The following is a 67,878-nucleotide window of genomic DNA, read 5'->3' on the forward strand; positions in this document are numbered from 1 at the left end:
ACATGCGGAGGGGTGGGGGGACATGCGGGGGGGGGGATACATGCGGAGGGGTGGGGGGACACGCGGAGGGGGGGACACGTGGAGGGGGGAACATGCGGAGGGGTGGGGGGACGTGCGGAGGGGGGGGACGTGCGGAGGGGGGGGACGTGTGGAGGGGGGGGACATGCGGAGGGGGGGGACATGCAGAGGGGCGGTTCCACACGGAGTGGGGAGACACGTTGCGGGGGGGGGGTGTGTGGCACGCTCGGGGGGGCGGAGACATGTTGGGGGGGGGTCACTGACTTGTTGAGCAGGACGATGTCCGGAAGCCACACTTTGGTGGAGGGGATGCGAAGGACATCGATCCCCCCGTAATCCTCCGGATTCCACCTCAATCGATAATCTGTCCACGCCTCGGAGGGGTGGTGGGGGGGGGAGAAATAAAATCCATTATCAACCCCCCCACAAATAAAATCCATTATCAACCCCCCCACAAATAAAATCCATTATCAACCCCCCCGCAAATAAAATCCATTATCAACCCCCCCGCAAATAAAATCCATTATCAACCCCCCCGCAAATAAAATCCATTATCAACCCCCCCGCAAATAAAATCCATTATCAACCCCCCCGCAAATAAAATCCATTATCAACCCCTAACAAATAAAATCCATTATCAACCCCCCAACAAATAAAATCCATTATCAACCCCCCCACAAATAAAATCCATTATCAACCCCCCCGCAAATAAAATCCATTATCAACCCCCCCGCAAATAAAATCCATTATCAACCCCCCCGCAAATAAAATCCATTATCAACCCCCCCGCAAATAAAATCCATTATCAACCCCCCCGCAAATAAAATCCATTATCAACCCCCCCGCAAATAAAATCCATTATCAACCCCTAACAAATAAAATCCATTATCAACCCCCCAACAAATAAAATCCATTATCAACCCCCCCGCAAATAAAATCCATTATCAACCCCCCCAACAAATAAAATCCATTATCAACCCCCCAACAAATAAAATCCATTATCAACCCCCCCGCAAATAAAATCCATTATCAACCCCCCCAACAAATAAAATCCATTATCAACCCCCCCACAAATAAAATCCATTATCAACCCCCCCACAAATAAAATCCATTATCAACCCCCCCAACAAATAAAATCCATTATCAACCCCCCCACAAATAAAATCCATTATCAACCCCTAACAAATAAAATCCATTATCAACCCCCCCACAAATAAAATCCATTATCAACCCCCCCAACAAATAAAATCCATTATCAACCCCTAACAAATAAAATCCATTATCAACCCCCCCAACAAATAAAATCCATTATCAACCCCCCCAACAAATAAAATCCATTATCAACCCCTAACAAATAAAATCCATTATCAACCCCCCCAACAAATAAAATCCATTATCAACCCCCCCAACAAATAAAATCCATTATCAACCCCCCCAACAAATAAAATCCATTATCAACCCCCCCACAAATAAAATCCATTATCAACCCCCCCAACAAATAAAATCCATTATCAACCCCCCCACAAATAAAATCCATTATCAACCCACCCAACAAATAAAATCCATTATCAACCCCCCCACAAATAAAATCCATTATCAACCCCCCCACAAATAAAATCCATTATCAACCCCCCCAACAAATAAAATCCATTATCAACCCCCCCACAAATAAAATCCATTATCAACCCCTAACAAATAAAATCCATTATCAACCCCCCCACAAATAAAATCCATTATCAACCCCTAACAAATAAAATCCATTATCAACCCCCCCGCAAATAAAATCCATTATCAACCCCCCCGCAAATAAAATCCATTATCAACCCCCCCACAAATAAAATCCATTATCAACCCCTAACAAATAAAATCCATTATCAACCCCCCCACAAATAAAATCCATTATCAACCCCCCCACAAATAAAATCCATTATCAACCCCCCCACAAATAAAATCCATTATCAACCCCCCCACAAATAAAATCCATTATCAACCCCCCCACAAATAAAATCCATTATCAACCCCTAACAAATAAAATCCATTATCAACCCCCCAACAAATAAAATCCATTATCAACCCCCCCACAAATAAAATCCATTATCAACCCCTAACAAATAAAATCCATTATCAACCCCCCCACAAATAAAATCCATTATCAACCCCCCAACAAATAAAATCCATTATCAACCCCCCCACAAATAAAATCCATTATCAACCCCCCAACAAATAAAATCCATTAACACCGACCCCCCCACAAATAAAATCCATTATCAACCCCCCCACAAATAAAATCCATTATCAACCCCCCCACAAATAAAATCCATTATCAACCCCTAACAAATAAAATCCATTATCAACCCCCCCACAAATAAAATCCATTATCAACCCCTAACAAATAAAATCCATTATCAACCCCCCCACAAATAAAATCCATTATCAACCCCCCCACAAATAAAATCCATTATCAACCCCCCCACAAATAAAATCCATTATCAACCCCCCCACAAATAAAATCCATTATCAACCCCCCCACAAATAAAATCCATTATCAACCCCCCCAACAAATAAAATCCATTATCAACCCCCCCACAAATAAAATCCATTATCAACCCCCCCACAAATAAAATCCATTATCAACCCCCCAACAAATAAAATCCATTATCAATCCCTAACAAATAAAATCCATTATCAACCCCCCCAACAAATAAAATCCATTATCAACCCCCCCACAAATAAAATCCATTATCAACCCCCCCACAAATAAAATCCATTATCAACCCCCCACAAATAAAATCCATTATCAACCCCCCCCAAATAAAATCCATTATCAACCCCCCCACAAATAAAATCCATTATCAACCCCCCAACAAATAAAATCCATTATCAACCCCCCCACAAATAAAATCCATTATCAACCCCCCCCACAAATAAAATCCATTATCAACCCCCCCGCAAATAAAATCCATTATCAACCCCCCCCACAAATAAAATCCATTATCAACCCCCCCACAAATAAAATCCATTATCAACCCCCCCACAAATAAAATCCATTATCAACCCCCCAACAAATAAAATCCATTATCAATCCCTAACAAATAAAATCCATTATCAACCCCCCCGCAAATAAAATCCATTATCAACCCCCCCAACAAATAAAATCCATTATCAACCCCCCCGCAAATAAAATCCATTATCAACCCCCCCGCAAATAAAATCCATTATCAACCCCCCCACAAATAAAATCCATTATCAACCCCCCCGCAAATAAAATCCATTATCAACCCCCCCGCAAATAAAATCCATTATCAACCCCTAACAAATAAAATCCATTATCAACCCCCCCACAAATAAAATCCATTATCAACCCCCCCAACAAATAAAATCCATTATCAACCCCCCCACAAATAAAATCCATTATCAACCCCTAACAAATAAAATCCATTATCAACCCCCCCACAAATAAAATCCATTATCAACCCCCCAACAAATAAAATCCATTATCAACCCCCCCCAAATAAAATCCATTATCAACCCCCCACAAATAAAATCCATTATCAACCCCCCCACAAATAAAATCCATTATCAACCCCCCCACAAATAAAATCCATTATCAACCCCCCCACAAATAAAATCCATTATCAACCCCCCCACAAATAAAATCCATTATCAACCCCCCCACAAATAAAATCCATTATCAACCCCCCCACAAATAAAATCCATTAACACCGACCCCCCCGCAAATAAAATCCATTATCAACCCCCCCACAAATAAAATCCATTATCAACCCCCCAACAAATAAAATCCATTATCAACCCCCCCACAAATAAAATCCATTATCAACCCCCCCACAAATAAAATCCATTATCAACCCCCCCACAAATAAAATCCATTAACACCGACCCCCCCCCAAATAAAACCCATTAACATCGACCCCCCCGAAATAAAATCCATTAACATCGACCCCCCCGAAATAAAATCCATTAACACCGGCCCCCCCCAGCAAATAAAATCCATTAACACCGACCCCCCCCAGCAAATAAAATCCATTAACACCGACCCCCCCCAGCAAATAAATTCCATTCACATCGACCCCCCCCAAATAAAATCCATTAGCGTTGAACAACATACCCTGCCCCCTCCCCCGCCGCTCCCACACGGCTGCCTTCCAGCTCTTAGAAAATTCAAACAATTACACCCCACCCCCCCGCCACCCCCACCCCATGGGGCTACACCCCCCACCCTCAGGAACTCCCTCAATGGGGCTATAAACCAAATGCGCCCCCCCCAGAAATGCCCTTAAGAGCACTGCCCTCAGTTACCCCTCTTCCCCACCTCGAGAATCATGAATTAGGGTGGTGGGGGGGGCGGGTTGTTCTCACGCCCCCCCCGCCCCTCTCCTCCACACTGCCCGAGCTCTGCGCCCCCCCAAAGGGGGTAAATGGCTCGCCAGGTACACCTCCTGGGCCAGCGACCCCCACCCTCCCCCAGCCGGAGGGCGGGAGAGAGGGTGACAACGAGGGAGGTACCCAAGCCTGCTGACCCCTCCTGGAAGGAAGGCAGTGAATCAGACCAGGTCATCGGGGACCTCCCAGTCAAAATGTACGGGGTCAGGGGTCAGGGTTAAAGGCCACAGCCTACCATATTCATGAACACGTTTGTGGTCATCTCCTCATCCTTTTCATTCTGTTTCCAAAAAAGAAAATCAGAATTAACGATTAGAATATAACAGCCGCCGCTACAGAGAGGGAGGGAGGGAATGTTCGAGACCAACAGAATTAAGATGGAGCTGGGTAAACGCAAGGGTTAGAAGGGGATTAGAAGGGTGTTGGGGGGGGTGAGATGGGTTGGGGAATGGGATGAGGTTCACATGGAGCACAAACTCCTTTAGGGCCAAATAGAAACTAGGGGCAGGAGGAGGCCATTCGGCCCTTCGAGCCTGCTCCGCCATTCATTATGATCGTGGCTGATCATCCAACTCAATAGCCTGCTCCCCGCTTTCTCCCCATACCCTTTGACCCCTTTCGCCCCAAGAGCTATATCTAACTCCTTCTTGAAAACATACAATGTTTTGGTCTCAACTACTTTCTGTGGTAGTGAATTCCACAGGCTCACCACTCTCTGGGTGAAGAAATTCCTCCTCATCTCAGTCCTAAAGGGTCTACCCCGTATCCTCAGACCATGACCCCTGGTTCTGGACTCCCCCCACCCCCCCCCCACACCACCATCGGGAACATCCTTCCTGCATCTACCCTGTCGAAGTCCTGGAAAATTCCCGTGCTTTAACTGCTATGTAAACAGGTCACGTTGTAATTCCAGTCTCCCACCAGCGGCGGCGCCTCAGGCTTTGTCCCCTCCCCAGCCGTGGCTGCAGGGAAACTCCTGGCTCTCCCCGCCACACGCCTCACCCTGACTTCACCCTCGGCAGCCACATGGGACTTCCACCCGCCCCCCCCACCCACCTCAAGGGTGGAGTAGAGGACCCTTTACCACGGCCGCTTCTGGCTGGGGTCAGGTGAGCAGAGGGCGGGTCGCGTGCCCCCAGTCTCCGGCGGCGGGCTTGGCGGGACCGTCGCTGGTGAAAATTCGGAACCGAATAAAAAAAATTTGGGATCACAAGTCTGACGATGAGCATCCCCGATGGTCATTAAAAACCCCCCATCTGGTTCACTAACGCCCCCTGGAGGGAAGGAAATCGGCCGCCCTTACCCGGTCTGGCCTACACGTAACTCCCCAGACCCGCACAGCAATGGTGGTGGGCCCTTAAATGCCCCCCTCTGAACAAAGGGCAATTAGGGATGGGCAATAAAGGCTGGCCCAGCCCACATCCCCGTGAACGAATATTAAAAAGTCCAGCAGAGTGGGAGCAGAGGATAAATCCGACAGCAAACAGCTTTAGAATGGAACAGCGGATGCGGTGAGACCAGGCTGACCCTGCCTTACAGGCCCCGACAGCTGTCCGGAGTGTTTATTACAGGCCGTTTGACGGACAACACACATATTTAGCTGCCTCGAGGGACACCCAGCCCCACAGTGTGTGTGACTGACTCGCGCCAGGTGAAGCAACGCTCTCGCTCTCTCTCTCCGACCACCAGCTGGAGGGGGTCAAGCGGGATGATGGAGCCAGGGGGCTCGCCCCAAACCACCACCACCCCACGCCCTGAGGTGGGGAGGGGCGCGGGTAAGGGAGGGCGATAAGGGTTGACCCCAGCCCACATGAGCAGACAGGGGCCGGACTCCGAGAGACCGGCCGAGCCGAGGCTCCGGCAGGCAGACCGGGAAGCTCAGGAATGTTCACAGCCGGATATCGGGGACAGCCGGCATTCCGCGGATGTCTGCCGAGTTCCGACTTCCTCTGCGCCGCTTGAATGTTACTGAAGTGTCATTTCCTGCTTTGGGGTTTTGGGAGGTGGGGGTGGGGGTGTAAGGGAAAGGAACGGGTTCAGGTCTCCCCTTCCCCACCCCACCCCCTACTTTCTCCGCAAACCGACCCCCACATTGGATCACCCGGCATGTTCCCGGAACTCTGTCGGCTGGCTGTTTTTGACTGCGCAGGGCTTTACTGCTGCTGTCTGTGCCTGGCCGGCTTGTGTTGTGGGCAAGCAGAGGTCAGCAGTGGGACACCTGTCTGACATTGACCCCCCCCATCCCCCCCCGCCTCTCCAGGCTCAGGGAGGCCAAGGACAACAGCTGAACTGGTGTCACGCGAACACACAATTGGAACAGTGTAGAGGGAGTTTTACTCTGTATCTAACCCCGTGCTGTACCTGTCCTGGGAGTGTTTGATGGGGATGGTGTAGAGGGAGCTTTACTCTGTATCTAACTCCGTGCTGTCCCTGTCCTGGGAGTGTTTGATGGGGACAGTATAGAGGGAGCTTTACTCTGTATCTAACCCCGTGCTGTACCTGTCCTGGGGGTGTTTGATGGGGTCAGAGTAGAGGGAGCTTTTCTCTGTACCTAACCCCGTGCTGTACCTGTCCTGGGAGTGTTTGATGGGGACAGTGTAGAGGGAGCTTTACTCTGTATCTAACGCCGTGCTGTACCTGTCCTGGGAGTGTTTGATGGGGATGGTGTAGAGGGTTCTTTACTCTGTATCTAACCCTGTGCTGTGCCTGTCCTGGGAGTGTTTGATGGGGACGATGTACAGGGAGCATTACTCTGTATCTAACCCCGTTCTGTCCCTGTCCTGGGAGTGTTTGATGGAGACAGTGTAGAGGGAGCATTACTCTGTATCTAACCCCGTGCTGTCCCTGTCCTGGGAGTGTTTGATGGGGACAGTGTAGAGGGAGCTTTACTCTGTATCTAACCCCGTGCTGTATCTGTCCTGGGAGTGTTTGATGGTGACGGTGTAGAGGGAGCTTTACTCTGTATCTAACCCCGTGCTGTGCCTGTCCTGGGAGTGTTTGATGGGGACAGTGTAGAGGGAGCTTTACTCTGTATCTAACCCCGTCCTGTACCTGTCCAGGGAGAGTTTGATGGGGACGGTGTAGAGGGACCTTTACTCTGTATCTAACACCGTGCTGTAAATCTCCTGGGAGTGGTTGATGGAGACGGTGTAGAGGGAGCTTTACTTTGTACCTAACGCCGTGCTGTACCTGTCCTGGGAGTGTTTGATGGGGATGGTGTAGAAGGGTCTTTACTCTGTATCTAAACCCGTGCTGTCCCTGTGCTGGGAGTGTTTGATGGGGACAGTGTAGAGGGAGCTTTACTCTGTATCTAAACCCTTGCTGTGCCTGTCCTGGGAGTGTTTGATGGGGACAGTGTAGAGGGAGCTTTACTCTGTATCTAACCCCGTACTGTACCTGTCCTGGGAGTGTTTGATGGGGACAGTACTGAGGGAGCTTTACTCTGTATCTAAACCCGTGCTGTCCCTGTCCGGGGAGTGCTTGATGGGGACAGTGTAGAGGGTGCTTTTCTCTGTATCTAACCCCGTGCTGTACCTGTCCTGGGAGTGTTTGATGGGGACGGTGTAGGGGGAGCTTTACTCTGTAGCTAACCCCGTGCTGTACCTATCCTGGGAGTGATTGATGGGGACGGTGTAGAGGGGCCTTTACTCTGTATCTAACCCCGTGCTGTACCTGTCCTGGGAGTGTTTGATGGGGATGGTGTGGAGGGAGCTTTACTCTGTATCTAACCCCGTGCTGTCCCTGTCCAGGGAGTGTTTGATGGGGACAGTGAAGAGGGAGCTTTACTCTGTATCTAACTCCCTTCTGTCCCTGTCCTGGGAGTGTTTGATGGGGACGGTGTAGAGGGAGCTTTACTCTGTATCTAACCCCCTTCTGTCCCTGTCCTGGGAGTGTTTGATGGGGACGGTGTAGAGGGAGCTTTACTCTTTTTCTAACCCCGTGCTGTACCTGTCCTGGGAGTGTTTGATGGGGACGATGTAGAGGGAGCTATACTCTGTATCTAACCCCGTACTGTACCTGTCCTGGGAGTGTTTGATGGGGACAGTGTAGAGGGAGCTTTAATCTGTATCTAACCTCGTGCTGTACCTGCCCCGGGAGTATTTGATGGGGACAGTGTAGAGGGAGCTTTACTCTGTATCTGACCCCGTGCTGTCCCTGTCCTGGGAGTGTTTGATGGGGACAGTGTAGAGGGAGCTTTACTCTGTATCTAACCCCGTGCTGTCCCTGTCCTGGGAGTGTTTGATGGAGACTGTGTAGACGGAGTTTTACTCTGTATCTAACCCCGTGCTGTCCCTGTCCTGGGAGTGTTTGATGGGGACAGTGTAGAGGGAGCCTTACTCTGTATCTAACCCCATGCTGTACCTGTCCCGGGAGTGTTTGATGGGTCGGTGAAGAGGGAGCTTTACTCTGTATCTAACCCCGTGCTGTACCTGTCCTGGGAGTGTTTGATGGGGACAGTGTAGAGGGTACTTTACTCTGTATCTAACCCCGTGCTGTACCTGTCCCGGGAGTGTTTGATGGGTCGGTGAAGAGGGAGCTTTACGCTGTATCTAAACCCGTGCTGTACCTGTCCTGGGAGTGTTTGATGGGGACAGTGTAAGGTGAGCTTTACTCTGTATCTAACCCCGTGCTGTACCTGTCCTGGGAGTGTTTGATGGGGATGGTGTAGAGGGATCTTTACTCTGTATCTAACCCCGTGCTGTAGCTGTCCTGGGAGTGTTCGATGGGGACAGTGTAGAGGGGGCGTTACTCTGTGTCTAACCCCGTGCTGTACCTGTCCTGGGAGTGTTTCATGGGGACAGTGTAGAGGGAGCTTTACTCTGTGTCTAACCCCGTGCTGTACCTGTCCTGGGAGTGTATGATGGGTCGGTGAAGAGGGAGCTTTACTCTGTATCTAACCCCGTGCTGTCCGTGTGCTGGGAGTGTTTGATGGGGACGATGTAGAGGGAGTGTTACTCTGTATTTTACCCCGTGCTGTGCCTGTCCTGGGAGTGTTTAATGGGGACAGTACAGAGGGATCTTTACTCTGTATCTAACCCCGTGCTGTACCTGCTCTGTGAGTGTTTGATGGGGACAGTACAGAGGGAGCTTTACTCTGTATCTAACCCCGTGCTGTACTTGTCCTGGGAGTGTTTGATGGGGACGGTGTAGAGGGAGCTTTACTCTGTAACTAACTCCGTGCTGTACCTGTCCTGGGAATGTTTGATGGGAATGGTGTAGAGGGAGCTTTACTCTGTATCTATCCCCGTGCTGTACCTATCCTGGGAGTGATTGATGGGGACGGTGTAGAGGGAGCTTTACTCTGTATCTAACCCCGTGCTGTACCTGTCCTGGGAGTGTTTCATGGAGACAGGGAAGAGGGAGCTTTACTCTGTATCTAATCCCGTGCTGTCCCTGTCCTGGGAGTGTTTGATGGGGACAGTGTAGAGGGAGCTTTACTCTGTATCTAACCCCGTTCTGTCCCTGTCCTGGGAGTGTTTGATGGAGACAGTGCAGAGGGAGCTTTACTCTGTATCTAACCCCGTGCTGTCCCTGTCCTGGGAGTGTTTGATGGGGTTGGTGTAGAGGTATCTTTACTCTGTATCTAACACCGTGCTGTACCTGCCCAGGGAGTGTTTGATATGGACAGTGTAGAGGGAGCTTTACTCTGTATCTAACCCCGTGCTGTATCTGTCCTGGGAGTGTTTGATGGTGACGGTGTAGAGGGAGCTTTACTCCGTATCTAAACCCGTGCTGTGCCTGTCCTGGGAGTGTTTGCTGGGGATGGTGTAGAGGGAGATTTACTCTGTATCTAACCCCGTCCTGTACCTGTCCTGGGAGTGTTTGATGGGGACGGTGTAGAGGGAGCTTTACTCTTTTTCTAACCCCGTGCTGTAATTCTCCTTGGAGTGGTTGATGGAGACGGTGTAGAGGGAGCTTTACTTTGTATCTAACCCCGTGCTGTACCTGTCCTGGGAGTGTTTGATGGGGATGGTGTAAAGGGATCTTTACTCTGTATCTAACCCCGTGCTGTCCGTGTGCTGGGAGTGTTTGATGGGGACGATGTAGAGGGAGCGTTACTCTGTATCTAACCCCGTGCTGTACCTGTCCTGGGAGTGTTTAATGGGGACAGTACAGAGGGATCTTCACTCTGTATCTAAACCCATGCTGTGCCTGTCCTGGGAGCGTTTGATGGGGACAGTACAGAGGGATCTTTACTCTGTATCTAACCCCGTGCTGTACCTGCTCTGGGAGTGTTTGATGGGGACAGTACAGAGGGAGCTTTACTCTGTATCTAACCCCGTGCTGAACCTGCTCTGGGAGTGTTTGATGGGGACAGTACAGAGGGAGCTTTACTCTGTATCTAACCCCGTGCTGAACCTGCTCTGGGAGTGTTTGATGGGGACAGTACAGAGGGAGCTTTACTCTCTATCTAACCCCGTGCTGTACCTGTCCTGGGAGTGTTTGATGGGGATGGTGTAGAGCGAGTTTCTCTCTGTATCTAACCCCGTCCTGTACCTGTCCTGGGAGTGTTTGATGGGGACGGTGTAGAGGGAGCTTTACTCTGTATCGAACCCCGTGCTGTAATTCTCCTGGGAGTGTTTGATAGGGACAGCGTAGAGGGAGCTTTACTCTGTATCTAACCCCGTGCTGTATCTGTCCTGGGAGTGTTTGATGGAGACAGGGAAGAGGGAGCTTTACTCTGTATCTAATCCCGTTCTGTCCCTGTCCTGGGAGTGTTAGATGGGGACAGTGTAGAGGGAGCTTTACTCTGTATCTAACCCTGTGCTGTGCCTGTCCTGGGAGTGTTTCGTGGGGACAGAGTAGAGGGAGCTTTACTCTGTATCTAACCCCGTGCTGTACCTGCAATGGGAGTGTTTGATGGGGACAGTGTAGAGGGAGCTTTACTCTGCATCTATCACCGTGCTGTACCTGTCCTGGGAGCGTTTGATGGGGATGGTGTAGAGGTATCTTTATTCTGTATGTAACCCCATGCTGTCCCTGTGCTGGGAGTGTTTGATGGGGACGATGTAGAGGGAGCTTTACTCTGTATCTAACCCCGTTCTGTCCCTGTCCTGGGAGTGTTTGATGGAGACAGTGCAGAGGGAGCTTTACTCTGTATCTAACCCCGTGCTGTCCCTGTCCTGGGAGTGTTTGATGGGGATGGTGTAGAGGTATCTTTACTCTGTATCTAACACCGTGCTGTACCTGCCCTGGGAGTGTTTGATATGGACAGTGTAGAGGGAGCTTTACTCTGTATCTAACCCCGTGCTGTATCTGTCCTGGGAGTGTTTGATGGTGACGGTGTAGAGGGAGCTTTACTCTGTATCTAAACCCGTGCAGTGCCTGTCCTGGGAGTGTTTGCTGGGGATGGTGTAGAGGGAGCTTTACTCTGTATCTAACCCCGTCCTGTACCTGTCCTGGGAGTGTTTGATGGGGACGGTGTAGAGGGAGCTTTACTCTTTTTCTAACCCCGTGCTGTAATTCTCCTTGGAGTGGTTGATGGAGACGGTGTAGAGGGAGCTTTACTTTGTATCTAACCCCATGCTGTACCTGTCCTGGGAGTGTTTGATGGAGACAGGGAAGAGGGAGCTTTACTCTGTATCTAATCGTGTGCTGTCCCTGTCCTGGGAGTGTTAGATGGGGACAGTGTAGAGGGAGCTTTACTCTGTATCTAACCCCGTTCTGTCCCTGTCCTGGGAGTGTTTGATGGAGACAGTGCAGAGGGAGCTTTACTCTGTATCTAACCCCGTGCTGTCCCTGTCCTGGGAGTGTTTGATGGGGTTAGTGTAGAGGTATCTTTACTCTGTATCTAACACCGTGCTGTACCTGCCCAGGGAGTGTTTGATATGGACAGTGTAGAGGGAGCTTTACTCTGTATCTAACCCCGTGCTGTATCTGTCCTGGGAGTGTTTGATGGTGACGGTGTAGAGGGAGCTTTACTCTGTTTCTAAACCCGTGCTGTGCCTGTCCTGGGAGTGTTTGCTGGGGATGGTGTAGAGGGAGCTTTACTCTGTATCTAACCCCGTCCTGTACCTGTCCTGGGAGTGTTTGATGGGGACGGTGTAGAGGGAGCTTTACTCTTTTTCTATCCCCGTGCTGTAATTCTCCTTGGAGTGGTTGATGGAGACGGTGTAGAGGGAGCTTTACTTTGTATCTAACCCCGTGCTGTATCTGTCCTGGGAGTGTTTGATGGGGATGGTGTAAAGGGATCTTTACTCTGTATCTAACCCCGTGCTGTCCGTGTGCTGGGAGTGTTTGATGGGGACGATGTAGAGGGAGCGTTACTCTGTATCTAACCCCGTGCTGTGCCTGTCCTGGGAGTGTTTAATGGGGACAGTACAGAGGGATCTTCACTCTGTATCTAACCCCGTGCTGTACCTGTTCTGTGAGTGTTTGATGGGGACAGTACAGAGGGAGCTTTACTCTGTATCTAACCCCGTGCTGTACTTGTCCTGGGAGTGTTTGATGGGGACAGTGTCGAAAGAGCTTTACTCTTTATCTCACCCCGTGCTGTACCTGCCATGGGAGTGTTTGATGGGGACGGAGTAGAGGGAACTTTACTCTGTATCTAACACAGTGCTCTACCTGTCCTGGGAGTGTTTGATGGGGATGGTGTAGAGGGATCTTTACTCTGTATCTAAACCCATGCTGTGCCTGTCCTGGGAGTGTTTGATGGGGACAGTACAGAGGGATCTTTACTCTGTATCTAACACCGTGCTGTACCTGCTCTGGGAGTGTTTGATGGGGACAGTACAGAGGGAGCTTTACTCTGTATCTAACCCCGTGCTGTACCTGCTCTGGGAGTGTTTGATGGGGACAGTTCAGAGGGAGCTTTACTCTCTATCTAACCCAGTGCTGTACCTGTCCTGGGAGTGTTTGATGGGGATGGTGTAGAGGGAGTTTCTCTCTGTATCTAACCCCGTCGTGTACCTGTCCTGGGAGTGTTTGATGGGGACGGTGTAGAGGGAGCTTTACTCTGTATCTAACCCCGTGCTGTAATTCTCCTGGGAGTGTTTGATAGGGACAGTGTAGAGGGAGCTTTGCTCTGTATCTAACCCCGTGCTGTACCTGTCCTGGGAGTGTTTGATGGAGACAGGGAAGAGGGAGCTTTACTCTGTATCTAATCCCGTTGTGTCCCTGTCCTGGGAGTGTTAGATGGGGACAGTGTAGAGGGAGCTTTACTCTGTATCTAACCCTGTGCTGTGCCTGTCCTGGGAGTGTTTCGTGGGGACAGAGTAGAGGGAGCTTTACTCTGTAGCTAACCCCGTGCTGTACCTGCAATGGGAGTGTTTGATGGGGACAGTGTAGAGGGAGCTTTACTCTGCATCTATCACCGTGCTGTACCTGTCCTGGGAGCGTTTGATGGGGATGGTGTAGAGGTATCTTTATTCTGTATGTAACCCCATGCTGTCCCTGTGCTGGGAGTGTTTGATGGGGACGATGTAGAGGGAGCTTTACTCTGTATCTAACCCCGTTCTGTCCCTGTCCTGGGAGTGTTTGATGGAGACAGTGCAGAGGGAGCTTTACTCTGTATCTAACCCCTTGCTGTCCCTGTCCTGGGAGTGTTTGATGGGGATGGTGTAGAGGTATCTTTACTCTGTATCTAACACCGTGTTGTACCTGCCCTGGGAGTGTTTGATATGGACAGTGTAGAGGGAGCTTTACTCTGTATCTAACCCCGTGCTGTATCTGTCCTGGGAGTGTTTGATGGTGACGGTGTAGAGGGAGCTTTACTCTTTTTCTAACCCCGTGCTGTAATTCTCCTTGGAGTGGTTGATGGAGACGGTGTAGAGGGAGCTTTACTTTGTATCTAACCCCGTGCTGTATCTGTCCTGGGAGTGTTTGATGGGGATGGTGTAAAGGGATCTTTACTCTGTATCTAACCCCGTGCTGTCCGTGTGCTGGGAGTGTTTGATGGGGACGATGTAGAGGGAGCGTTACTCTGTATTTAACCCCGTGCTGTGCCTGTCCTGGGAGTGTTTAATGGGGACAGTACAGAGGGATCTTTACTCTGTATCTAACCCCGTGCTGTACCTGCTCTGTGAGTGTTTGATGGGGACAGTACAGAGGGAGCTTTACTCTGTATCTAACCCCGTGCTGTACTTGTCCTGGGAGTGTTTGATGGGGACAGTGTCGAGGGAGCTTTACTCTTTATCTCACCCCGTGCTCTACCTGCCTGGGAGTGTTTGATGGGAACAGTATAGAGGGAGCTTTACTCTGTATCTAAACACATGATGTGCCTGTCCTCGGAGTGCTTGATGGGGACGGTGTAGAGGGAGCTTTACTCTGTATCTAACCCCGTGCTGTACCTGTCCTGGGAGTGTTTGATGGGGACAGTACAGATGGATCTTTACTCTGTATCTAACCCTGTGCTGTACCTACTCTGGGAGTGTTTGATGGGGATGGTGTAGAGGGAGTTTCTCTCTGTATCTAACCCCGTCCTGTACCTGTCTTGGGAGTGTTTGATGGGGACGGTGTAGAGGGAGCTTCACTCTGTATCTAACCCCGTGCTGTAATTCTCCTGGGAGTGTTTGATAGGGACAGTGTAGAGGGAGCTTTACTCTGTATCTAACCCCGTGCTGTACCTGTCCTGGGAGTGTTTGATGGGGATGGTGTAGAGGGAGCTTTATACTGTATCTAACCCCGTGAGGTACTTGTCCTGGGAGTGTTTCATGGGGACAGAGTAGAGGGAGCTTTACTCTGTATCTAGCCCCACGCTGTACCTGCCATGGGAGTGTTTGATGGGGACAATGTAGAGGGAGCTTTACTCTGTATCTAACCCCGTGCTGTCCCTGTCCTGGGAGTGTTTGATGCGGACAGTGTAGAGGGAGCTTTACTCTGTATCTTACCCCGTGCTGTACCTGTCCTGGGAGTGTTTGATGGGGACGGTGTAGAGGGAGCTTTACTCTGTATCTAACCCAGTGCTCTTTCTGTCCTGGGAGTGTTTGACGGTGATGGTGTAGAGTGAGCTTTACTCTCTATCTAACCCCGTGCTGTACCTGCCCTGGGAGTGTTTGATGGGGACGGTGTAGAGGGAGCTTGACTCTTTATCTAACCCCTTGCTGTGCCTGTCCTGGGAGTGTTTGATGGGGATGGTGTAGTGGGAGTTTATCTCTGTATCTAACCCCGTCGTGTACCTGTCCTGGGAGTGTTTGATGGGGACAGTGTAGAGGGAGCTTTACTCTGTATCTAACACCGTGCTGTATTTCTCCTGGGAGTGGTTGATGGAGACGGTGTAGAGGCAGCTTTAATCTGTATCTAACCCCGTGCTGTACCTGTCCTGGGAGTGTTTGATGGGGATGGTGTAGAGGGAGCTTTACTCTGTATTTAACCCCGTGCTGTACCTATCCTGGGAGTGTTTGATGGGGACGGTGTAGAGGCAGCTTTAATCTGTATCTAACCCCGTGCTGTACCTGTCCTGGGAGTGTTTGATGGGGATGGTGTAGAGGGAGCTTTTCTCTGTATCTAACCCCGTGCTGTACCTCCCATGGGAGTGTTTGATGGGGACAGTGTAGAGGAAGCTTTACTCTTTATCTAACCCCGTGCTGTACCTGTCCTGGGAGTGTTTGATGGGGACAGAGTAGAGGGAGCTTTACTCTGTATCTAACCCCGTGCTGTACCTCCCATGGGAGTGTTTGATGGGGACAGTGTAGAGGGAGCTTTACTCTGTATCTAACCCCGTGCTGTACCTGCCATGGGAGTGTTTGATGGGGATGGTGTAGAGGGAGCTTTACTCTGTATCTAACCCCGTGCTGTCCCTGTCCTGGGAGTGTTTGATGGGGATGGTGTAGAGGGAGCTTTACTCTGTATCTAACCCCGTCCTGTACCTGTCCTGGGAGTGTTTGATGGGGATGGTGTAGAGGGAGCTTTACTCTGTATCTAACCCCGTACTGTATCTGTCCTGGGAGTGTTTGATGGGGACGGTGTAGAGGGAGCTTTACTCTGTATCTAACCCCGTCCTGTCCCTGTCCTGGTAGTGTTTGATGGGGACGGTGTAGAGGGAGCTTTACTCTGTAGCTAACCCCGTGCTGTCCCTGTCCTGGGAGTGTTAGATGGAGACAGTGTAGAGGGAGCTTTACTCTGTATTTAACCCCGTGCTGTCCCTGTCCTGGGAATGTTTGATGGGGACAGTGTAGACGGAGCTTTACTCTGTATCTAAACCCCTTCTGTCCCTCTCCTGGGAGTGTTCGATGGGGACAGTGTAGAGGGGGAGTTACTCTGTATCTAACCCCGTGCTGTACCTGTCCTGGGAGTGTTTGATGGGGACAGTGTAGAGGCTGCTTTACTCTGTATCTAACCCCGTTCTGTACCTGTCCTGGTAGTGTTTGACGGGTCGGTGTAGAGGGAGCTTTACTCTGTAGCTAACCCCGTGCTGTAATTCTCCTGGGAGTGGTTGATGGAGACGGAGTAGAGGGAGCTTTACTTTGTATCTAACCCCGTGCTGTACTTGTCCTGGGAGTGTTTGATGGGGACAGTGTCGAGGGAGCTTTACTCTGTATCTCACCCCGTGCTGTACCTGCCCTGGGAGTGTTTGATGGGGACTGTGTAGAGGGAGCTTTACTCTGTATCTAACCCCGTGCTGTACCTGCTCTGGGAGTGTTTGATGGGAACAGTGTAGAGGGAGCTTTACTCTGTATCTAACCCCGTGCTGTCCCTGTCCTGGGAGTGTTTGATGGGGATGGTGTAGAGGTATCTTTACTCTGTATCTAACACCGTGCTGTACCTGCCCTGGGAGTGTTTGATATGGACAGTGTAGAGGGAGCTTTACTCTGTATCTAACCCCGTGCTGTATCTGTCCTGGGAGTGTTTGATGGTGACGGTGTAGAGGGAGCTTTACTCTGTATCTAAACCCGTGCAGTGCCTGTCCTGGGAGTGTTTGCTGGGGATGGTGTAGAGGGAGCTTTACTCTGTATCTAACCCCGTCCTGTACCTGTCCTGGGAGTGTTTGATGGGGACGGTGTAGAGGGAGCTTTACTCTTTTTCTAACCCCGTGCTGTAATTCTCCTGGGAGTGGTTGATGGAGACGGTGTAGAGGGAGCTTTACTTTGTATCTAACCCCGTGCTGTACTTGTCCTGGGAGTGTTTGATGGACACAGTGTCGAGGGAGCTTCACTCTGTATCTCAGCCCGTGCTGTACCTGCCCTGGGAGTGTTTGATGGAGACTGTGTAGAGGGAGCTTTACTCTGTATCTAACCCCGTGCTGTACCTGCTCTGGGAGTGTTTGATGGGAACAGTGGAGAGGGAGCTTTACTCTGTATCTAACCCCATGCTGTACCTGCCCTGGGAGTGTTTGATGGGGACTGTGTAGAGGGAGCTTTACTCTGTATCTAACCCCGTGCTGTATCTGTCCTGGGAGTGTTTGATGGGGACAGTGTAGAGAGAGCTTTACTCTGTATCTAACCCCGTGCTGTATCTGTCCTGGGAGTGTTTGATGGTGAAAGTGTAGAGGGAGCTTTACTCTCTATCTAACCCCGTGCTGTAATTCTCCTTGGAGTGGTTGATGGAGACGGTGTATAGGGAGCTTTACTTTGTATCTAACCCCGTGCTGTACCTGTCCTTGGAGTGTTTGATCGGGATGGTGTAGAGGGATCTTTACTCTGTATCTAACCCCGTGCTGGGAGTGTTTGATGGGGACGATGTAGAGGGAGCTTTATTCTGTATCTAACCCCGTGCTGTGCCTGTCCTCGGAGTGTTTGATGGGGACGGTGTAGAGGGAGCATTACTCTGTATCTAACCCCGTGCTGTACCTGTCCTGGGAGTGTTTGATGGGGACAGTACAGAGGGAGCTTTACTCTGTTTCTAACCCCGTGCTGTACCTGCTCTGGGAGTGTTTGATGGGGACAGTACAGAGGGAGCTTTACTCTGTTTCTAACCCCGTGCTGTACCTGTCCTGGGAGTGTTTGATGAGGAAGGCGTAGAGGGAGCTTTACTCTGTAGCTAACCCCGTGCTGTACCTATCCTGGGAGTGATTGATGGGGACGTTGTAGAGGGAGCTTTACTCTGTAGCTAACCACGTGCTGTCCCTGTCCTGGGAGTGTTAGATGGGGACAGTGTAGAGGGAGCTTTACTCTGTATCTTACCCTGTGCTGTACCTGTCCTGGGAGTGTTTGATGGGAACAGTGTAGAGGGAGCCTTACTCTGTATCTAACCCCATGCTGTACCTGCACTGGGAGTGTTTGACGTGAATAGTATAGAGGGAGCTTTACTCTGTACCTAACCCCGCTCTGTCCCTGTCCTGGGAGTGTTTGATGGAGATAGTGTAGAGGGAGCTTTACTCTGGATCTAACCCCGTGCTGTACCGGTCCTGGGATTGTTTGATGGGGACAGTGTAGAGGGAGCTTTACTCTGTATCTAACCCGTGCTGTATCTGTCCTGGGAGTGTTTGATGGTGAAGGTGTAGAGGGAGCTTTACTCTGTATCTAACCCTGTGCTGTGCCCGTCCTGGGAGTGTTTGATGTGGACGGTGTAGAGCGAGCTTTACTCTGTATCTAACCCCGTCCTGTACCTGTCCTGGGAGTGTTTGATGGGGACGGTGTAGAGGGAGCTTTACTCTGTACCTAACCCCGTGCTGTGCCCGTCCTGGGAGTGTTTGATGTGGACGGTGTAGAGCGAGATTTACTCTGTATCTAACCCCGTCCTGTACCTGTCCTGGGAGTGTTTGATGGGGACGGTGTAGAGGGAGCTTGACTCTGTATCTAACCCCGTGCTGTAATTCTCTTGGGAGTGGTTGATGGATACAGTGTAGAAGGAGCTTTACTCTGTATCTAACCCTGTTCTCTCCCTGTCCTGGGAGTGTTTGAAGGAGACAGTGTAGAGGGAGCTTTACTCTGTATCTAACCCCGTGCTGTATCTGTCCTGGGAGTGTTTGATGGGGACAGTGTAGAGGGAGCTTTACTCTGTATCTAACCCCGTGCTGTACCTGTCCTGGGAGTGTTTGATGGGGACAGTGTAGAGGGAGCTTTACTCTGTATCTAACCCCGTGCTGTATCTGTCCTGTGAGTGTTTGATGGTGACGGTGTACAGGGAGCGTTACGCTGTATGTAACCCCGTGCTGTGCCTGTCCTGGGAGTGTTTGATGGGGATGGTGTGGAGGGTGCTTTTCTCTGTATCTAACCCCGTCCTGTATCTGTCCTGGGAGAGTTTGATGGGGACTGTGTAGAGGGAGCTTTACTGTGTATCTAACCCCGTGCTGTCCCTGTGCTGGGAGTGTTTGATGGGAACGATGTAGAGGGAGCTTTACTCTGTATCTAACCGCGTTCTGTACCTGCACTGGGAGAGTTTGATGGGGACAGTATAGAGGGAGCTTTATTCTGTATCTAACCACGTGCTGTGCCTGTCCTGGGAGTGTTTGATGGGGACGGGGTTGAGGGAGCATTACTCTGTATCTAACCCTGTCCTGTACCTGTCCTGGGAGTGTTTGATGGGGATGGTGTAGATGGAGCTTTACTCTGTATCTAACCCCGTGGTTTACCTGTCCTGGGAGTGTTTGATGGGGACGGTGTAGATGGAGCTTTACTCTGTATCTAACCCCGTGCTGTACCTGTCCTGGGAGGGTTTGATGGGGACAGTGTAGAGGGAGCTTTACTCTGTATCTAACCCCGTGCTTACCTGTCCTGGGAGTGTTTGATGGGGATGGTGTAGAGGGATCTTTACTCTGTATCTAACCCTGTGCTGTCCCAGTGGTGGGAGTGTTTGATGGGGACGATGTAGAGGGAGCTTTACTCTGTATTTAACCCCGTGCTTTCCCTGTCCTGGGAATGTTTGATGGAGACTGTGTAGAGGGAGTATTACTCTTTATCTAACCCCGTGCTGTCCCTGTCCTGGGAGTGTTTGATGGGGACAGTGTAGAGTGAGCTTTACTCTGTATCTAACCCCGTGCTGTACCTGACCTAGGAGTGTTTGATGGGGACAGTACTGAGGGAGCTTTTCTCTGTATTTAAACCCGTGCTGTCCCTGTCCTGGGAGTGTTTGATGGGGACAGTGTAGAGAGAGCTTTACTCTGTATCTAACCCCGTGCTGTACCTGTCTTGGGAGTGTTTGATGGGGACGGTATAGAGGGAGCTTTACTCTGTATCTAACACCGTGCTGTCCCTGTCCTGGGAGTGTTTGATGGAGACAGTGTAGAGGGAGCTTTGCTCTGTATCTAACCCCGTGCTGTGCCTGTCCTGGGAGTGTTTGATGGGGACGGTGTAGAGGGAGCTTTTTTCTGCATCTAACCCCGTCCTGTACCTGTCCTGGGAGTGTTTGATGGGGACGGTGTAGAGGGAGCTTTACTCTGTATCTAACCCCGTGCTGTAATTCTCCAGGGAGTGGTTGATGGAGACGGTGCGGAGGGAGCTTTACTTTGTATCTAACCCCGTGCTGTGCCTGTCCTGGGAGTGTTTGATGGGGATGGTGTATAGGGAGCTTTACTCTGTATCTAACCCCGTGCTGTAATTCTCCTGGGAGTGGCGGATGGAGACGATGCGGAGGGAGCTTTACTTTGTATCTAACCCCGTGCTGTGCCTGTCCTGGGAGTGTTTGATGGGGATGGTGTATAGGGAGCTTTACTCTGCATCTAACCCCATGCTGTATCGGTCCTGGGAGTGTTTGATGGGGGCGGTGTAGAGGAAGCTTTACTCTGTATCTAACCCCGTGCTGTAGCTGTCCTGGGAGTGTTTGATGGGGACAGAGTAGAGGGAGCATTACTCTGTATCTAACCCCGTGCTTTACCTGTCCTGGGAGTGTTTGATGGGGATGGTGTCGAAGGATCTTTACTCTGTATCTAACCCCGTGCTGTATCTGTCCTGTGAGTGTTTGATGGGGACGATGTAGAGGGAGCTTTACTCTGTATCTAACCCCGCTCTGTCCCTGTCCTGGGAGTGTTTGATGGGGACAGTGTAGAGTGAGCATTACTCTGTATCTAACCCCGTGCTGTACCTGTCCTGGGAGTGTTTGATGGGGATGGTGTAGAGGGATCATTACTCTGTATCTAACCCCGTGCTGTAGCTGTCCTGGGAGTGTTTGATGGGGATGGTGTCGAGGGATCTTTACTCTGTATCTAACCCCGTGCTGTATCTGTCCTGTGAGTGTTTGATGGGGACGATGTAGAGGGAGCTTTACTCTATATCTAACCCCGCTCTGTCCCTGTCCTGGGAGTGTTCGATGGGGACAGTGTAGAGGGGGCGTTACTCTGTGTCTAACCCCGTGCTGTACCTGTCCTGGGTGTGTTTCATGGGGACAGTGTAGAGGGAGCTTTACTCTGTATCTATCCCCGTGCTTTACCTGTCCCGGGAGTGTTTGATGGGTCGGTGAAGAGGGAGCTTTACTCTGTATCTAACCCCGTGCTGTCCGTGTGCTGGGAGTGTTTGATGGGGACGATGTAGAGGGAGCGTTACTCTGTATTTAACCCCGTGCTGTGCCTGTCCTGGGAGTGTTTAATGGGGACAGTACAGAGGGATCTTTACTCTGTATCTAACCCCGTGCTGTACCTGTCCTGGGAGTGTTTGATGGGGACAGTGTAGAGGGAGCTTTACTCTGTATCTAACCCCGTGCTGTATCTGTCCTGTGAGTGTTTGATGGTGACGGTGTACAGGGAGCGTTACGCTGTATGTAACCCCGTGCTGTGCCTGTCCTGGGAGTGTTTGATGGGGATGGTGTGGAGGGTGCTTTTCTCTGTATCTAACCCCGTCCTGTATCTGTCCTGGGAGAGTTTGATGGGGACTGTGTAGAGGGAGCTTTACTGTGTATCTAACCCCGTGCTGTCCCTGTGCTGGGAGTGTTTGATGGGAACGATGTAGAGGGAGCTTTACTCTGTATCTAACCGCGTTCTGTACCTGCACTGGGAGAGTTTGATGGGGACAGTATAGAGGGAGCTTTATTCTGTATCTAACCACGTGCTGTGCCTGTCCTGGGAGTGTTTGATGGGGACGGGGTTGAGGGAGCATTACTCTGTATCTAACCCTGTCCTGTACCTGTCCTGGGAGTGTTTGATGGGGATGGTGTAGATGGAGCTTTACTCTGTATCTAACCCCGTGGTTTACCTGTCCTGGGAGTGTTTGATGGGGACGGTGTAGATGGAGCTTTACTCTGTATCTAACCCCGTGCTGTACCTGTCCTGGGAGGGTTTGATGGGGACAGTGTAGAGGGAGCTTTACTCTGTATCTAACCCCGTGCTTACCTGTCCTGGGAGTGTTTGATGGGGATGGTGTAGAGGGATCTTTACTCTGTATCTAACCCTGTGCTGTCCCAGTGGTGGGAGTGTTTGATGGGGACGATGTAGAGGGAGCTTTACTCTGTATTTAACCCCGTGCTTTCCCTGTCCTGGGAATGTTTGATGGAGACTGTGTAGAGGGAGTATTACTCTTTATCTAACCCCGTGCTGTCCCTGTCCTGGGAGTGTTTGATGGGGACAGTGTAGAGTGAGCTTTACTCTGTATCTAACCCCGTGCTGTACCTGACCTAGGAGTGTTTGATGGGGACAGTACTGAGGGAGCTTTTCTCTGTATTTAAACCCGTGCTGTCCCTGTCCTGGGAGTGTTTGATGGGGACAGTGTAGAGAGAGCTTTACTCTGTATCTAACCCCGTGCTGTACCTGTCTTGGGAGTGTTTGATGGGGACGGTATAGAGGGAGCTTTACTCTGTATCTAACACCGTGCTGTCCCTGTCCTGGGAGTGTTTGATGGAGACAGTGTAGAGGGAGCTTTGCTCTGTATCTAACCCCGTGCTGTGCCTGTCCTGGGAGTGTTTGATGGGGACGGTGTAGAGGGAGCTTTTTTCTGCATCTAACCCCGTCCTGTACCTGTCCTGGGAGTGTTTGATGGGGACGGTGTAGAGGGAGCTTTACTCTGTATCTAACCCCGTGCTGTAATTCTCCAGGGAGTGGTTGATGGAGACGGTGCGGAGGGAGCTTTACTTTGTATCTAACCCCGTGCTGTGCCTGTCCTGGGAGTGTTTGATGGGGATGGTGTATAGGGAGCTTTACTCTGTATCTAACCCCGTGCTGTAATTCTCCTGGGAGTGGCGGATGGAGACGATGCGGAGGGAGCTTTACTTTGTATCTAACCCCGTGCTGTGCCTGTCCTGGGAGTGTTTGATGGGGATGGTGTATAGGGAGCTTTACTCTGCATCTAACCCCATGCTGTATCGGTCCTGGGAGTGTTTGATGGGGGCGGTGTAGAGGAAGCTTTACTCTGTATCTAACCCCGTGCTGTAGCTGTCCTGGGAGTGTTTGATGGGGACAGAGTAGAGGGAGCATTACTCTGTATCTAACCCCGTGCTTTACCTGTCCTGGGAGTGTTTGATGGGGATGGTGTCGAAGGATCTTTACTCTGTATCTAACCCCGTGCTGTATCTGTCCTGTGAGTGTTTGATGGGGACGATGTAGAGGGAGCTTTACTCTGTATCTAACCCCGCTCTGTCCCTGTCCTGGGAGTGTTTGATGGGGACAGTGTAGAGTGAGCATTACTCTGTATCTAACCCCGTGCTGTACCTGTCCTGGGAGTGTTTGATGGGGATGGTGTAGAGGGATCATTACTCTGTATCTAACCCCGTGCTGTAGCTGTCCTGGGAGTGTTTGATGGGGATGGTGTCGAGGGATCTTTACTCTGTATCTAACCCCGTGCTGTATCTGTCCTGTGAGTGTTTGATGGGGACGATGTAGAGGGAGCTTTACTCTATATCTAACCCCGCTCTGTCCCTGTCCTGGGAGTGTTCGATGGGGACAGTGTAGAGGGGGCGTTACTCTGTGTCTAACCCCGTGCTGTACCTGTCCTGGGTGTGTTTCATGGGGACAGTGTAGAGGGAGCTTTACTCTGTATCTATCCCCGTGCTTTACCTGTCCCGGGAGTGTTTGATGGGTCGGTGAAGAGGGAGCTTTACTCTGTATCTAACCCCGTGCTGTCCGTGTGCTGGGAGTGTTTGATGGGGACGATGTAGAGGGAGCGTTACTCTGTATTTAACCCCGTGCTGTGCCTGTCCTGGGAGTGTTTAATGGGGACAGTACAGAGGGATCTTTACTCTGTATCTAACCCCGTGCTGTACCTGCTCTGTGAGTGTTTGATGGGGACAGTACAGAGGGAGCTTTACTCTGTATCTAACCCTGTGCTGTACTTGTCCTGGGAGTGTTTGATGGGGACGGTGTAGAGGGAGCTTGACTCTGTATCTAACCCCGTGCTGTAATTCTCTTGGGAGTGGTTGATGGATACAGTGTAGAAGGAGCTTTACTCTGTATCTAACCCTGTTCTCTCCCTGTCCTGGGAGTGTTTGATGGAGACAGTGTAGAGGGAGCTTTACTCTGTATCTAACCACGTGCTGTCCCTGTCCTGGGAGTGTTTGATGGGGACAGTGTAGAGGGAGCTTTACTCTGTATCTAACCCCGTGCTGTATCTGTCCTGTGAGTGTTTGATGGTGACGGTGTACAGGGAGCTTTACGCTGTATGTAACCCCGTGCTGTGCCTGTCCTGGGAGTGTTTGATGGGGATGGTGTGGAGGGAGCTTTTCTCTGTATCTAACCCCGTCCTGTATCTGTCCTGGGAGTGTTTGATGGGGACTGTGTAGAGGGAGCTTTACTGTGTATCTAACCCCGTGCTGTCCCTGTGCTGGGAGTGTTTGATGGGAACGATGTAGAGGGAGCTTTACTCTGTATCTAACCGCGTTCTGTACCTGCACTGGGAGTGTTTGATGGGGACAGTATAGAGGGAGCTTTATTCTGTATCTAACCCTGTCCTGTACCTGTCCTGGGAGTGTTTGATGGGGACGGTGTAGATGGAGCTTTACTCTGTATCTAACACCGTGCTGTCCCTGTCCTGGGAGTGTTTGATGGAGACAGTGTAGAGGGAGCTTTGCTCTGTATCTAAACCCGTGCTGTGCCTGTCCTGGGAGTGTTTGATGGGGACGGTGTAGAGGGAGCTTTTTTCTGTATCTAACCCCGTCCTGTACCTGTCCTGGGAGTGTTTGATGGGGACGGTGTAGAGGGAGCTTTACTCTGTATCTAACCCCGTGCTGTAATTCTCCAGGGAGTGGTTGATGGAGACGGTGCGGAGGGAGCTTTACTTTGTATCTAACCCCGTGCTGTGCCTGTCCTGGGAGTGTTTGATGGGGATGGTGTATAGGGAGCTTTACTCTGTATCTAACCCCGTGCTGTAATTCTCCTGGGAGTGGTGGATGGAGACGATGCGGAGGGAGCTTTACTTTGTATCTAACCCCGTGCTGTGCCTGTCCTGGGAGTGTTTGATGGGGATGGTGTATTGGGAACTTTACTCTGCATCTAACCCCATGCTGTACCTGTCCTGGGAGTGTTTGACGGGGATGGTGTAGAGGGAGCTTTACTCTATATCTAACCCCGTGTTGTACCTGTCCTGGGAGTGTTTGATAGGAGCAGTGTAGAGGGAGGTTTACTCGGTATCTAACCCCCTGCTGTACCTGTCCTGGGAGTGTTTGATGGGGACGGTGTAGAGGGAGCTTTACTCTGTATCTAACCCCGTGCTGTCCCTGTCCTGGGAGTGTTTGATGGAGACTGTGTAGACGGAGTTTTACTCTGTATCTAACCCCGTGCTGTCCCTGTCCTGGGAGTGTTTGATGGGGACAGTGTAGAGGGTACTTAACTCTGTATCTAACTCCGTGCTGTACCTGTCCCGGGAGTGTTTGATGGGTCGGTGAAGAGGGAGCTTTACGCTGTATTTAAACCCGTGCTGTACCTGTCCTGGGAGTGTTTGATGGGGACAGTGTAGAGTGAGCTTTACTCTGTATCTAACCCCGTGCTGTACCTGTCCTGGGAGTGTTTGATGGGGATGGTGTAGAGGGATCATTACTCTGTATCTAACCCCGTGCTGTACCTGTCCTGTGAGTGTTTGATGGGGACGATGTAGAGGGAGATTTACTCTATATCTAACCCCGCTCTGTCCCTGTCCTGGGAGTGTTCGATGGGGACAGTGTAGAGGGGGCGTTACTCTGTGTCTAACCCCGTGCTGTACCTGTCCTGGGAGTGTTTCATGGGGACAGTGTAGAGGGAGCTTTACTCTGTATCTATCCCCGTGCTTTACCTGTCCCGGGAGTGTTTGATGGGTCGGTGAAGAGGGAGCTTTACTCTGTATCTAACCCCGTGCTGTCCGTGTGCTGGGAGTGTTTGATGGGGACGATGCAGAGGGAGCGTTACTCTGTATTTAACCCCGTGCTGTGCCTGTCCTGGGAGTGTTTAATGGGGCCAGTACAGAGGGATCTTTATTCTGTATCTAACCCCGTGCTGTACTTGTCCTGGGAGTGTTTGATGGGGACGGTGTTGAGGGAGCTTTACTCTGTAACTAACTCCGTGCTGTACCTGTCCTGGGAATGTTTGATGGGAATGGTTTAGAGGGAGCTTTACTCTGTATCTATCCCCGTGCTGTACCTATCCTGGGAGTGATTGATGGGGACGGTGTAGAGGGAGCTTTACTCTGTATCTAACCCCGTGCTGTACCTGTCCTGGGAGTGTTTGATGGAGACAGGGAAGAGGGAGCTTTACTCTGTATCTAATCCCGTGCTGACCCTATCCTGGGAGTGTTAGATGGGGACAGTGTAGAGGGAGCTTTACTCTGTATCTAACCCCGTTCTGTCCCTGTCCTGGGAGTGTTTGATGGAGACAGTGCAGAGGGAGCTTTACTCTTTATCTCACCCCGTGCTCTACCTGCCCTGGGAGTGTTTGATGGGAACAGTATAGAGGGAGATTTACTCTGTATCTAACCCCGTGCTGTACCTGCCATGGGAGTGTTTGATGGGGACGGTGTAGAGGGAGCTTTACTCTGTATCTAACACAGTGCTGTACCTGTCCTGGGAGTGTTTGATGGGGATGGTGTAGAGGGATCTTTACTCTGTATCTAAACCCATGCTGTGCCTGTCCTGGGAGTGTTTGATGGGGACAGTACAGAGGGATCTTTACTCTGTATCTAACCCCGTGCTGTACCTGCTCTGGGAGTGTTTGATGGGGACAGTACAGAGGGAGCTTTACTCTGTATCTAACCCCGTGCTGTACCTGCTCTGGGAGTGTTTGATGGGGACAGTACAGAGGGAGCTTTACTCTGTATCTAACCCCGTGCTGTCCCTGTCCTGGGAGTGTTTGATGGGGACAGTGTAGAGGGAGCTTTACTCTGTATCTAACCCCATGCTGGACCTGTCCCGGGAGTGTTTGATGGGTCGGTGAAGAGGGAGCTTTACTCTGTATCTAACCCCGTGCTGTACCTGTCCTGGGAGTGTTTGATGGGGACAGTGTAGAGGGTACTTTACTCTGTATCTAACTCCGTGCTGTACCTGTCCCGGGAGTGTTTGATGGGTCGGTGAAGAGGGAGCTTTACGCTGTATCTAACCCCGTGCTGTACCTGCTCTGGGAGTGTTTGATGGGGACAGTACAGAGGGAGCTTTACTCTGTATCTAACCCCGTGCTGTACCTGCTCTGGGAGTGTTTGATGGGGACAGTACAGAGGGAGCTTTACTCTCTATCTAACCCCGTGCTGTACCTGTCCTGGGAGTGTTTGATGGGGATGGTGTAGAGGGAGTTTCTCTCTGTATCTAACCCCGTCCTGTACCTGTCCTGGGAGTGTTTGATGGGGACGGTGTAGAGGGAGCTTTACTCTGTATCGAACCCCGTGCTGTAATTCTCCTGGGAGTGTTTGATAGGGACAGTGTAGAGGGAGCTTTACTCTGTATCTAACCCCATGCTGTACCTGTCCTGGGAGTGTTTGATGGAGACAGGGAAGAGGGAGCTTTACTCTGTATCTAATCCCGTTCTGTCCCTGTCCTGGGAGTGTTAGATGGGGACAGTGTAGAGGGAGCTTTACTCTGTATCTAACCCTGTGCTGTGCCTGTCCTGGGAGTGTTTGGTGGGGACAGAGTAGAGGGAGCTTTACTCTGTATCTAACCCCGTGCTGTACCTGCAATGGGAGTGTTTGATGGGGACAGTGTAGAGGGAGCTTTACTCTGCATCTATCACCGTGCTGTACCTGTCCTGGGAGCGTTTGATGGGGATGGTGTAGAGGTATCTTTATTCTGTATGTAACCCCATGCTGTCCCTGTGCTGGGAGTGTTTGATGGGGACGATGTAGAGGGAGCTTTACTCTGTATCTAACCCCGTTCTGTCCCTGTCCTGGGAGTGTTTGATGGAGACAGTGCAGAGGGAGCTTTACTCTGTATCTAACCCCGTGCTGTCCCTGTCCTGGGAGTGTTTGATGGGGATGGTGTAGAGGTATCTTTACTCTGTATCTAACACCGTGCTGTACCTGCCCTGGGAGTGTTTGATATGGACAGTGTAGAAGGAGCTTTACTCTGTATCTAACCCCGTGCTGTATCTGTCCTGGGAGTGTTTGATGGTGACGGTGTAGAGGGAGCTTTACTCTGTATCTAAACCCGTGCAGTGCCTGTCCTGGGAGTGTTTGCTGGGGATGGTGTAGAGGGAGCTTTACTCTGTATCTAACCCCGTCCTGTACCTGTCCTGGGAGTGTTTGATGGGGACGGTGTCGAGGGAGCTTTACTCTTTTTCTAACCCCGTGCTGTAATTCTCCTTGGAGTGGATGATGGAGACGGTGTAGAGGGAGCTTTACTTTGTATCTAACCCCGTGCTGTATCTGTCCTGGGAGTGTTTGATGGGGATGGTGTAAAGGGATCTTTACTCTGTATCTAACCCCGTGCTGTCCGTGTGCTGGGAGTGTTTGATGGGGACGATGTAGAGGGAGCGTTACTCTGTATTTAACCCCGTGCTGTGCCTGTCCTGGGAGTGTTTAATGGGGACAGTACAGAGGGATCTTTACTCTGTATCTAACCCCGTGCTGTACCTGCTCTGTGAGTGTTTGATGGGGACAGTGTCGAGGGAGCTTTACTCTGTAGCTAACCCCGTGCTGTACCTATCCTGGGAGTGATTGATGGGGACGTTGTAGAGGGAGCTTTACTCTGTAGCTAACCCCGTGCTGTCCCTGTCCTGGGAGTGATTGATGGGGACGGTGCAGAGGGAGCTTTACTCTGTATCTAACCCCGTGCTGTAATCCTCCTGGGAGTGGTTGATGGAGACGGTGTAGAGGGAGTTTTACTTTGTATCTAACCCCGTGCTGTACCTGTCCTTGGAGTTTTTGATGGGGAAGGTGTAGAGAGATCTTTACTCTGTATCTTACCCCGTGCTGTGCCTGTCCTGGGAGTGTTTGATGGGGATGGTGTAGAGGGAGCTTTACTCTGTATCTCACCTCGTGCTGTACCTGTCCTGGGAGTGTTTGATGGGGACAGTACAGAGGGATCTTTACTCTGTATCTAACCCTGTGCTGTACCTGCTCTGGGAGTGTTTGTTGGGGACAGTACAGTGGGAGCTTTACTCTGTATCTAACCCCGTGCTGTACCTGCTCTGGGAGTGTTTGATGGGGACAGTACAGAGCGAGCTTTACTGTGTATCTCACCCCGTGCTGTACCTGCCCTGGGAGTGTTTGATGGGGACTGTGTAGAGGGAGCTTTACTCTGTATCTAACCCCTTGCTGTACCTGCCCTGGGAGTGTTTAATGGGGACGGTGTAGAGGGACCTTTACTCTGTATCTAACCCCTTGCTATATCTGTCCTGGGAGTGTTTGATGGGGACAGTGTATAGAGAGCTTTACTCTGTATCTAACCCCGTGCTGTATCTGTCCTGGGAGTGTTTGATGGGGACGGTGTAGAGGGATCTTTACTCTGTATCTAACCCCGTGCTGTCCGTGTGCTGGGAGTGTTTGATGGGGACGATGTAGAGGGAGCTTTACTCTCTACCTAACCCCGTGCTGTTCCTGTCCTGGGAGTGTTTGATGGGGACAGTACAGAGGGATCTTTACTCTGTATCTAACCCCGTGCTGTACCTGCTCTGGGAGTGTTTGATGGGGACAATGTCGAGGGAGCTTTACTCTGTATCTCACCCCGTGCTCTACCTGCCCTGGGAGTGTTTGATGGGGACTGCGTAGAGGGAGCTTTACTCTGTATCTAACCCCGTGCTGTGCCTGTCCTGGGAGTGTTTCATGGGGATGGTGTAGAGGGAGCTTTAGTCTGTATCTAACCCCGTCCTGTACCTGTCCTGGGAGTGTTTGATGGGGACGGTGTAGAGGCAGCTTTACTCTGTATCTAACCCCGTGCTGTATCTGTCCTGGGAGTGTTTGATGGGGATGGTGTAAAGGGATCTTTACTCTGTATCTAACCCCGTGCTGTCCGTGTGCTGGGAGTGTTTGATGGGGACGATGTAGAGGGAGCGTTACTCTGTATTTAACCCCGTGCTGTGCCTGTCCTGGGAGTGTTTAATGGGGACAGTACAGAGGGATCTTTACTCTGTATCTAACCCCGTGCTGTACCTGCTCTGTGAGTGTTTGATGGGGACAGTGTCGAGGGAGCTTTACTCTGTAGCTAACCCCGTGCTGTACCTATCCTGGGAGTGATTGATGGGGACGTTGTAGAGGGAGCTTTACTCTGTAGCTAACCCCGTGCTGTCCCTGTCCTGGGAGTGATTGATGGGGACGGTGCAGAGGGAGCTTTACTCTGTATCTAACCCCGTGCTGTAATCCTCCTGGGAGTGGTTGATGGAGACGGTGTAGAGGGAGTTTTACTTTGTATCTAACCCCGTGCTGTACCTGTCCTTGGAGTTTTTGATGGGGAAGGTGTAGAGAGATCTTTACTCTGTATCTTACCCCGTGCTGTGCCTGTCCTGGGAGTGTTTGATGGGGATGGTGTAGAGGGAGCTTTACTCTGTATCTCACCTCGTGCTGTACCTGTCCTGGGAGTGTTTGATGGGGACAGTACAGAGGGATCTTTACTCTGTATCTAACCCTGTGCTGTACCTGCTCTGGGAGTGTTTGTTGGGGACAGTACAGTGGGAGCTTTACTCTGTATCTAACCCCGTGCTGTACCTGCTCTGGGAGTGTTTGATGGGGACAGTACAGAGCGAGCTTTACTGTGTATCTCACCCCGTGCTGTACCTGCCCTGGGAGTGTTTGATGGGGACTGTGTAGAGGGAGCTTTACTCTGTATCTAACCCCTTGCTGTACCTGCCCTGGGAGTGTTTAATGGGGACGGTGTAGAGGGACCTTTACTCTGTATCTAACCCCTTGCTATATCTGTCCTGGGAGTGTTTGATGGGGACAGTGTATAGAGAGCTTTACTCTGTATCTAACCCCGTGCTGTATCTGTCCTGGGAGTGTTTGATGGGGACGGTGTAGAGGGATCTTTACTCTGTATCTAACCCCGTGCTGTCCGTGTGCTGGGAGTGTTTGATGGGGACGATGTAGAGGGAGCTTTACTCTCTACCTAACCCCGTGCTGTTCCTGTCCTGGGAGTGTTTGATGGGGACAGTACAGAGGGATCTTTACTCTGTATCTAACCCCGTGCTGTACCTGCTCTGGGAGTGTTTGATGGGGACAATGTCGAGGGAGCTTTACTCTGTATCTCACCCCGTGCTCTACCTGCCCTGGGAGTGTTTGATGGGGACTGCGTAGAGGGAGCTTTACTCTGTATCTAACCCCGTGCTGTGCCTGTCCTGGGAGTGTTTCATGGGGATGGTGTAGAGGGAGCTTTAGTCTGTATCTAACCCCGTCCTGTACCTGTCCTGGGAGTGTTTGATGGGGACGGTGTAGAGGCAGCTTTACTCTGTATCTAACCCCGTGCTGTACCTGTCCTGGGAGTGTTTGATGGGGACAGCACAGAGGGATCTTTACTCTGTATCTAACCCCGTGCTGTACCTGCTCTGGGAGTGTTTCATGGGGACAGTACAATGGGAGCTTTACTCTGCATCTAACCCCGTGCTGTACCTGTCCTGGGAGTGTTTGATTGGGACAGTACAGAGGGAGCTTTACTCTGTATCTAACCCCATGCTGTACTTGTCCTGGGAGTGTTTGATGGGGACAGTGTCGAGGGAGCTTTACTCTGTATCTAACCCTGTGCTGTACCTGCTCTGGGAGTGTTTTATGGGAACAGTGTAGAGGGAGCTTTACTCTGTATCTAACCCCATGCTGTACCTGCCCTGGGAGTGTTTGATGGGGACGGTGTAGAGGGAGCTTTACTCTGTATCTAACCCCGTGCTGTATCTGTCCTGGCAGTGTTTGATGGGGACAGTGTAGAGAGAGCTTTACTCTGTATCTAACCCCGTGCTGTACCTGTCCTGGGAGTGTTTGATGGGGACAGTGTAGAGGGAGCTTTGCTCTGTATCTAACCCTGTGCTGTACCTGTCCTGAGAGTGTTTGATGGGGACATTACAGAGGGACCTTTACTCTGTATCTATCCCCGTGCTGTCCCTGTCCTGGGAGTGTTTGATGGGGACAGTGTTGAGGGAGCTTTACTCTGTATCTAACCCCATGCTGTCCCTGTCCTGGGAGCGTTTGAAGGGGACAGTGTAGAGGGAGCTTTACTCTGTATCTAACCCCGTGCTGTCCCTGTCCTGGGAGTGTTTGATGGGGACGGTGTAGAGGGAGCTTTACCCTGTATCTAATCCCGTGCTGTACTTATCCTGGGAGTGTTTGATGGGGACGATGTGGAGGGAGCTTTACTCTGTATCTAACTCCGTGCTGTACCTGTCCTGGGAGTGTTTGATGGGGACAGTGTAGAGAGAGCTTTAATCTGTATCTAACCCCGTGCTGTACCTGTCTTGGGAGTGTTTGATGGGGACGGTATAGAGGGAGCTTTACTCTGTATCTAACACCGTGCTGTCCCTGTCCTGGGAGTGTTTGATGGAGACAGTGTAGAGGGAGCTTTGCTCTGTATCTAACCCCGTGCTGTGCCTGTCCTGGGAGTGTTTGATGGGGACGGTGTAGAGGGAGCTTTTTTCTGCATCTAACCCCGTCCTGTACCTGTCCTGGGAGTGTTTGATGGGGACGGTGTAGAGGGAGCTTTACTCTGTATCTAACCCCGTGCTGTAATTCTCCAGGGAGTGGTTGATGGAGACGGTGCGGAGGGAGCTTTACTTTGTATCTAACCCCGTGCTGCGCCTGTCCTGGGAGTGTTTGATGGGGATGGTGTATAGGGAGCTTTACTCTGTATCTAACCCCGTGCTGTAATTCTCCTGGGAGTGGTGGATGGAGACGATGCGGAGGGAGCTTTACTTTGTATCTAACCCCGTGCTGTGCCTGTCCTGGGAGTGTTTGATGGGGATGGTGTATAGGGAGCTTTACTCTGCATCTAACCCCATGCTGTATCGGTCCTGGGAGTGTTTGATGGGGGCGGTGTAGAGGAAGCTTTACTCTGTATCTAACCCCGTGCTGTAGCTGTCCTGGGAGTGTTTGATGGGGACAGAGTAGAGGGAGCATTACTCTGTATCTAACCCCGTGCTTTACCTGTCCTGGGAGTGTTTGATGGGGATGGTGTCGAAGGATCTTTACTCTGTATCTAACCCCGTGCTGTATCTGTCCTGTGAGTGTTTGATGGGGACGATGTAGAGGGAGCTTTACTCTGTATCTAACCCCGCTCTGTCCCTGTCCTGGGAGTGTTTGATGGGGACAGTGTAGAGTGAGCATTACTCTGTATCTAACCCCGTGCTGTACCTGTCCTGGGAGTGTTTGATGGGGATGGTGTAGAGGGATCATTACTCTGTATCTAACCCCGTGCTGTAGCTGTCCTGGGAGTGTTTGATGGGGATGGTGTCGAGGGATCTTTACTCTGTATCTAACCCCGTGCTGTATCTGTCCTGTGAGTGTTTGATGGGGACGATGTAGAGGGAGCTTTACTCTATATCTAACCCCGCTCTGTCCCTGTCCTGGGAGTGTTCGATGGGGACAGTGTAGAGGGGGCGTTACTCTGTGTCTAACCCCGTGCTGTACCTGTCCTGGGTGTGTTTCATGGGGACAGTGTAGAGGGAGCTTTACTCTGTATCTATCCCCGTGCTTTACCTGTCCCGGGAGTGTTTGATGGGTCGGTGAAGAGGGAGCTTTACTCTGTATCTAACCCCGTGCTGTCCGTGTGCTGGGAGTGTTTGATGGGGACGATGTAGAGGGAGCGTTACTCTGTATTTAACCCCGTGCTGTGCCTGTCCTGGGAGTGTTTAATGGGGACAGTACAGAGGGATCTTTACTCTGTATCTAACCCCGTGCTGTACCTGCTCTGTGAGTGTTTGATGGGGACAGTACAGAGGGAGCTTTACTCTGTATCTAACCCTGTGCTGTACTTGTCCTGGGAGTGTTTGATGGGGACGGTGTAGAGGGAGCTTGACTCTGTATCTAACCCCGTGCTGTAATTCTCTTGGGAGTGGTTGATGGATACAGTGTAGAAGGAGCTTTACTCTGTATCTAACCCTGTTCTCTCCCTGTCCTGGGAGTGTTTGATGGAGACAGTGTAGAGGGAGCTTTACTCTGTATCTAACCACGTGCTGTCCCTGTCCTGGGAGTGTTTGATGGGGACAGTGTAGAGGGAGCTTTACTCTGTATCTAACCCCGTGCTGTATCTGTCCTGTGAGTGTTTGATGGTGACGGTGTACAGGGAGCTTTACGCTGTATGTAACCCCGTGCTGTGCCTGTCCTGGGAGTGTTTGATGGGGATGGTGTGGAGGGAGCTTTTCTCTGTATCTAACCCCGTCCTGTATCTGTCCTGGGAGTGTTTGATGGGGACTGTGTAGAGGGAGCTTTACTGTGTATCTAACCCCGTGCTGTCCCTGTGCTGGGAGTGTTTGATGGGAACGATGTAGAGGGAGCTTTACTCTGTATCTAACCGCGTTCTGTACCTGCACTGGGAGTGTTTGATGGGGACAGTATAGAGGGAGCTTTATTCTGTATCTAACCCTGTCCTGTACCTGTCCTGGGAGTGTTTGATGGGGACGGTGTAGATGGAGCTTTACTCTGTATCTAACACCGTGCTGTCCCTGTCCTGGGAGTGTTTGATGGAGACAGTGTAGAGGGAGCTTTGCTCTGTATCTAAACCCGTGCTGTGCCTGTCCTGGGAGTGTTTGATGGGGACGGTGTAGAGGGAGCTTTTTTCTGTATCTAACCCCGTCCTGTACCTGTCCTGGGAGTGTTTGATGGGGACGGTGTAGAGGGAGCTTTACTCTGTATCTAACCCCGTGCTGTAATTCTCCAGGGAGTGGTTGATGGAGACGGTGCGGAGGGAGCTTTACTTTGTATCTAACCCCGTGCTGTGCCTGTCCTGGGAGTGTTTGATGGGGATGGTGTATAGGGAGCTTTACTCTGTATCTAACCCCGTGCTGTAATTCTCCTGGGAGTGGTGGATGGAGACGATGCGGAGGGAGCTTTACTTTGTATCTAACCCCGTGCTGTGCCTGTCCTGGGAGTGTTTGATGGGGATGGTGTATTGGGAACTTTACTCTGCATCTAACCCCATGCTGTATCGGTCCTGGGAGTGTTTGATGGGGGCGGTGTAGATGAAGCTTTACTCTGTATCTACCCCCGTGCTGTACCTGTCCTGGGAGTGTTTGACGGGGATGGTGTAGAGGGAGCTTTACTCTATATCTAACCCTGTGTTGTACCTGTCCTGGGAGTGTTTGATAGGAGCAGTGTAGAGGGAGCTTTACTCGGTATCTAACCCCGTGCTGTACCTGTCCTGGGAGTGTTTGATGGGGACGGTGTAGAGGGAGCTTTACTCTGTATCTAACCCCGTGCTGTCCCTGTCCTGGGAGTGTTTGATGGAGACTGTGTAGACGGAGTTTTACTCTGTATCTAACCCCGTGCTGTCCCTGTCCTGGGAGTGTTTGATGGGGACAGTGTAGAGGGTACTTAACTCTGTATCTAACTCCGTGCTGTACCTGTCCTGGGAGTGTTTGATGGGTCGGTGAAGAGGGAGCTTTACGCTGTATTTAAACCCGTGCTGTACCTGTCCTGGGAGTGTTTGATGGGGACAGTGTAAGGTGAGCTTTACTCTGTATCTAACCCCGTGCTGTACCTGTCATGGGAGTGTTTGATGGGGATGGTGTAGAGGGATCTTTACTCTGTATCTAACCCCGTGCTGTAGCTGTCCTGGGAGTGTTTGATGGGGACAGAGTAGAGGGAGCATTACTCTGTATCTAACCCCGTGCTTTACCTGTCCTGGGAGTGTTTGATGGGGATGGTGTCGAAGGATCTTTACTCTGTATCTAACCCCGTGCTGTATCTGTCCTGTGAGTGTTTGATGGGGACGATGTAGAGGGAGCTTTACTCTGTATCTAACCCCGCTCTGTCCCTGTCCTGGGAGTGTTTGATGGGGACAGTGTAGAGTGAGCTTTACTCTGTATCTAACCCCGTGCTGTACCTGTCCTGGGAGTGTTTGATGGGGATGGTGTAGAGGGATCATTACTCTGTATCTAACCCCGTGCTGTACCTGTCCTGTGAGTGTTTGATGGGGACGATGTAGAGGGAGATTTACTCTATATCTAACCCCGCTCTGTCCCTGTCCTGGGAGTGTTCGATGGGGACAGTGTAGAGGGGGCGTTACTCTGTGTCTAACCCCGTGCTGTACCTGTCCTGGGAGTGTTTCATGGGGACAGTGTAGAGGGAGCTTTACTCTGTATCTATCCCCGTGCTTTACCTGTCCCGGGAGTGTTTGATGGGTCGGTGAAGAGGGAGCTTTACTCTGTATCTAACCCCGTGCTGTCCGTGTGCTGGGAGTGTTTGATGGGGACGATGTAGAGGGAGCGTTACTCTGTATTTAACCCCGTGCTGTGCCTGTCCTGGGAGTGTTTAATGGGGACAGTACAGAGGGATCTTTATTCTGTTTCTAACCCCGTGCTGTACCTGCTCTCTGAGTGTTTGATGGGGACAGTACAGAGGGAGCTTTACTCTGTATCTAACCCCGTGCTGTACTTGTCCTGGGAGTGTTTGATGGGGACGGTGTTGAGGGAGCTTTACTCTGTAACTAACTCCGTGCTGTACCTGTCCTGGGAATGTTTGATGGGAATGGTTTAGAGGGAGCTTTACTCTGTATCTATCCCCGTGCTGTACCTATCCTGGGAGTGATTGATGGGGACGGTGTAGAGGGAGCTTTACTCTGTATCTAACCCCGTGCTGTACCTGTCCTGGGAGTGTTTGATGGAGACAGGGAAGAGGGAGCTTTACTCTGTATCTAATCCCGTGCTGACCCTATCCTGGGAGTGTTAGATGGGGACAGTGTAGAGGGAGCTTTACTCTGTATCTAACCCCGTTCTGTCCCTGTCCTGGGAGTGTTTGATGGAGACAGTGCAGAGGGAGCTTTACTCTTTATCTCACCCCGTGCTCTACCTGCCCTGGGAGTGTTTGATGGGAACAGTATAGAGGGAGATTTACTCTGTATCTAACCCCGTGCTGTACCTGCCATGGGAGTGTTTGATGGGGACGGTGTAGAGGGAGCTTTACTCTGTATCTAACACAGTGCTGTACCTGCTCTGGGAGTGTTTGATGGGGACAGTACAGAGGGAGCTTTACTCTGTATCTAACCCCGTGCTGTCCCTGTCCTGGGAGTGTTTGATGGGGACAGTGTAGAGGGAGCTTTACTCTGTATCTAACCCCATGCTGGACCTGTCCCGGGAGTGTTTGATGGGTCGGTGAAGAGGGAGCTTTACTCTGTATCTAACCCCGTGCTGTACCTGTCCTGGGAGTGTTTGATGGGGACAGTGTAGAGGGTACTTTACTCTGTATCTAACTCCGTGCTGTACCTGTCCCGGGAGTGTTTGATGGGTCGGTGAAGAGGGAGCTTTACGCTGTATCTAACCCCGTGCTGTACCTGCTCTGGGAGTGTTTGATGGGGACAGTACAGAGGGAGCTTTACTCTGTATCTAACCCCGTGCTGTACCTGCTCTGGGAGTGTTTGATGGGGACAGTACAGAGGGAGCTTTACTCTCTATCTAACCCCGTGCTGTACCTGTCCTGGGAGTGTTTGATGGGGATGGTGTAGAGGGAGTTTCTCTCTGTATCTAACCCCGTCCTGTACCTGTCCTGGGAGTGTTTGATGGGGACGGTGTAGAGGGAGCTTTACTCTGTATCTAACCCCGTGCTGTAATTCTCCTGGGAGTGTTTGATAGGGACAGTGTAGAGGGAGCTTTACTCTGTATCTAACCCCGTGCTGTACCTGTCCTGGGAGTGTTTGATGGAGACAGGGAAGAGGGAGCTTTACTCTGTATCTAATCCCGTTCTGTCCCTGTCCTGGGAGTGTTAGATGGGGACAGTGTAGAGGGAGCTTTACTCTGTATCTAACCCTGTGCTGTGCCTGTCCTGGGAGTGTTTGGTGGGGACAGAGTAGAGGGAGGTTTACTCTGTATCTAACCCCGTGCTGTACCTGCAATGGGAGTGTTTGATGGGGACAGTGTAGAGGGAGCTTTACTCTGCATCTATCACCGTGCTGTACCTGTCCTGGGAGCGTTTGATGGGGATGGTGTAGAGGTATCTTTATTCTGTATGTAACCCCATGCTGTCCCTGTGCTGGGAGTGTTTGATGGGGACGATGTAGAGGGAGCTTTACTCTGTATCTAACCCCGTTCTGTCCCTGTCCTGGGAGTGTTTGATGGAGACAGTGCAGAGGGAGCTTTACTCTGTATCTAACCCCGTGCTGTCCCTGTCCTGGGAGTGTTTGATGGGGATGGTGTAGAGGTATCTTTACTCTGTATCTAACACCGTGCTGTACCTGCCCTGGGAGTGTTTGATATGGACAGTGTAGAAGGAGCTTTACTCTTTTTCTAACCCCGTGCTGTAATTCTCCTTGGAGTGGATGATGGAGACGGTGTAGAGGGAGCTTTACTTTGTATCTAACCCCGTGCTGTATCTGTCCTGGGAGTGTTTGATGGGGATGGTGTAAAGGGATCTTTACTCTGTATCTAACCCCGTGCTGTCCGTGTGCTGGGAGTGTTTGATGGGGACGATGTAGAGGGAGCGTTACTCTGTATTTAACCCCGTGCTGTGCCTGTCCTGGGAGTGTTTAATGGGGACAGTACAGAGGGATCTTTACTCTGTATCTAACCCCGTGCTGTACCTGCTCTGTGAGTGTTTGATGGGGACAGTGTCGAGGGAGCTTTACTCTGTAGCTAACCCCGTGCTGTACCTATCCTGGGAGTGATTGATGGGGACGTTGTAGAGGGAGCTTTACTCTGTAGCTAACCCCGTGCTGTCCCTGTCCTGGGAGTGATTGATGGGGACGGTGCAGAGGGAGCTTTACTCTGTATCTAACCCCGTGCTGTAATCCTCCTGGGAGTGGTTGATGGAGACGGTGTAGAGGGAGCTTTACTTTGTATCTAACCCCGTGCTGTACCTGTCCTGGGAGTTTTTGATGGGGAAGGTGTAGAGAGATCTTTACTCTGTATCTTACCCCGTGCTGTGCCTGTCCTGGGAGTGTTTGATGGGGATGGTGTAGAGGGAGCTTTACTCTGTATCTCACCTCGTGCTGTACCTGTCCTGGGAGTGTTTGATGGGGACAGTACAGAGGGATCTTTACTCTGTATCTAACCCTGTGCTGTACCTGCTCTGGGAGTGTTTGTTGGGGACAGTACAGTGGGAGCTTTACTCTGTATCTAACCCCGTGCTGTACCTGCTCTGGGAGTGTTTGATGGGGACAGTACAGAGCGAGCTTTACTGTGTATCTCACCCCGTGCTGTACCTGCCCTGGGAGTGTTTGATGGGGACTGTGTAGAGGGAGCTTTACTCTGTATCTAACCCCTTGCTGTACCTGCCCTGGGAGTGTTTAATGGGGACGGTGTAGAGGGACCTTTACTCTGTATCTAACCCCTTGCTATATCTGTCCTGGGAGTGTTTGATGGGGACAGTGTATAGAGAGCTTTACTCTGTATCTAACCCCGTGCTGTATCTGTCCTGGGAGTGTTTGATGGGGACGGTGTAGAGGGATCTTTACTCTGTATCTAACCCCGTGCTGTCCGTGTGCTGGGAGTGTTTGATGGGGACGATGTAGAGGGAGCTTTACTCTCTACCTAACCCCGTGCTGTTCCTGTCCTGGGAGTGTTTGATGGGGACAGTACAGAGGGATCTTTACTCTGTATCTAACCCCGTGCTGTACCTGCTCTGGGAGTGTTTGATGGGGACAATGTCGAGGGAGCTTTACTCTGTATCTCACCCCGTGCTCTACCTGCCCTGGGAGTGTTTGATGGGGACTGCGTAGACTGCGTTCATGGGGACAGTACAATGGGAGCTTTACTCTGCATCTAACCCCGTGCTGTACCTGTCCTGGGAGTGTTTGATTGGGACAGTACAGAGGGAGCTTTACTCTGTATCTAACCCCATGCTGTACTTGTCCTGGGAGTGTTTGATGGGGACAGTGTCGAGGGAGCTTTACTCTGTATCTAACCCTGTGCTGTACCTGCTCTGGGAGGGTTTTATGGGAACAGTGTAGAGGGAGCTTTACTCTGTATCTAACCCCATGCTGTACCTGCCCTGGGAGTGTTTGATGGGGACGGTGTAGAGGGAGCTTTACTCTGTATCTAACCCCGTGCTGTATCTGTCCTGGGAGTGTTTGATGGGGACAGTGTAGAGAGAGCTTTACTCTGTATCTAACCCCGTGCTGTACCTGTCCTGGGAGTGTTTGATGGGGACAGTGTAGAGGGAGCTTTGCTCTGTATCTAACCCTGTGCTGTACCTGTCCTGAGAGTGTTTGATGGGGACATTACAGAGGGACCTTTACTCTGTATCTATCCCCGTGCTGTCCCTGTCCTGGGAGTGTTTGATGGGGACAGTGTTGAGGGAGCTTTACTCTGTATCTAACCCCGTGCTGTCCCTGTCCTGGGAGGGTTTGAAGGGGACAGTGTAGAGGGAGCTTTACTCTGTATCTAACCCCGTGCTGTCCCTGTCCTGGGAGTGTTTGATGGGGACGGTGTAGAGGGAGCTTTACCCTGTATCTAATCCCGTGCTGTACTTATCCTGGGAGTGTTTGATGGGGACGATGTGGAGGGAGCTTTACTCTGTATCTAACTCCGTGCTGTACCTGTCCTGGGAGTGTTTGATGGGAACAGTATAGAGGGTGCTTTACTCTGTATCTAACCCCATGCTGTACCTGCCCTGGGAGTGTTTGATGGGGACAGTGCAGAGGTAGCTTTACTGTGTATCTAACCCCGTGCTGTCCCTGTCCTGGGAGCGTTTGAAGGGGACAGTGTAGAGGGAACTTTACTCTGCATCTAACCCCGTGCTGTCCCTGTCCTGGGAGTGTTTGATGGGGACGGTGTAGAGGGAGCTTTACCCTGTATCTAATCCCGTGCTGTACTTGTCCTGGGAGTGTTTGATGGGAACGATGTAGAGGGAGCTTTACTCTGTATCTAACCCCGTGCTGTACCTGTCCTGGGAGTGTTTAAAGGGGACTGTGTAGAGGGAGCTTTACTCTGTATCTAACCCCGTGCTGTACCTATCCTGGGAGTGTTTGATGGGGACGGTGTAGAGGGAACTTTACTCTGTATCTAACCCTGTGCTGTACCTGTCCTGGGAGTGTAAGAAAATGGTGTTGAGTTGGACGATCAGCCATGATCTCACTGTATGGTGGAAAAGGCTCGAGGGGCTGAATGGCCTCCTCCCGCTCCTAGTTCCTATTAAATTCCTTATTTCTAAGGAAGGTCACATACTCACCAAAGCCACGTCATTGAGGCAATAACTTCACTGAACCTGTCCTCACAAATAAACTGGATAAACGAGAGGGAATTGAATCATAGACATCGAATCATATTTGAGAGACCGGCCTTGTTATATAGTGAGGAAACTCGGGCACCTTCAGGGAGAGAGGAATAACAACCGGATACAAATGAGATGCAGATGATGAGATGAATGTGTGGAGTGAGTAGAAAGGATATAATCGGGAAGCAGCACATCAGGGGGGCGGTGGTTGGTGAAGATTGTGGGAGCATCGAAGAAAGTAACCGGGAGGAGAATGAAATGATACGGTCATCTGCGGCAGAGAGAGAGAGGGAGAGGGAGAGGGGAAACGTGGGGAGGCGAGTGACGGAGATGGGGCTGTCAGGAAGGAGGGGGAGAAGAGGGAGGTCTAAGACCAGATGCGGCGGGGAGAGGATGAAATGCAGCGGGACTGGGAGGGGAACAGGCGACTGAGAGGAGGGGATGGAGAAGGGGTGATCGGACAGAGCGATGGAGACCCCAAGCCAAATGGGAGGGGCTGAAAGTTGAGGGGATGGAATGGTCACAGCACCTAAGTAGGCCCTTCAGCTGGTCCCACCCCCCTGCCTTTCACTGCAGCCCCGCAAATCCCTCTTCAGATCATCAGCCAATCTCCTCTGGGAAGCCTCGATTGAATCTGCCTCCACCTCACCCTCCGGCAGTGCCTTCCAGATCCTAGCAACCCGTTGGCTTTAAAACTGAGCAGGGTGCAGGAATGAAAGGGGTCGAAAGTTACTTTGCAGTTGTATCGAAGCCCTGGTCAGACCCCATCTGGAGTAACGGGGTTCAGCGCTGGACCCCACACCTCAGGAAGGGTAGATCGGCCTTGGAGACGGAGCACTGCAGACTCAGTGGGATGACACTGGGCCTTAAAGGGGGTTAAATTATGGAGGACAGACTAGGCTTGTATTCCCTCGAGCGTAGGAGCTTAAGAGGTGACCGAACTGAGGCGTTCAAATGACTAAATGATTCACTCGGGTTGGGAGAAACTATTTCTTCGGGCGGAAGGAGTTCAGGGCAAAGAGGCAGAGCCTGAGAGTTGGAGATGGGCTGTTCAGGGGTGGCCATAGGAACGTACAAATTAGGAGCAGGAGTAGGCCATTCGGCCCCTCGAGCCTGTTCCGCCATTCGATAAGATCACGGCCAATCCGCTTGTGGCCTCAAATCCACTTTCCTGTCTGCTCCCCCCACAATAACCCTCGACTCCCTTACAGTTCAAACTCCAGCCTTGAATACACTCAATGACCCGGCCTCCGGGGGAGAGAATTCCAAACGCTAACCGCCCTCGGAGAGAGAAGAAATTCCTCCTCGTCTCCGTCTTAAATGGGAGACCCCTTATTTCGAAACTTTGCCCCCCTCCTTCTGGACTCCCCCAATGAGGCCAATTGGAGCTTTTGAAGACTGTGACCGATAGATTTTTAATGGGCGAGAGTGGTCGAGGGTTATGGGAACAAAGCTGGGGGAAGAGGGGTTGGGTAAATGGAGTTGAGGTGCCGAACGTGAGGGGCGGAATAGGCTCAAGGGACCGAATGGCCTCCCCTCGTCCCAACGCTCCAGAGACTTACCAGGCTGATCAGCTGGGAGAGGGTCATCCCGACTCTCACCATCACCTTCTCGTCCGCCGTCTGCGCAGGCCGCACGTTGGCGTTGTAGGTTTCAAACAGCTTGCTGAGCAGTTCCTTCTCGGTCTCAGAGCCTCCCACGCCTGGGGTCAAAGTTCAAAAAGAAACCAAGCTGAGCCGTTGGAAGCCGGTGAACGCGTTCTCTCACCAGGGACTCCCGGGATTGATCGAAAGTTTAACGTTCGCGCCACGCGAGTGCCAGGCGATGACCGTCTCCAACAAGAGAGAATCCAACCATCGCCCCCTTGACGTTCAACTGCATTCCCATCACTGTCAACATCCTGGGGGGGTGACCATTGACCAGAAACTGAACTGGACTAGCCACATAAATATTGTGGCTACAAGAGCAGGTCAGAGTCTGGGAATCCTGCAGAGGGTAACTCACCTCCTGACTCCCCAAAGCCTGTCCACCATCTACAAGGCACGAGTCAGGAGTGTGATGGAATACTCCCCACTTGCCTGGATGAGTGCAGCTCCCACAACACTCAAGAAGCTCGACACCATCCAGGACAAAGCAGCCCCGCTTGATTGGCACCCCATCCACCGCCTTAAACATTCACTCCCTCCACTACCGACGCACAGTAGCAGCAGTGTGTGTACCATCTACAAGGTGCACTGCAGGAATTCCCCAAGGCTCCTTAGACAGCACCTTCCAAACCCACGACCACTGCCATCTAGAAGGACAAGGGCAGCAGATAGATGGGAACACCATCACCTGGAAGTTCCCCTCCAAGCCACTCACCATCCTGACTTGGAAATATATCAGCCGTTCCTTCACTGTCGCTGGGTCAAAATCCTGGAACTCCCTCCCTAACAGCACTGTGGGTGTACCTACACCACATGGACTGCAGCGGTTCAAGAAGGCAGCTCACCCCCACCTTCTCAAGGGGGCAATTAGGGATGGGCAGTAAATGTTGGCCCAGCCAGCGACAGCCGCATCCCAGGAATGAATAAAAATAAAGTCCCCACTTCATTCTCCACTTCCTGCTTTCTCCCTCTTCCCTTCATCAATCACTCACTCTCCCTTGTCCTCACAGGCACTGTATCACCCAGGGTGACCTTGGGACACGGAAAGGCTCCCCTGCTTCACTCAAGTGGACGTTCTTCAGAGCCAGCTATTTGACTGCAGCGGGCAGCACACACAACCGCAACCTTACCCTTAAAGGGAGCCGGCTGCGCCCTTCCCAAACGGGTGGGCGGACTGCGATCGGAAGCAGGACTCTTTGTGGAGATTTCCTCGCCCCCCCCCTTCGACCCAGGGGAGCTAACACTGCCCACCCACCACTCATCAGCGACGTGGGGTTCGATCTGGGACCCCCTCCTCCTCGAGTGTTGTTGGTGCAGCGCTCCTCCTGGCCATCAGACTCCTGAGACGCGTATGTGAAGGACGAGCTCGGGGTCTGTTCCCGGCAGCCTTCTCCGGCAGTGTGGAAAGGATCGGCCAAAAACCTGCCCAAATATCGGGGTGCAGGACAGGGGAGCAGAGCGGTGAATTTGGCAAACTCAGTAACTCTGGCGGGAAAGCGTTCAACCATGTGCCAAACATTCCCAAACCGTGCAACTGCTGTAGAAACTAACTTAACGCTGTGAACACAGGGCGTCAGGGGCCAACTTCTCTCTCCATCGAGCATTGTGTAAACACCAACATCCTCGCCTGTGTAATATTAATGCTGGTTTTTTAGTCCACATCAGTCACCAGTTTATCCTTCGTAGAACGCCCTGTTCTGACTCTTTTCTGTTTAATACCTAGCGTTATTAATAGCACAGCCTGCGCTGTGGTCTGGTTTAACACCAGGGGGTAGAGCATTGTTCGGTGTGGTCCCAAGCACCTGTCCATATCTGTAAAGCATTCCATTCTTCAGATCACCACCCAATTCAAACCAGCAATTAACACCAAATTCAAATTCCACTTACCCTCACACAAACTGAAAGTATAATCCTGCGATATATTCCCACACCCCTCACTGTAATAGACTTATATACCCCACTCACTGTAACACTCTCTAATATACCCCACACCCCTCACTGTAACACTCTCTGATATACCCCACACCCCTCACTGTAACACTCTCTGATATACCCCACACCCCTCACTGTAACACTCTCTGATATACCCCACACCCCTCACTGTAACACTCTCTAATATACCCCACACCCCTCACTGTAACACTCTCTGATATACCCCACACCCCTCACTGTAACACTCTCTGATATACCCCACACCCCTCACTGTAACACTCTGATATACCCCACACCCCTCACTGTAACACTGATATACCCCACACCCCTCACTGTAACACTCTCTGATATACCCCACATCCCTCTATGTAACACTCTCTGATATACCCCACATCCCTCTATGTAACACTCTCTGATATACCCCACACCCCTCACTGTAACACTCTCTGATATACCCCACACCCCTCACTGTAACACTCTGATATACCCCACACCCCTCACTGTAACACTCTCTGATATACCCCACACCCCTCACTGTAACACACTCTGATATACCCCACACCCCTCACTGTAACACTCTGATATACCCCACACCCCTCACTGTAACACTCTCTGATATACCCCACACCCCTCACTGTAACACTCTGATATACCCCACACCCCTCACTGTAACACTCTCTGATATACCCCACACCCCTCACTGTAACACTCTCTGATATACCCCACACCCCTCACTGTAACACTCTGATATACCCCACACCCCTCACTGTAACACTCTCTGATATACCCCACACCCCTCACTGTAACACTCTGATATACCCCACACCCCTCACTGTAACACTCTGATATACCCCACACCCCTCACTGTAACTCTCTGATATACCCCGCACCCTTCACTGTAACACTCTCTGATATACCCCACACCCCTCACTGTAACACTCTCTGATATACCCCACACCCCTCACTGTAACACTCTCCGATATACCCCACACCCCTCACTGTGACACTCTCTGATATACCCCACACCCCTCTCTGTAACACTCTCCGATATACCCCACACCCCTCACTGTAACACTCTGATATATCCCACACCCCTCACTGTAACACTCTGATATACCCCACACCCCTCACTGTAACACTCTCTGATATACCCCACACCCCTCTATGTAACACTCTCTGATATACCCCACACCCCTCACTGTAACACTCTCTGATATACCCCACACCCCTCACCGTAACACTCTCTGATATACCTCACACCCCTCATTGTAACACTCTCTGATATACCCCACACCCCTCACTGTAACACTCTCTGATATACCCCACACCCCTCACTGAAACACTCTCTGATATACCCCACACCCCTCACTGTAACACTCTCTGATATACCCCACACCCCTCACTGTAACACACTCTGATATACCCCACACCCCTCACTGTAACACTCTCTGATATACCCCACACAACTCACTGTAACGCTCTCTGATATACCCCACACCCCTCACTGTAACACTCTCTGATATACCCCACACCCCTCTCTGTAACTCCCAGCTGTCAGATGGTGATAATGAGGAGTTGGGCTACAATCTGGTTAAATCCAAAAGGCCTCCGTTGATCTGTCTCTGACACAGAGCGCAACGCCACAGGGGTGTCCGTGCAGAAGCTAAATATTTAGAACTCGGGAGTATCTGACCTCAAGATTGTCTGATGGAGGAACCTAAAGAACGACGAAGTCACCGATGCAAAAATAACCCTTCAACGATACGGGCACCTAACGTACTCTCAGCTCAAGAATCTGCATTGTAGACATTACCACTTTAAATCAGCCCTGAACCAGGTCATTCCAGGCTAACAGGGACTTTGTTTGTGTGTTAAAAGGATGTTATACACTTACCCGTCCCTGTCACCATGAGGAGTAGGATCTGCAGCCTCACCCTCATCCCTGCGCCTCCCATCTCAACCCCACGGCTCCGGCCAACATAAGACAAACTTTTAACAAACTAACAAACTTCCCCCGAAACTTTGACAGTGGAGACCACCTCAGGCGGCCGCGCGCTGATTGGTCGGAGAGTTGAGGCGGGGTGGGCTGATTGGTGGAGGCGGCTGCCAGTCACAGATTAGGGGGGTGGGGGGTGGGTGGGAGCTGCTCTCTCTCTCGCCCCTCACCCTCCCACACTCTGGGCTGTGAGGCTCCTGTTACTGCAGCCAGCCAGACTCAGGAGCAGCTGTTCAGGAGACAGTCCACATTCCCTTTGAAGGCTATTTAAAGGGACAGAGAGAGAGAGAGAGAGAGAGGCCGGGAATTGTTAGCCATTGGCTAACAAACATTCACTCCCTCCACCACCGACGCACATTAGCAGCAGTGTGTGTACCGTCTACAAGATGCACCGCAGCAACTCACCAAGGCTCCTTCGACAGCACCTTCCAAACCCACGACCTCTACCATCTAGAAGGACAAGGGCAGCAGACACATGGGGAACACCACCACCTGCAAGTTCCCCTCCAAGCCCCTCACCATCCTGACTTGGAAATATATCGGCCGTTCCTTCACTGTCGCTGGGTCAAAATCCTGGAACTCCCTCCCTAACAGCGCAGTGGGTGTACCTACACCACATGGACTGCAGCGGTTCAAGAAGGCAGCTCACCCCCACCTTCTCAAGGGGGCAATTAGGGATGGGCAATAAACGCTGGGCCCGGCCAGCGACGCCCACATCCCCATGAAAGAATTTAAGAAATGCTGCATTTCTATAGAGCCTCAGGATGTCCCAAAGCGTTTTAAGGTCATTTACGGTACAGGTCGAGGCCATTCAACCTCTGCTCCTGGAACAATCCTGTCAATCCCACTCCCCTGCTCGATCTCCGTAGACCTGCTAGTTTATATCCCTTCCAGTGTGAGTCCAGTTTCCTTTGGAAATCATTGTTGCTGCTTCCGTCGCCCATGAGCGGGTTCCAGCTCATTACCACACACACTGCATAAAAAAAACACGTTCTTCCTCATATCCTACCCCCTCCCCCCCCCCCGAGCCCTCCCTCGGCCCTTGCATCTCGAGCCCAAATCTTAAATGTGTCTCCTTAGTCCTTGTAGCTAATGGGAACAGCTTTTCCTCGTCTTCCTTAGCTTTTTAAACATTCTTTCATGGGATGTGGGCGTCGCTGGCAAGGCCAGCATTTGTTGCCCATCCTTGAACTTGCCAGGCCATTTCAGGGGGGCAGTTAAAGAGTCAACCACATTGCTGTGTGGGTCTGGAGTCACATGTAGGCCAGACCGGGTAAGGACGGCAGATTTCCTTCCCTAAAGGGGGCATTAGTGACCCAGATGGGGTTTTTACAACCATCGATGCAGTTGTCACCGTGACTGAAACAGGCTTTACACTCCAGATTTATTAGTTGAACTTAAATTCCACCCCCTGCCTTTGTTTACCTGCTGTAATCTCTACCGATCCTCCCCTCAATCCTCTTTGCTTCCAAGGGGGTATTTTACACCCGGTACTTTTTGAAAGGCAGTCACTGTTGTAACGTGGGAAACGCGGCAGCCAATTTGCGCACAGCAAGTTCCCACCGACGTGCGCAGACCAGATCACCTGTCTTTCTGAAAAACGAGGAGGAGGACTGAGGGATAAACGTTGGTTGGGGCACCGGAGGGGAATTGCACCCCACCCCCTGCAACCGAATCCACCCCCTATTTGCCTCTGCCTCATTGGCAAACCCGGCGGCCAACTCATGCACAGCAAGCTCCCACAGAGTAGCAGGTGAGGCGCCGAACGCGTCAGCGTCGGTGCTGGTTAACCAGCCTGGTTATCGCCCAGCTCCTCTCCCGCGGTGACCGGGGACTTTTCACAGGAAGACGCCAGATGGGTTTGTGCTAAACCTCTTCACCCCCAAGGGGGTGGGGTGTGGGTGTTTGGAATTCGCTGCCTGGTTTGGGTGCTTGGGGGGTCTGAAACCCTCGACTCATTTAAAAAGGTACCTGGGCCGGCAGCCGTAAGTGCCGGAACCTGCAGGGCTGAAAAGGCGTTAAAATGGAAGGGGAAATATTTTCAGCTGGTTCAGGCTCAACGGGCCGAATGGCCTCATTCTGTGCTGTAACTTTTCAATGGTTTTAAGTTAACTGGGGTATTTTGGCAGGGAGATGGGATTGAACCAGTGGAGAGGTCAGATCAAACCTCAATGGGCTTTCGGGCCACAAGCGGTGACTGGCCGTGAGCGGGAACTCACTGCCCACGAGGGTGGTGGACGCGGAGACGATGGATAATTTCGCAAAGCAGTTGGACGGCCGCTCGAGAGACTTAAACATGCAGGGTTACGGGAAGAAGGGGGGTGGGGGAATGGGAATGACTGGACAGCTCCACTGGGGGGTGGGGGTGGGGGGCTGGCATTAACTTGACGGGCCAAACGGCCTCCTTCTGTGCTGTTAATGACTCGATGGCAAGACTTGGAGGACGGGTGCACAGCTCTGATCTCCGCCTCATGAAATAAAAAAAACCCGCACGGGATTCGGGGGCGCGGGCAGAAAGGTGCAAAGCGGTTGATAAGGATGATCCCAGAGCTGAGAGGCGACAATGACCAGGAAAGAGTGAACCAGCCCTGGGGCTCCTTTTCTCGACAGCACAGCCAGAACCGAGGGGCGACCTGACAATAATCACAGGTGCTCAACTGGGTAGATGGAAAGATGTTTCACCTTGTTGGTGGCCGGGGTGGGGGTGGGGGTGGGGGTGGGGATGGGGGGGCACTGAGACCAGCATTAGACGGCCATGAGCATCGGAGACTGTCCAATTGCACTGGTCAATCTGGCCAGCGTTGAGGGAGGGGCAGCCCTACCTCATGGTGCTGACGGGTACTACACTATCTAACTTTGCATTTCACACCTCGACAGACCCAACCCTTTATAAGATTCACTGAACGATTACTGAGTAATCACAGGGGATAAACTGAGTGAATCATCATGGGCTCTGGCCCAGCGATAACTCACTGACAGGTTGTGAAAAGGAGAAAACCATGATCTCGTCTCCAGTTACAGACACAAGATCCAGATAAAGGATGTCCTGTATTTTTGTGCATCTTACGGCTACTAGAGTGAAGCATATCACAGCCTCGAAATGTAACCCATTGGATCACCACATTCCACTGTCCCCATCAAACACTCCCAGGACAGGTACAGCACGGGGTTAGATACAGAGTAAAGCTCCCTCCACACCGTCTCCATCAAACACTGCCAGGACAGGTACAGCACGGGGTTAGATACAGAGTAAAGCTCCCTCTACAATGTCCCCATCAAACACTCCCAGGACAGGTACAGCACGGGGTTAGATACAGAGTAAAGCTCCCACTACAATGTCCCCATCAAACACTCCCAGGACAGGTACAGCACGGGGTTAGATACAGAGTAAAGCTCCCTCCACACCGTCTCCATCAGACACTCCCAGGACAGGTAGAGCACGTGGCTAGGTACAGAGTAACGCTCCATCTACATTGTCCCCATCAAACACTCACAGGACAGGTACAGCACGGGGTTAGATACAGAGTAAAGCTCCCTCTACACTATACCCATCGTGCAGGCTCAGGACAGGTACAGCAAGGGGTTAGATACAGAGTAAAGCCACCTCAACACTGTCCGCATCAAACACTCCCAGGGCAGGGACAGCATGGAGTTACATACAGAGTAAAGCTCCCTCGACACTGTCCCCATCAAACACTCCCAGGACGGGTACAGCACGGGGTAAGATACAGAGTATAGCTCCCTCTACACCGACCCCATCAAACACTCCCAGGACAGGTACAGCACAGGATTAGATACAGAGTAAAGTTCCCTCTACACCGACCCCATCAAACACTCCCAGGACAGGTACAGCACGGGGTTAGATACAGAGTAAAACTCCCTCTACACCGTCTACATCAAACACTGCCAGGACAGGGACAGCACGGGGTTAGATACAGAGTAAAGCTCCCTCCACACCGTCTCCATCAAACACTGCCAGGACAGGGACAGCACGGGGTTAGATACAGAGTAAAGCTCCCCCTACAATGTCCCCATCAAACACTCCCAGGACAGGTACAGCACGGGGTTAGATACAGAGTAAAGCTCCCTCCACACCGTCTCCATCAGACACTCCCAGGACAGGTAGAGCACGGGGCTAGGTACAGAGTAACGCTCCATCTACATTGTCCCCATCAAACACTCACAGGACGGGTACAGCACGGGGTTAGATACAGAGTAAAGCTCCCTCTACACTGTACCCATCGTGCAGGCTCAGGACAGGTACAGCAAGGGGTTAGATACAGAGTAAAGCTCCCTCTACACTGTCCCCATCAAACACTCCCAGGACAGGTACAGCAAGAGGTTAGATACAGAGTAAAGCTCCCTCTAAACTGTCCCCATCAAACACTCCCAGGACAGGGATACCATGGGGTTAGATACAGAGTAAAGCTCCCTCTGCACTGACCCATCAAACACTCCCAGGACAGGGACAGCACGGGGTTAGATACAGAGTAAAGCTCCCGCTACACTGTCCCCATCAAACACTCCAAGGACAGGTACAGCAGAGGGTGAGATACAGAGTAAAGCTCCCTCTACACTGTCCCCATCAAAAACTACCAGGACAGGTACAGCACGGGGTTAGATACAGAGTAAAGCTGCCTCTACACTGTCCCCATCAAACTCTCCCAGGGCAGGTACAGCACGGGGTTAGATACAGAGTAATGCTACCTCTATATTGACCGCATCAAACACTTCCAGGACAGGTACAGCACGGGGTTAGATACAGAGTAAAGCTCCCTCTACACTGTCCCCATCAAACACTCTCAGGACTGGTACAGCACGGGGTTAGATACAGATTAAAGCTCCCTCTACGCTGTCCCCATCAAACACTCCCAGGACAGGGACACCACGGGGTTAGATACAGAGAAAAGCTCCCTCTACACCGTCCCCATGAAACAATCCCAGGACAGGTACAGCACGGGGTTAAATACAAACCAAAGCTACCTCTACACTGTCCCCATCAAACACTCCAAAGAAAGGTATAGCTCGGAGTTAGATAAAGAGTGAAGCTCCCTCTACACTGTCCCCATCAAACATTCCCAGGACAGGTACACCAGGGGGTTAGATACAGAGTAAAGCTCCCTCTACACTGTCACCATCAAACACTCCCAGGACAGGCACAGCACGGGGTCAGATACAGAGTAAAGCTCCCTCTACACCGTCTCCATCAAACACCCCCAGGACAGTACAGCATGGGGTTAGATACAGAGTAAAGCTCCCTCTACACCGTCCCCATCAAACACTCCCAGGACAAGTACAGCACGGGGTTAGATACAGAGTAAAGCTCCCTCTACATTGTGCCCATCAAACACTCCCAGGACAGGAACAGCACGGGGTTAGATACAGAGTAAAGCTCCCTCTACACCGTCCCCATCAAACACTCCCAGGACAGGTACAGCACGCGGTTACATAGAGAGTAAAGCTCCCTCCATACTGTCCCCATGAAACAATACCAGGAGAGGTACAGCAGGGGGTCAGATAAAGAGCAAAGCACCCTCTATACAGTCCCCATTAAACACTCCCAGGGCAGGTACAGCACGGGATTAGATACAGAGTGAAGCTCCCTAGACACTGTCCCCATCAAACACTCCCAGGACAGGGACAGCACGGGGTTAGATACAGAGTACAGCTGCCTCTACACTGACCCTATCAAACAATCCCACGACAGGTACAGCACGGGGATAGATACAGAGTAAAGCTGCCTCTACACTGTCCCCATCAAACACTCCCAGGACAGGTACAGCACGGGGTTAAATACAAACCAAAGCTCCCTCTACACTGTCCCAATCAAACACTCCAAGGAAAGGTATAGCTCGGAGTTAGATAAAGAGTGAAGCTCCCTCTACACGGTCCCCATCAAACATTCCCAGGACAGGTACACCAGGGGGTTAGATACAGAATAAAGCTCCCTCTACACTGTCACCATCAAACACTCCCAGGACAGGCACAGCACGGGGTTAGATACAGAGTAAAGCTCCCTCTACACCGTCCCCATCAAACACTCCCAGGACAGGAAGAACACGGTGTTAGATACAGAGTAAAGCTCCCTTTACACTGTCCCCATCAAACACTCCCAGGATAGGTACACTAGGTGGATAGATACAGAGTAAAGCTCCCACTATACAATACCCCCATCAAATTCTCTCAACAAAGGTACAGCACAGGGGTAGATAAAGAGTTAATCTCCCTCTCTACTCTCCCCATCGAACACCCTCAGCGACAGGTACAGAACGCGGTTAGATACAAAGTAAAGCTCCCTCTACACTGTCCCCATCAAACACTCCCAGGGCAGGTACAGCACGGGATTAGATACAGAGTGAAGCTCCCTCTACACTGTCCCCATCAAACACTCCCAGGACAGGGAAAGCACGGGGTTAGATACAGAGTAAAGCACCCTCTACACCTTCACTATCAAACACTCCCAGGACAGGTAAAGCACGGGGATAGATAGAGAGTAAAGCACCCTCGACACGGTCTCCATCGAACACTCCCAGGACAGGTACAGCACGGGGTTAGATACAGAGTAAAGCTCCCTCTACACCGTCCCCATCAAACACTCCCAGGATGGTACAGCATGGGGTTAGATACAGAGTGAAGCCCCCTCTACACTGTCCCCGTCAAACACTCCCAGGGCAGGTACAGCACGGGGTTAGATACAGAGTAAAGCTCCCTCGACACTATCCCCATCAAATACTCTCAAGAAAGGTACAGCACGGGGTTAGATACAGAGTAAAGCTCCCTCTACACTGTCCCCATCAAACATTCCCAGGACAGGTACAGCACGGGGTTAGATACAGAGTAAAGCTCCCTTTACAATTTCTCCATCAAACACTCCCAGGACAGGAACAGCACGGGGTTAGATACAGAGTAAATTTCCCTCTAAGATGTCCCCATCAAACACTCCCAGGACAGTTACAGCACGGGGTTAGATACAGAGAAAAGCTCCCTCTACACCGTCCCCATCAAACACTCCCAGGACAGGTACAGCACGCGGTTACATAGAGAGTAAAGCTCCCTCCATACTGTCCCCATGAAACAATACCAGGAGAGGTACAGCAGGGGGTCAGATAAAGAGCAAAGCACCCTCTATACAGTCCCCATTAAACACTCCCAGGGCAGGGACAGCACGGGGTTAGATACAGAGTACAGCTGCCTCTACACTGACCCCATCAAACAATCCCAGGACAGGTACAGCACGGGGATAGATACAGAGTAAAGCTCCCTCTACACTGTCCCCATCAAACACTCCCAGGACAGGTACAGCACGGGGTTAAATACAAACCAAAGCTCCCTCTACACTGTCCCAATCAAACACTCCAAGGAAAGGTATAGCTCAGAGTTAGATAAAGAGTGAAGCTCCCTCTACACGGTCCCCATCAAACATTCCCAGGACAGGTACACCAGGGGGTTAGATACAGAATAAAGCTCCCACTACACTGTCACCATCAAACACTCCCAGGACAGGCACAGCACGGGGTTAGATACAGAGTAAAGCTCCCTCTACACCGTCCCCATCATACACTCCCAGGACAGGCACAGCACGGGGTCAGATACAGAGTAAAGTTCCCTCTACACTGTCCCCATCAAACATTCCCAGGACAGTTACAGCACGGGGTTAGATACAGAGTAAAGCTACCTCTATAATGTCTACGTCAAACACTCCCAGGACAGGTACAGCACGGGGTTAGATATAGAGTAAAGCTCCCTCTACAATGTCCCCATTGAACACTCCCAGGACAGGTACAGCACGGGGTTAGATACAGAGTAAAGCTCCCTCTACACGGTCCCCATGAAACACTCCCAGGACAGGTACAGCCCGGGGTTAGATACAGAGTAAAGCTCCCTCTACACTGTCCCCATCAAACACTCCCAGGACAGGTACAGCACGGGGTTAAATACAAACCAAAGCTCCCTCTACACTGTCCCAATCAAACACTCCAAGGAAAGGTATAGCTCGGAGTTAGATAAAGAGTGAAGCTTCCTCTACACGGTCCCCATCAAACATTCCCAGGACAGGTACACCAGGGGGTTAGATACAGAATAAAGCTCCCTCTACACTGTCACCATCAAACACTCCCAGGACAGGCACAGCACGGGGTTAGATACAGAGTAAAGCACCCTCTATACCTTCACTATCAAACACTCCTAGGACAGGTACAGCACGGGGTTAGATACAGAGTAAAGCTCCCTCTACACCGTCCCCATCAAACACTCCCAGGATGGTACAGCATGGGGTTAGATACAGAGTGAAGCCCCCTCTACACTGTCCGCGTCAAACACTCCCAGGGCAGGTACAGCACGGGGTTAGATACAGAGTAAAGCTCCCTCGACACTATCCCCATCAAATACTCTCAAGAAAGGTACAGCACGGGGTTAGATACAGAGTAAAGCTCCCTCTACACTGTCCCCATCAAACATTCCCAGGACAGGTACAGCACGGGGTTAGATACAGAGTAAAGCTCCCTTTACAATTTCTCCATCAAACACTCCCAGGACAGGAACAGCACGGGGTTAGATTCAGAGTAAATTTCCCTCTAAGATGTCCCCATCAAACACTCCCAGGACAGTTACAGCACGGGGTTAGATACAGAGAAAAGCTCCCTCTACACCGTCCCCATCAAACACTCCCAGGACAGGTACAGCACGCGGTTACATAGAGAGTAAAGCTCCCTCCATACTGTCCCCATGAAACAATACCAGGAGAGGTACAGCAGGGGGTCAGATAAAGAGCAAAGCACCCTCTATACAGTCCCCATTAAACACTCCCAGGGCAGGTACAGCACGGGATTAGATACAGAGTGAAGCTCCCTAGACACTGTCCCCATCAAACACTCCCAGGACAGTTACAGCACGGGGTTAGATACAGAGTACAGCTGCCTCTACACTGACCCCATCAAACAATCCCAGGACAGGTACAGCACGGGGATAGATACAGAGTAAAGCTCCCTCTACACTGTCCCCATCAAACACTCCCAGGACAGGTACAGCACGGGGTTAAATACAAACCAAAGCTTCCTCTACACTGTCCCAATCAAACACTCCAAGGAAAGGTATAGCTCGGAGTTAGATAAAGAGTGAAGCTCCCTCTACACGGTCCCCATCAAACATTCCCAGGACAGGTACACCAGGGGGTTAGATACAGAATAAAGCTCCCTCTACACTGTCACCATCAAACACTCCCAGGACAGGCACAGCACGGGGTTAGATACAGAGTAAAGCTCCCTCTACACCGTCCCCATCATACACTCCCAGGACAGGTACAGCACGGGGTAAGATACAGAGTAAAGCTCCCTCCACACCGTCTCCATCAAACACTGCCAGGACAGGTACAGCACGGGGTTAGATACAGAGTAAAGCTCCCCCTACAATGTCCCCATCAAACACTCCCAGGACAGGTACAGCACGGGGTTAGATACAGAGTAAAGCTCCCTCTACAATGTCCCCATCAAACACTCCCAGGACAGGTACAGCACGGGGTTAGATACAGAGTAAAGCTCCCTCCACACCGTCTCCATCAGACACTCCCAGGACAGGTAGAGCACGGGGCTAGGTACAGAGTAACGCTCCATCTACATTGTCCCCATCAAACACTCACAGGACAGGTACAGCACGGGGTTAGATACAGAGTAAAGCTCCCTCTACACTGTCCCCATCAAACACTCCCACGACAGGCACAGCATGGAGGTCAGATACAGAGTAAAGCTGCCTCTACACTGTCCACATCAAACACTCCCAGGACAGGTACACACGGGGTTAGATACAGAGTAAAGCTGCCTCTACACTGTCCCCATCAAACACTCCCAGGACAGTTACAGCACGGTGTTAGATACAGAGTAAAGCTCCCTCTACACAGTCCCCATAAAACACTCCCAGGACAGGTATATCATGGGGTTAGATACAGAGTAAAGCTCCCTCTACACCGTCCCCATCAAACACTCACAGGACAGGTACTGCACGGGGTTAGATAAAGAGTAAAGCTCCCTCTACACAGTCCCCATCAAACACTCCCAGGACAGGTACTGCACGGGGTTACATACAGAGTAAAGCTCCCTCTACACTGTCCCCATCAAACACTCCCAGGACAGGTACTGCACGGGGTTACATACAGAGTAAAGCACCCTCTACATTGTCCCCATCAAACACTCCCAGGGCAGGTACAGCACGGGATTAGATACAGAGTGAAGCTCCCTCTACACTGTCCTCATCAAACACTCCCAGGACAGGTACAGCACGGGGTTAGATACAGAGTAAAGCTCCCTCTACACTGTCCCCATCAAACACTCCCAGGACAGGTACAGCACGGGATTAGATATAGAGTAAAGCTTCCTCTATACTGCCACATCAAACATTCCCAGGACAGGGACACCAGGGGGATAGATACAGAGTAAAGCTCCCTCGACACTATCCCCATCAAATACTCTCAAGAAAGGTACAGCACGGGGTTAGATACAGAGCTAAGCTCCCTCTACACTGTCCCCATCAAACACTCCCAGGACAGGTACAGCACGGGGTTAGATACAGAGTAAAGCTCCCTCTACACCGTCCCCATCAAACACTCCCAGGACAGGCACAGCACGGGGTTAGATACAGAGTAAAGCTCCCTCTACACTGTCCCCATCAAACACTCCCAGGACAGGTACAGCACGGGGTTAGATACAGAGTAAAGCTCCCTTTACAATTTCTCCATCAAACACTCCCAGGACAGGAACAGCACGGGGTTAGATTCAGAGTAAATTTCCCTCTAAGATGTCCCCATCAAACACTCCCAGGACAGTTACAGCACGGGGTTAGATACAGAGAAAAGCTCCCTCTACACCGTCCCCATCAAACACTCCCAGGACAGGTACAGCACGCGGTTACATAGAGAGTAAAGCTCCCTCCATACTGTCCCCATGAAACAATACCAGGAGAGGTACAGCAGGGGGTCAGATAAAGAGCAAAGCACCCTCTATACAGTCCCCATTAAACACTCCCAGGGCAGGTACAGCACGGGATTAGATACAGAGTGAAGCTCCCTAGACACTGTCCCCATCAAACACTCCCAGGACAGGGACAGCACGGGGTTAGATACAGAGTACAGCTGCCTCTACACTGACCCCATCAAACAATCCCACGACAGGTACAGCACGGGGATAGATACAGAGTAAAGCTCCCTCTACACTGTCCCCATCAAACACTCCCAGGACAGGTACAGCACGGGGTTAAATACAAACCAAAGCTCCCTCTACACTGTCCCAATCAAACACTCCAAGGAAAGGTATAGCTCGGAGTTAGATAAAGAATGAAGCTCCCTCTACACGGTCCCCATCAAACATTCCCAGGACAGGTACACCAGGGGGTTAGATACAGAATAAAGCTCCCTCTACACTGTCACCATCAAACACTCCCAGGACAGGCACAGCACGGGGTTAGATACAGAGTAAAGCTCCCTCTACACCGTCCCCATCAAACACTCCCAGGACAGGAAGAACACGGTGTTAGATACAGAGTAAAGCTCCCTCTACGCTGTCCCCATCAAACACTCCCAGGATAGGTACACTAGGTGGATAGATACAGAGTAAAGCTCCCACTATACAATACCCCCATCAAATTCTCTCAACAAAGGTACAGCACGGGGGTAGATAAAGAGTTAATCTCCCTCTCTACTCTCCCCATCGAACACCCTCAGCGACAGGTACAGAACGCGGTTAGATACAAAGTAAAGCTCCCTCTACACTGTCCCCATCAAACAATCCCAGGGCAGGTACAGCACGGGATTAGATACAGAGTGAAGCCCCCTCTACACTGTCCCCATCAAACACTCCCAGGACAGGTACAGCACGGGGTTAGATACAGAGTAAAGCTCCCTCTACACTATCCCCATCAAACACTCCCAGGACAGGGAAAGCACGGGGTTAGATACAGAGTAAAGCCCCCCCTACACTGTCCCCATCAAACATTCCCAGGACAGTTACAGCACGGGGTTAGATACAGAGTAAAGCTCCCTCTACACTGTCCCCATCAAACACTCCCAGGACAGGCACAGCACGGGGTTAGATACAGAGTAAAGCCCCCTCTACACCTTCCCCATGAGTCACTCCCAGGACAGGCACAGCACGGGGTCATATACAGAGTAAAGCTCCGTCTACACTGTCCCCATCAAACATTCCCAGGACAGGTACAGCACGGGGTTAGATACAGAGTAAAGCTCCCTTTACAATTTCTCCTTCAAACACTCCCAGGACAGGAACAGCACGGGGTTAGATTCAGAGTAAATTTCCCTCTAAGATGTCCCCATCAAACACTCCCAGGACAGTTACAGCACGGGGTTAGATACAGAGAAAAGCTCCCTCTACACCGTCCCCATCAAACACTCCCAGGACAGGTACAGCACGCGGTTACATAGAGAGTAAAGCTCCCTCCATACTGTCCCCATGAAACAATACCAGGAGAGGTACAGCAGGGGGTCAGATAAAGAGCAAAGCACCCTCTATACAGTCCCCATTAAACACTCCCAGGGCAGGTACAGCACGGGATGAGATACAGAGTGAAGCTCCCTAGACACTGTCCCCATCAAACACTCCCAGGACAGGGACAGCACGGGGTTAGATACAGAGTACAGCTGCCTCTACACTGACCCCATCAAACAATCCCACGACAGGTACAGCACGGGGATAGATACAGAGTAAAGCTCCCTCTACACTGTCCCCATCAAACACTCCCAGGACAGGTACAGCACGGGGTTAAATACAAACCAAAGCTCCCTCTACACTGTCCCAATCAAACACTCCAAGGAAAGGTATAGCTCGGAGTTAGATAAAGAGTGAAGCTCCCTCTACACGGTCCCCATCAAACATTCCCAGGACAGGTACACCAGGGGGTTAGATACAGAATAAAGCTCCCTCTACACTGTCACCATCAAACACTCCCAGGACAGGCACAGCACGGGGTTAGATACAGAGTAAAGCTCCCTCTACACCGTCCCCATCATACACTCCCAGGACAGGCACAGCACGGGGTCAGATACAGAGTAAAGTTCCCTCTACACTGTCCCCATCAAACATTCCCAGGACAGTTACAGCACGGGGTTAGATACAGAGTAAAGCTACCTCTATAATGTCTACGTCAAACACTCCCAGGACAGGTACAGCACGGGGTTAGATATAGAGTAAAGCTCCCTCTACAATGTCCCCATTGAACACTCCCAGGACAGGTACAGCACGGGGTTAGATACAGAGTAAATCTCCCTCTACACGGTCCCCATGAAACACTCCCAGGACAGGTACAGCCCGGGGTTAGATACAGAGTAAAGCACCCTCTATACCTTCACTATCAAACACTCCTAGGACAGGTACAGCACGGGGATAGATAGAGAGTAAAGCACCCTCGACACGGTCTCCATCGAACACTCCCAGGACAGGTACAGCACGGGGTTAGATACAGAGTAAAGCTCCCTCTACACTGTCCCCATCAAACACTCCCAGGGCAGGTACAGCACGGGGTTAGATACAGAGTAAAGCTCCCTCGACACTGTCCCCATCAAACACACCCAGGGCAGGTACAGCACGGGGTTAGATACAGAGTAATGGTACCTATATATTGTCCCCATCAAACAGTCCCAGGGCAGGTACAGCACTGGATTAGACAGAGAGTAAAGCTTCCTCTACACTGTCCCCATCAAACACTCCCAGGACAGGTACAGCACGGGGTTAGATACAGAGTAAAGCTCCCTCTACACTGTCCCCATCAAACACTCCCAGGACAAGTACAGCACGGGGTTAGATACAGAGTAAAGATACCTCTACACTGTGCCCATCAAACACTCCCAGGACAGGAACAGCACGGGGTTAGATACAGAGTAAAGCTCCCTCTACACTGTGCCCATCAAACACTCCCAGGACAGGAACAGCACGGGATTAGATACAGAGTAAAGCTCCCTCTACACTGTCCCCATTAAACACTCCCAGGACAGGGACAGCACGGGGTTAGATACAGAGTAAAGCTCCCTCTGCACTCTCCCCATCAAACACTCCCAGGACAGGGACAGCACGGGGTTACATACAGAGTAAAGCTCCCTCTACACCGTCTCCATCAAAGACTCCCAGGACAGGTACAGCACGGGGTTAGATACAAAGTAAAGCTCCCTCTACAATGTCCCCATCAAACACTCCCAGGACAGGTACAGCACGGGGTTAGATACAGAGTAAAGCTCCCTCTACAATGTCCCCATCAAACACTCCCAGGACAGGTACAGCACGGGGTTAGATACAGAGTAAAGCTCCCTCCACACCGTCTCCATCAGACACTCCCAGGACAGGTACAGCACGGGGCTAGGTACAGAGTAAAGCTCCCTCTACACTGTCCCCATCAAACACTCCCACGACAGGCACAGCATGGAGGTCAGATACAGAGTAAAGCTCCCTCTACAATGTCCCTATTAAACCCTCCCAGGACAGGTACAGTACGGGGTTAGATACACAGTAATGCTACCTCTATATTGTCCCCATCAAACAATCCCAGGAGAGGGACAGCATGGTGCCAGAAAAAGAGCAAAGCACCCTCTACACTGTCCCCATCAAACACTCCCAGGACAGGTACAGCACGGGGTTAGATACAGAGTAAAGCTCCCTCTACACTGACCCCATCAAACACTCCCAGGGCAGGTACAGCACGGGGTTAGATACAGAGTAAAGCTCCCTCTACATTGTCCCCATCAAACACTCCCAGGACAGGTACAGCACGGGGTTAGATACAGAGTAAAGCTCCCTCTACACTGTCCCCATCAAACACTCCCAGGACAGGTACAGCACGGGGTTAGATACAGAGTAAAGCTCCCTCTACACTGTCCCCATCAAACAATCCCAGGACAGGTACAGCACGGGGTTAGATACAGAGTAAAGCTCCCTCTACACTGTCCCCATCAAACAATCCCAGGACAGGTACAGCACGGGGTTAGATACAGAGTATAACTCCCTCTATGCTGTACAAGCAGAAACGTCACACAGGTCCCTTTGACGGGTGCAGAGATGCCCAGGAACACATACATGATGCCAGACATTAGAATCGCTAAAGAACTTATTATTGTGACTAAGATTAAAACCTTTACAGAGGCAGAGTTTGTTTCCGTCATTATTCACTTCATGAGCTCTTGGTCCCCTAGTGCCAACACTGTGAGTGTAACCTCACCGCAGTCAGCACCATGATCCTATCATCATAAAGCCTGCTGGTTCCACGGGTGATGGCGAGATTTCAGGCTCCACCAAACTCAGGTTGGCCTTATCCCTGGCTTGCTGACTTTCGTCTCAGTGCCCCTGAGTTAGGATTCCGCTCACTAGCTCAGTAACTCAGCTGGAAAGTGCGTGTGTGTGTGTGTGTGTGTGTGTGTGCGCGCTGTGCGTGTCATTGTGTGTGTGTGTGCGCGCTGCGTGTGTGTGTGTGTGTGTGTGTGCGCGCGCTGTGCGTGTCATTGTGTGTGTGTGTGCGCGCGCTGCGTGTGTGTGTGTCTGTGTGCGCGCTGTGCGTGTCAGTGTGTGTGTATGTAAGAGAGTGTGTGTGTGTGTGTGTGTATATATGACAGAGAAAGGGTGTGGGTGTGAGTGTGTGTCAGAGCGAGAGCACATCTATGTAAGAAAGAATGTGGGGGTGTGAGAGGGAGTGAGTGAGAGAGAGAGAGTATGTGTGAGAGAGTGTTTGTGTCAGTTTATATGCGAGAGAAAGGGTGTGGGTGTGAGAGTATGTGTAAGAGAGAATGTCTGTGAGAGAGGGTGAGTGTGACAGTGGGAGAGAGAGGTAGTGAGAGGGAGGAAAAGAGTGTGTGCGCAAGTAAGAGTGTGTGTGAGAGAGGGAGAGAGTGTGCGTCTCTGTGTGTGAGAGAGAGTGTGTGAGAGTAAGAGAGAGCGAGAGAGAGAAAAAGAGTATGTGTATGAGTAAGTGTGAGAGAGACAGAAAAGGGTGTGTGAGTAAGAGAATGTGTGTGTGAGAGGGAGATAGTGTCTGTGTGAGAGAGAGAGACTGGTGAGAGAGACAGAGTGTGTGAGAGAGAGAAAAAGAGTGTGTGTGTCTGTCAGTGTGTGTCGGTGTGTGTGTCAGTGTGTGTCGGTGTGTATGTGTCTGTGTGTGTCAGTGTGTGTCTGTCAGTGTGTGTCGGTGTGTGTGTCTGTGTGTGTGTCTGTCAGTGTGTGTCGGTGTGTGTGTCTGTGTGTGTGTCTGTCAGTGTGTGTCGGTGTGTGTGTGTCTGTGTGTGTCACTGTGTGTGTCAGTCAGTGTGTGTCGGTGTGTGTGTGTCTGTGTGTGTGTCTGTCAGTGTGTGTCGGTGTGTGTGTCTGTGTGTGTGTCTGTCAGTGTGTGTCGGTGTGTGTGTGTCTATGTGTGTCAGTGTGTGTGTCTGTCAGTGTGTGTCGGTGTGTGTGTCGGTGTGTGTGCCAGTGTGTGTGTGTGTGTCGGTGTGTGTGTGTCTGTCTGTGTGTGTGTGTCGGTGTGTGTGTCGGTGTGTGTGTCAGTGTGTGTCTGTGTGTGTGTGTGTGTGTGTGTGTGTGTGTCGGTGTGTGTGTCTGTCAGTGTGTGTGTGTCGGTGTGTGTGTCTGTCAGTGTGTGTCGGTGTGTGTGCCAGTGTGTGTGTGTGTGTCGGTGTGTGTGTGTCTGTCTGTGTGTGTGTGTCGGTGTGTGTGTCGGTGTGTGTGTCAGTGTGTGTCTGTGTGTGTGTGTGTGTGTCGGTGTGTGTGTGTGTCTGTCAGTGTGTGTCGGTGTGTGTGTGTGTGTGTGTCTGTCAATGTGTGTCAGTGTGTGTGTCGGTGTGTGTGCCAGTGTGTGTGTGTGTGTCGGTGTGTGTGTGCCAGTGTGTGTGTGTGTGTCGGTGTGTGTGTCGGTGTGTGTGTTAGTGTGTGTCTGTGTGTGTGTGTGTGTGTGTCGGTGTGTGTGTGTGTGTCTGTCAATGTGTGTCAGTGTGTGTGTCGGTGTGTGTCGGTGTGTGTGCCAGTGTGTGTGTGTGTGTCGGTGTGTGTGTGTCTGTCTGTGTGTGTGTGTCGGTGTGTGTCGGTGTGTGTGCCAGTGTGTGTGTGTGTGTCGGTGTGTGTGTGTCTGTCTGTGTGTGTGTGTCGGTGTGTGTGTCGGTGTGTGTGTCAGTGTGTGTCTGTGTGTGTGTGTGTGTGTGTCGGTGTGTGTGTGTGTCTGTCAGTGTGTGTCGGTGTGTGTGTGTGTGTGTGTCTGTCAATGTGTGTCAGTGTGTGTGTCGGTGTGTGTGTCAGTGAAGGCTGGGGAGTGAATTCCTCCATCGCAGGCTCGCCTCCCCTCGGTTGGAGCCGTGTGTGGTCCTGCCTGAGGCGAGCGAGGTGGAGTCAGGGGTCCCTCTCCCCACCCCATCCTCCTGCACAACTCCCATCCGAGCTGCCCCCGCACCACCCTTCCCAGCCCCCCTCCAGTCTTAGAACTCGTCCCGTGGTCCTGGCGGGTTGTCCAGTCCGAAGAAGGAGGAGGGCCTGCCATGGATGTCCCGCTCGCGCTTGACGAAGGCAGTGAAGGAGGAGACGCAGTTCCCGATGAAGTGGTCAGCCTGGCCGAGGATGTAGAGGTCAATCTGTGGAAGCTGGGGTTGTAGGCTCACGACCTTCACCTGGGGAAGCAAAGAGGGAGACACAGCTAAGAGAGAGCAGCCCCATCCTAACTTACTGTCACGGCGCCCATCAGGCACATTAATACTGGATGTCTCCAACAACAATTCTTATCTTATATAGCACCTCAACATGGTAAAACGCCCCAAGGCACTTCACAGGAGCCTTACTCAAACAGAATTTGACACTGAGCAACATAAGGAGATGTTAGGGACAGGTGACTAAATGCTTGGTCAAGGGCGATGGGTTTTAGGATCTTAAAGTAGGAGGGAGGCGGAGAGGTTCAGGGAGGGAATTCCCGATCTTGGGGCCCAGGTGGCTGAAGGCACAGCCGCCAGTGGCGGAGCGGTTGAAATTGGGGGATGCCGGTGAGGGCAGATTTAGACTCGCCAACTAGTCATCGCCTTTTGCTCCTGTGGTATAAATCGCGGTGATCGTCTGAAATTTGGCACTCTTTTGTTTGTCCCGATGATCGCGAGAGGAGGAAACTTTGGCAACATCTTCCTTTTCGGCAAAAAAAGTTGAAGAACGAGAGGAGGGAAGGGGATCCTGGAAGGTCAAAGGTTGCAGAGTTAAGTGATGGGTGAGGTCAAAGGTTGCAGAGTTAGTAACGGGCGAGGTCAAAGGTTGCAGAGTTAGTGATGGGCGAGGTCAAAGGTTGCAGAGTTAGTAACGGGCGAGGTCAAAGGTTGCAGAGTTAGTGACGGGCGAGGTCAAAGGTTGCAGAGTTAGTGACGGGCGAGGTCAAAGGTTGCAGAGTTAGTGACGGGCGAGGTCAAAGGATGCAGAGTTAGGTGATGGGCGAGGTCATGGAGGGATTCGAAAGCAAAGATGAGAGTTTTAAAATTCGAGGCACTGCTGGGGCCTGAGGGGCCAGTGTAAAGAGCGAGGAAATGGGATGGGTCAGGGCATCACTAGCCAGGGCCTACTGAAGCATCCTTACTTTGCAAGCAGCCTCGACACAGTTAAGATTTGAGCCTGTGCCTCAGTGGGTCGCTCTCTCTCTCTCTCTCTTTCAACCTCGGAGTCAGAGAGTCGTGGGTTCAAGCCCCACTCCCAGAGCCTCCCCGGGGTATCAGTACTGAGGGAGTGCAGCACTGCCGTCTTTCAGGTGAGCCATGAAATAAAGCCAGGGCCCTCTCAGGCGGACATAAATAAAAAATCCCACGGCCATTACCAGGAGAGCAGGGGGAGTTCACCCCGGGGGTCCTGGCTGTGGAGCAGGGGGAGTTCACCCCGGGGGTCCTGGCTGTGGAGCAGGGGGAGTTCACCCCGGGGGTCCTGGCTGTGGAGCAGGGGGAGTTCACCCCGGGGGTCCTGGCTGTGGAGCAGGGGGAGTTCACCCCGGGGGTCCTGGCTGTGGAGCAGGGGGAGTTCACCCCGGGGGTCCTGGCTGTGGAGCAGGGGGAGTTCACCCCGGGGGTCCTGGCTGTGGAGCAGGGGGAGTTCACCCCGGGGGTCCTGGCTGTGGAGCAGGGGGAGTTCACCCCGGGGGTCCTGGCTGTGGAGCAGGGGGAGTTCACCCCGGGGGTCCTGGCTGTGGAGCAGGGGGAGTTCACCCCGGGGGTCCTGGCTGTGGAGCAGGGGGAGTTCACCCCGGGGGTCCTGGCTGTGGAGCAGGGGGAGTTCACCCCGGGGGTCCTGGCTGCTCACGGTTCCTCAGCCAACAATTTGAGACATCGTAAAAAGGTGTGAAATAAAGTCTTTCTCAGGTGAAAGAAAGAGTCTGGACGATGGTACTCACTCTCGCTCCTCATGTCAAAGTTACCTCCAGCTCTCCCGATGACCCAGTCCCCCCTTTGGCTCTGAGCTCAATGGGGAAGAGGCAAGTCCCAGGTCAGGATTCCCAGCTGCACTGTCCCAGGGCTCAGGAGCAGACACGTCAGCCGGAGTTCCTCTTCCCGATCCCCCTGCCTCCTGCACACACCACCCCACCGCCTCTCCCGCTGAGGCTCCAATGCGATTGGTGGGCAAGGTCCAGCTTGGGGCTGGGACCAGCGACGCCTCTCAAGGCGGAACAGCCACACCCACGTTCGCCGTCCAGGCTGTCGGCCGGGGGAAACGGCCACGTCGACGATGTGATGAAAAGACGCACGGGGTGGGGGGAGGGGGGTGGGGAGTGGGGTGTGGGGGGTGGGTGAGGGGAGTGGGGTGCGGAGGGAGGGGGGTGGCGTGTGGGGGAGGGGGGTGCGGAGGGAGGGGGGTGGGGGAGGGGAGTGGGATGCGGAGGGAGGGGGGTGGGGTGTGGGGGGAGGGGGTGGGGTGCGGAGGGAGGGGGTGGGGTGCAGAGGGAGGGGGGTGGGGTGCGGAGGGAGGGGGTGGATGTGGGGTGGGATGCGGAGGGAGGGGGGTGGGGTGCGGAGGGAGGGGGGTGGGGTGGGGTGCGGAGGGAGGGGGGTGGGGGAGGGGGGTGGGGTGTGGAGGGAGGGGGGTGGGGTGCGGAGGGAGAGGGGAGGGGAGTGGAGTGAGGGGAGTAGGGTGAGGGGAGGGGAGTGGGGTGAGGGGAGGGGAGTGGAGTGCGAGGGGAGGGGAGTAGAGTGCGAGGGGAGGGGAGTGGGGTGAGGGTAGGGGAGTGGAGTGAGGGGAGTGGAGTGCGAGGGGAGGGGAGTGGGGTGAGGGGAGGGGAGTGGAGTGAGGGAAGTGGAGTGCGAGGGGAGGGGAGTGGAGTGAGGGGAGGGGAGTGGGGTGTGGGGGAGGGATGTGGGGTGAGGGGAGTGGAGTGCGAGGGGATGGGAGAGGAGTGAGGGGAGGGGAGTGAGGTGAGGGGAGGGGAGTGAGGTGAGGGGAGTGAGGTGAGG

The 67,878-nt window shown here is 51.8% G+C and overlaps 1 long non-coding RNA gene across 1 annotated transcript; it reads right to left on the reverse strand.

Moving 5' to 3' along the window:
• Positions 1-309: 309 nt before the first annotated feature.
• On the reverse strand, positions 310-43,564 carry LOC144676658 (uncharacterized). Its single transcript, XR_013575393.1, has 3 exons — positions 43,445-43,564; positions 4,655-4,699; positions 310-392 (listed from the first exon to the last, which is right to left on the reverse strand). It is a non-coding gene; the product is annotated as an uncharacterized LOC144676658 (long non-coding RNA).
• Between the last annotated feature and the right edge of the window lie 24,314 nt (positions 43,565-67,878).

This window comes from Cetorhinus maximus, unplaced genomic scaffold, assembly GCF_964194155.1.
Source record: "Cetorhinus maximus unplaced genomic scaffold, sCetMax3.hap1.1 HAP1_SCAFFOLD_1797, whole genome shotgun sequence".
Taxonomy (NCBI): domain Eukaryota; kingdom Metazoa; phylum Chordata; class Chondrichthyes; order Lamniformes; family Cetorhinidae; genus Cetorhinus; species Cetorhinus maximus.